General features: G+C 41.2%; 1 long non-coding RNA gene, 1 other non-coding gene and 1 pseudogene across 2 annotated transcripts; 1 reads left to right on the top strand and 2 right to left on the bottom strand.

The window, feature by feature from the left end:
- Window positions 1-3,360: 3,360 nt before the first annotated feature.
- LOC120101320 (small nucleolar RNA SNORA17) lies at window positions 3,361-3,489 on the bottom strand. The gene has a single exon (XR_005501692.1). It is a non-coding gene; the product is annotated as a small nucleolar RNA SNORA17 (small nucleolar RNA).
- Window positions 3,490-22,123: 18,634 nt separating this feature from the next.
- Window positions 22,124-49,452, top strand: LOC134485865 (uncharacterized). The gene is made up of 3 exons (XR_010064154.1): window positions 22,124-22,577; window positions 46,567-46,686; window positions 47,685-49,452. It is a non-coding gene; the product is annotated as an uncharacterized LOC134485865 (long non-coding RNA).
- On the bottom strand, window positions 30,456-30,575 carry Rnu2-24 (RNA, U2 small nuclear 24; annotated as a pseudogene).
- Window positions 49,453-62,487: the final 13,035 nt, after the last annotated feature.

Here is a 62,487-nt window from a genome sequence, read left to right on the forward strand (position 1 = left end):
TGGGCTTGGAAAAGTGATAAACAGAGCAGAAAACAGAATTAAATTCATATATATGATGAATTTGAAAGAAAGATGTTAATTCTTTCTAAGAGGAGATAGACAAGTAATATTGGTGTCTATGGCAGAACAAATGTAGAGTGTGAAGACCACAGCCTGGCTTGTGGTATTCAAAAAACTAATTTAAGATGAATCCCAAATAGTAAAGGATAAAAATTATGAACATTCTGCCAGAAGGCATCAGCCATGTCTTCATGAAGATTAGATAGCAAAACATTCTTATAGTAGAGAAAGGGTGAACCAAAATAAAAAAGTAAGTCAATAGAATATCATCCAAATTTAGTAATTCTGCTCTTTAAAAACACTAGGAAGGTAATAAAAAAGTAAGACATTCTGGAAGGAAATCCCCTATCTTTCAATCACCTATATATCAATACTGACTCATCTATTAGTTACCATTCTATCATCTATTTCTGTTACAAATGACTTATCTCCAGAATTTGTTTACAAGAAAATCCTGTAATTCATTAATTAAAAGTCAAATATGGAACCTGGACCCAACATGGGCTCCACAGCATTTTTAAGCAATTGCCACATGGTACTTCTAATATACAAAAGAGATCGGCTACAAACTAGATAAGGAGCCATCTGAGAACCTGCAGGTTTACTGTTGGTATTGGATGACTGGAGTTGTAAGTGCCTTTCTTCAGCCATTCTAAAAGCTTCAAGTCATCACCACAGAAGTTAGAAGTACTATGTAGAAAACACTGGGCAAATGAGTCAAACTTTCCAAGCTGACTTCCAAGTCAGGCAGGAGTCAAGCAGCAGAAAGGCTTCTAAATGGAAGGCAGTGAATCTTGTTTCTTGCCCTGCAGCTTTACTGCTGCGAACCGGAACAGGTCATACCTTCACCAGGCACTGGTTTTATTTTATGAAACATAAAACTGGAAGACAGAGCTTCTAACACTCCTTCTAGAAGACAACTACAACTGACATACACATTCATATGTTTAGCAAACATTTATTAGTAGCTACCACCTACACTTTTTAAGTATAATTAATATACAGATAAATAAAACAATTGACTAAGTTATTAAATAAATGTAGTTGAAGAGACATACCAAGCAGGTAAGAATAGCTCTAGAATATTAATGGACTTCAGAGGCAAGTATTGTCCAAGGAGGAATTCAACTGTTTAGTATATTCCAGAATGTCTTAGTTAGGGTTTCCATTGCCATGTGGAAATGCTATGGCCAAAAGCAACTTGGGAAGAAAATCATTTATTTGGCCTATATTTCCCTACGGCAGGAACCCAGAGGCAGAAGCTGATGCAGAGGCCATGATGGAGTACTGCTTACTGACTTTCTGTCTTAGTCAGGGTTTCTATTCCTGCACAAAACATCACGACCAAGAAGCAAGTTGGGGAGAAAAGGATTTATACTTCCATATTGATGTGTATCCCCAAAGGAAGTCAGGACAGGAACTCACACAGGGTAGGATCTTGGAGGCAGGAGAGGATGCAAAGCTATGGAGGAATGCTGCTTACTTGCTTGCTCCACCTGGATTGCTTAGCTTGCTTTATTATAGAACCCAGGACTACCAGTCCAGGGATGGCACCACCCACAATAGGCCCTTCTAGTCTTGATCACTAATTGAGAAAATGCCCTATAGCTGGATCTCATAGAGACATTTCCTCAAGGGAGGTTCCTTTGTGATAACTCCAGCTTGTGTCAAGTTGACACACAAAACCAGCCAGTACACTTGCTCAGCCTGTTTCTTATAAAACCTAGGACTACCAGCCCAGGAGTAGGGGCATTACTCACAGTGAACTGGGTCCTACCACATCAATTATCAGTCGAGAAAATCTACCACAGGCTTGCCTACAGCCCAGTCTTACGGTAGCACTTTCTCAATTGAGTCTTCCTCCTCTCAGATGACTCTAGCTTGTGTTTGACACAAAACTAGCCACCACAACTGACCTCTTGTCAAATTCACACACACACACACACACACACACACACACACACACACACACACACACCACTGTTAAACTACAATCTTTCCCTTTTTCTTTATCTCCAAAATCATACATTAATATTGACATTAAAATATAAACATTCCAGATTTTTAAAAGTTCTATAGTCTTTAAATATTCAAGCACTTAAAATTCAATCTCTTTAAAATATTCATTCTCTCACTATGTAAAACTTTGTCAAATTTGAAGTCTCTTTAAAAGTTTAAAGTTTCTCAAGTGCAGGCTCCTATAAAACAAAATTTAAATTAAATAATTTATTTCAACAGGGAAGAATCATAGTACAGTCACAATCATAACAAAGCAAAACCAAACTGACAGTTTAAATAACTCAACATCCAATATTTGGACTTCACTCATAATCTACTGGACTCACTCAAAGGGCAGGAGCTATTTGATAGGCTCTGCCCTCTGCAGCACACACAGCTTGTCTTCCAGGATGATCCTACGTCACTGCTGCTGCTGTCCTTGGTGACTGTCCTATAGTATGGACACCTCCAAAACTCTGGAGTCACTTGCTGCAACAGAGATACATGTTTATCAACAGCCTCTCTTACATTCTCTTTGGGCCACTCCAGCCCTGCCACACAATGCCAAGCCTCAACTGCTACCCATGGCTCCTTTATGTCTTCAAAACCAGTACAACTTGGGTGATTCTTATACTACCAAGTTCAGTGGCCAGATACAACCTTAGCCTTGGCCACCTCTGAATATACATTGCATATGTTGATTCAGAAGAAACATTTCCCAGGAGATCTCACCTCAATGATACTGTTCTCTTCTTCTTTTATTAAAAACTTTTTGTTGGTTCTTTGTGAATTTCCCATCATGTACCTCAATCCCATTCATTTTCCCTTCCTCTAATATTCCTCTTCCACCCTTGTGACCTCCCATCCAACAGAGGAAAAAAATCTCATTGTGAAAACTGTAGTGTGTCACAGTAGATTCCAGTGTATACCCTTTTGTCCATACCTCTTTCACACATTTTCATTGCCATGATGTTTTGGTCTGGAACAAGGCCTCTGGATTCTGCTATTCTATTAACACTGGGACCTCCTTGTGACTCTTTTCAGATATCCTCCTGTTGCTATGCATCAGGGAAATATAGGAAGCTCCCTTTCATGTACGTGCATAGTTCATCAGTGGGGTGGATGTTGGGGTGGGCCAATTCAAACCCTGGATCTGGGCCTGGGAGGTGTCTGAGCTGGTCTAGTCGCTAGCTTGCTCCTGGTTCTGAGAGCTATCAGAATCCAGTGGTCATCTCAGTCTACTTCTCTGTCTGAACCCTCTGGCTCTGAACTGGTATTCTTTTCAGTTTGCTTTTTGCAGGGAATTTTAGGTTATTAATCATTCAGATGTTCACAGGTCAGAACACTGAGTGTAGACATAGCCTCTCTCTCCTCTCTGCTACCTACTGATGCACATGGGTCACAGTAGCCACACCTGCAATGCTTGTTGTTCTTTGAATCACAACTAATTTCTCAGTTCTGGCTAGCCAGCATCAATTGTCTCAGAAAAATAAGGATTTTACTTAGGTGATGTGAATCTCTTGTTAATGATAGCTGACTCTTCACCTTAGCTGACCTGAACCATGAATCCTTAATTCAAATTATGAAGCAGCCATGAGGCAGTCTTTAAATGACTGTCAGACTTCTCTCTGGAACTTCACAAGCCAAGCCTCCACTGTGGACATTTCTCTCTACTCTCTTTGTCTTCTAAATTTCTACAGAACAGCTCACCAAACTTTGAACCCTCAATGGCTTATCTGGCTCAAATTTCCAAAGTCCTTCCACAGTGCTCCCAAACTCTACATGCTCATGTTTGTCACAGAAATACCCCCAAAATCCTGGTACCAATTTCTGTCTTAGCTAGGGTTATTATTGGTGTAACCAAAGGCAACTTGAAAAACGTATTTGCTTTTTGCTTCCATATCACAGTTTGTCATCAAAGGAAATCAGGACATGAAACCAAGCAGGGTAGGAACCTTGAGGCATGACCTGGTGCAAAAGTCATGGAGGAGTGCGGCTTACTGGCTTTCTCTATATGGCCTTCTCATTCTGCTTTCTTATAGAACACAGGTGGCACACCTACAGTGAGCTGAACCTTCCCACATCTGTCATCAAACAAGAATATGTACCACAAGCTTACCTACGACCCGGTCTTATAGGGGTATTTTTCCAGTGGGCCACCTCTTCTGTGGTGATTCTAGCTTCTGTCAGGTTGACATAAAACTAACCAGCACAGAGCAATAAAGAGTTCTATACAGAACAAGCACCGAGGTTTTACTCTATCAAGCGAATGTGGTGTGGGTAGACAGTATGCAGATTTGTCTCCAATGCCAAGAAGATTGATTGTATTTTATTCCTTGTAGTTAGAATTGTCTGTATTTCTTTGTCTCTTTTTAAATGTTCCTGTTTTAGAAAACCTCAACTAGAAATATCTGTACTACTATAAATTATTTTTAATTTTAAGCATCTTTCCAATCTCATGAGTCTCTCTCATTGTGAGACACAATTGGTCTGCTTGTTTGTGAGTTTTGCAGCTAACTAATTGAATATACATATACACATACACATATATATATACACATACATATACACATACATATACATATACATATACACATATAAAACCTGATATGTGCAAAATGTGCGAACACACCATTTTGTCTCACCATTATTCCCCAAATAATACCCCTATATTATTGCATTAAGTGTCACAAGTAAGCTACAGTTGAGTCAGAGTATAAAGGGGGAATGTATAGATTACAGGCCATACAGCAGTATGTTACTAAGGATGATGAGTATCCTCTGATTGTGGTCTGCAGAGAGTCTGGACCTAATCCCCTACATCAGTCAGGGATGACTACATTTGGTTTCTATCTGGAAAACAGTGTCTTTCTATTCTTTTAAACATCATTCTGTACAACATCATTCAAACTGCACTGATACACTGTCAGAAATGCAACACTTCCCCAGGCAGTTTGACTAAAGGATGTTAAGGAACTTGGTTTATGTAACCAGAAGAAAAAATAAATACAGTCTCCCTGCTGAAAAGAGCTGTCAGTTTCATTTCCTTCCTCGTTTGAAACACAGAAGACATTGAGTTCAGGTGAGACAGAAATAAACGTACAATAATGTTTTCCAAGGGTATAAACATATTCCTGGCTCTGTGATGATTTTTTAAGGAATGAAACCTGTTCTTTTCTATCCATTTATGTTGGCAAGTTCACAAGAAGTTAAACTGGCAGAAAATTCAGCAGCATGACATCTTGTGGTACCAGCACAATAAATATGTGTTGGCTGAATATTTGAATGCTCCAATTAAATGTACTCTGTTTTGATAATAGCTGGACCAGTTGAGCTATTTTTCATGGCTTGCAAGTGCCCAATAAAGTCTTACTTCATTTTAATACAATGATACAAATAAATCTTATTTAGACACCTATTTCACAATATTTTATGAGAATATATTACCAAGGTCCATATCACATGGTTTTAAATTGTCTTGCTTGAAGCCAAATTGAGAGATCTGAATGCAATCATTGTACCAGAATTTCATCAAAATTCAGGTATTATGCTATTTCGAGTGGTAAAGTTATAACACAGAGAAATGTAATCTGACCTAATTATTACAGGAAATCATGACAAAGAAACAGAAAGAGAAGCGTGCCAACAAACATGTACCAGTGATCCATGCTGCCTTTGGCACAAGGGGACCCCCAAAGCCACTGGCACAGTTCCACATTTGCCATCTGCAGATGTCAGCTGCCCCTGGAAGATGATGGCTTCTCTGCATACCTACCTCCAAAACTCACACAAATGCTTTCACTGGCAGAGTTTAAACGAAACCCCTATTGTCTGGTAAACTCGGTTATTGTCACTTCCAAACTGCTAGATCCCATGTTTCAAGATTTATTTTAAGAAACCAAAGACCCACACTATGTGTAACAATACCTAGCTTAGTTCTACTCAGAATTCCAAACAAAAATGTTAGGTTTCTGACTATGCTGTCGGAACTATTCCTCCACCTGCTGAATCTATGATTTTTACTCCAGAGACTAGAGAACCCTAAAGAAACCTCTTCTCTCTGTCAATGAACTGATCTGTACTTTCCCAACATTGCATCACCATACAGTTCAAATGTCTATTATTGTGACTTACAGAAACTTCTCCTTGATTTCCTTGCTCTTTCCTGTATACTTCATACAGGCATGTTCATCAATAAATATCTATCAATATCATATATATATACATACATGTATATATTTTAAGGAAATGGAGACTGAGTAACCAATGAATTCTTCATCATTCATAGTTTTCTAAAGTATAATTTTTCACAATACAATGAACAACAGAACTGATCTCCAGTGGAATTAAATTTGTTTGAATTTTTTTAAGAATTATATATTTTATGTATAGGAGCACACTTCAGACACACCAGAAGAGGGCATTGAATCCCATTAGAGATGGTTTTAAGCCACCACGTGGTTGCTGAGAATTGAACTCAGGACCTCTGGAAGAGTAGTGAGTGCTCTTAACCACTGAGCCATCTCTCCAGCCCAAGAGTTTGGAATTTTAAGGAAGTGAAACAGTGTTTAAATGTTTTTTTAAATATTAAAAATGGTTTTTTTTGCTTCTGGCCCTGTCAATCAGCCAAAAATCCAACTTTTCTTTCATGATTAATTTGTAAAGCTAGGATGTATAGATGTATAGACCCTGAAGTTCTTCTTTTCCTCCTTTCCCTCATCTAGTTCCCAAGTCTACTCCATGTTTCTTAAGCCCTTCCCACCACCTGGGAGTTTAAGCGCATCTATGCTGCTCTCTAACTTCTCTTCCTGAGTCTATCTTCATTTCTGACTCCTGCATGCTTCTATCTTTGAAACTGTCACAGGGATAATGTTTTTCTACAATCATAATACCAAGTCTCTCATTAAATCCTCTCAATGTTTCTGTGATGCCAGAAGCCATGCACATTACTGTTTGAAACTCACAGTGTTTTGTCCTACCAAGGCACAGACCAGCCATGTATGGGGAATAGTGTTCTACAAAGACTCTAGAAATTTAACGAAAAGAGTGTGTGGAATAAGTAAATTTTGTTTCAACATCATTGCTGCTAGAAAATATTTTCATGGGTTAGCTGAAAATGTATAGTGAAATTTCTTCACAGAATTGTAATTCTTAATCTGTACAAAGTAAGAAATCAACACATATTTGAAAATCACTTTATTTCTAGCTCTGTCTACTCTTAATTTTATTACTCGGATTTCACCAAATAATAGTATATTGATGATTGCTATATTTTTATTAATGTCATAGAGAATGCTGGTTGAAATTTTTATTTGTTGAACTTATAATTACAGCATTTCCCTATTGCCTTTCCTCCCTCCAAACCCTTGCACAAATACCCCTCCTTGTTGTCTTTCAAATTCATGCTCTCATTCACATTTTAATAATTGTTACATACATATATGTAAATATCTAATTATTCCTAAATCTTTTTTTTAATTTTTTTTATTAACTTGGGTATTTCTTATTTACATTTCGAGTGTTAATCCCTTTCCTGGTTTCCGGGCCAACATCTCCCTAACCCCTCCCCCTCCACTTCTTTATGAGTGTTCCCCTCCCCATTCTCCCCCCATTGCCGCCCTCCCCCCAACAATCACGTTCACTGGGGGTTCAGTCTTAGCAGGACCAAGGGCTTCCCCTTCCACTGGTCATCTTACTATATTCCTAAATCTTTAACTGTCCTGAAAGCCTTCTCCCAGTGGACTAGCTTTCATGGTACCTAAAGCTTCCATGTAAGCTTCTAATGGAGAAAAGCAACCATCAGTCTTACCCAGCTATGATGACTATGAACCACAACAATGCATGGCAGATAAACCTAAAGGTGCCGTAGTGGCATTCATACCTGTGCAGCAACCAATATGTCTCCAATTGGAAGACCTGCATGCACAACAAGAGGGAAACCATGCTTCTACTACTGAAATCTAGCCAACTACTCAGAGATCTTGGTGTAAATTTTGAGATGGATTTAAAAGGCTGGATCTCTCTAATGTCTTGAGTCAAACTGTATCATGACAGTCTCTTTGTATATTTCTTAAATTTATACATTATATTTTAAAGTAAAATCATTAGACAACCATCTTAGTCAGCTCTGGCTTCCATTAGAGATTAACATGACTGAGTAACTTAAACAGCAAGCATTTGTTTTTTGTAACTGTGGAGACATACAAGGTCAAGAAGGACAACTAGGAGGCTGCTATAGTTGTTATTCAAAGGATACAGTTATACTTGAACCTGGCAGCAGAACTCAGCATGAAGTGCTACTTGGCTGACATGTATATATAGGGTTATTGGGGCTTGCACTCAGAAAAAAAAAAGAATTTGAGACCAGCCATGGTATGACAGTGTTGGATTCACTGTAAGGAGGCTCTGAGAAGCCAATTTGCAAATCTCTGAAGGTAAAGGCTATTTTGCACTGAGAATGAAGAGTCTGGCTAGGAAAGATTCAGGCTGTGCGTGAAACCAACATACAACAAAGGCTTTGTGTGCTGCAAATAGCAGGCCATATGGATAGGGCTACCCAAGCCCACTGGAGCAGATGACACCACCAAGTGTCCCACAGGCCAGACACAGAGATGTAAGGGTTAATGTTTCCTTGCTGCATTTCAGCGTTGCTTTTGTCCAGTGTGTCCTTGCTATCCTCATGTTTTTCTTTTGGGGAGTGAGAATGTTTATTTTGTGGTATTGTATATTAGAAGTATGTAATTTGGTTTTGTTTTTACAAGTGATGAAAGCTAACAGACTGATTTATGCCTTGGAACATAGTTTGAAAAAGTTTGGGGGACTATCAAGACTGTGAGGTGTTTTGAAGTTGGACTAAATCCATTTTGTATGATGAGATGGCTGTGAGTCTGTGGAACCAGGCACAGAATGGCACAGTGTAAAGTTGAAGTGTATCCCACAGACTCGTGTTTGAACGCTTAATTCACAGATGGTAGTAATGTTTGGGGATGGAACCTTTGAGACAAGGGCTGTTGAGATGGTCACTAAAGGTGAGTCTTTGAGAACTGTAGCCCAGCTTGGCTTTCAGGCTAAGGTATGGCTGCTTCTGACTCACCAGTATATGAAAATAACAGAACACACATGTCCCTCCTCAAAGGTCTTCATGATGCGGTCACTGCTGCGACAGATTGGTAGTCCCTATAACCATGGACCAGAATGTTTCTTTCTCCTTTAAGTGGCCTCTAGCAGATATTTTGTCAGAGAAATGAGGAAAGTAGGTAATTTAATAGATTTGCAGTCTGTGTCCACCCAAGTCAATTCTTTCTATTGAGTATTTGAGGTGTGTTGGGAGGTGACAAATAATGAGAGTATGTTGATCAGGGTCCCACCATTGCATCAAAGTACGAAGATACAGGGTGATTTTTGCTCTTGTTTCAGATGTTTTAGCTCATGGTTGACTGTCTCTATTGCTTAAGGCCTGTGGCAAGGCAAAAAGTAATGTAAAAAGAACCTTGTGAGACAAAGCTGTTCTTATCAGGGCACTCTGTAAGCAGAGAATGCAGGCTAAGGATGAGATGATGCTCTACCTTTCAAAGGCATGCTGTCAGTGACCTTCTTTCTTTAATGAGGCTCCATATGCCATAGTTTTCACTGTGCCTGTTAAGTTACTCAATTATAAATGTATAAATGGATCAATACATTTGATAAAGTCAGAGCCCAGAGATGAGGGTCACTTTCCAGGACCCTTGTCTCCAAACATCCTTTGTTTTATGTACAAAGCCTTCAACACATAAGCCTCCCAGGAACACTCTATCCACAGATAACTGATAAGTATTTAAGAAGCTATATTGGATTCACATAAAATACCCAGCACATTGCAAATTTATGATACATAAAACACAAAGGCATAAAAGTTGGCAATGCCCCAAGAGAGGAGTCATCAAAACAACTGGCTTTGTCCCAAATTCAGAATATGTGCTGCCATTTAAATCACATAATACTTCATGGTTTATCAGCTGCTTACTGCAAATTATTTTATAGTTGGATTTATGAGAATGAAAATTTAATATTTTGTGAAAGATTATAGATTCTAAGTGGAGGAAGAAATTAATATAAATATAATATTCCAGTTCTAAAACAATAGAAACCCTGGAATATTTACTGAAGAATAGGTGACTTTTCAATGGCTATCTCACTTATAAAAATGGTGCCCTTCCCAGCCCCAGCCACAATTAGCTATCCTAGTGAGAGGTGGGGCCTCATGAGCTCCCTTATGTATGCTAAAATGGTAGTAGGGCCAGTCTTGTGCAGATCTTGGGCAGGTGAATACAGCTGCAGTGAATTCATAAGTACAATGACTGTGCCATGTCTAGTCATATAGTTTTCTCATCCCCAACCTCTGACTCCTGCATTCTTGCTGGCCTGTCCTCTGGATATTCTGTGAATCTTTGAAGGAATAATATAAATGTTCCTTTCAGGTCACAGCATCTGATTGTCACTTACACTCCAAACTTGGCCCATTTGTAAGTCTCTACATTAACCAGCACCAGCTACAAAGAAAAGTTTTGAAGTTTGAGGGCAACACTAACCTACCAGTATGATACTTTAACAGACTTACAATATATAGCATGCTTCCTTAAAACTTTTTCTATATATCCTTGATTTTTAGTTATCCCTTCCCTTTACCCTCTCATCTCCCTCTACCCCTTCCAATCCTAATCTCCCTGAAAAGTCACCCTGACTCCCCATAGTCTCCATTCTGCTAACATATCACATGGACTCTTCTAGTTCTCTTCCCTTAAGTCCCCCCACATGCCCCCTTCCTATATTCCTGGCCTTTATAGACAATTCAAAAAAAGTACTAGCTATAGAACTTCAAGCTGGATCCACACATGAAAGAGAACATACAGCATTTGTCTGTTTGGGCCTGGATCACCTTGTTGAGTATAACTTGGTTTGTTTCATCCCTTTTCTGAAATGTCCTAATTTTACTTCTCTTTACAGCTGAATAGTATTCTGTTGTGTATATGAACCACATTTTCATTATCCATTCATCATTTGATAAACATCTAAGCTGATTCCATTTCTGGGCCATTGCGGGGGGGGGGGGACAACACTTAACTAAATGCTTAGAATTCAAATATCAATGCCCTACCCCACCCCTACCCCCAATGTAATGCTTATTTTTAGATGAGGCCTTTGAGAGATAATCCTGGTCAGGTGAAGCCAATAGATGGTGCCTCAAGTCATGGTTAAAGTCTCTAAGAAGAGAATAAAGATGGGCAAGGTCACACATGCCTCTAATCCCACTATTCAACAAAGGACCACAAGTTTAGGGTGAGATCAAGCCCCTGTCTCTACTAGCTGAAGACATACTGTTAAGTAGGCTTGTTCCAAGTAGGGAAAGAGCCTTCACCAGAACTCACTTTGCCAACGATTTCATCTTCGACATCCATTCTCCACGGAGAGTAATGTTTGTTGTTTAAGGTAGCTGACTTGTATTTGTTACAGCAGCCTGAGCTAAGAGTGATCGAGTAAAGAAATGGACAGGAACTATAGGGTGTGGTGTGAGGATTAGTTGATGCCTGTGACCCCAAGCAAGTGATGGTGACTCTCAGATTCCATTTCCACTGTGGCAAAGTTCCTCCAGAACCACTTGATAAAGTGTATTTAAACATCCAAGGAAGTAGACAGCATAAACAATAAGGACTCTTCAGAGAAGGGGCAGGTAGTTTTTCCACGTACAGTCAACATTCTGATGTTCACTGTACAAAGAGCCATTTCTTCCCCGTGTGGCGAAGCATAGTAACCAACTGCTTTATTCCAACGCACATTCCCCTTGCAAAATACTCACACATCCAGATCAAATGTCCTTGTACAATGTGCTGATTTGGAGCCCTATCTTGCAGGAAAGATTAAAGCACTTGTCCTTTATCTGAGATGCTTTTGACTTCACTGGTGCACATGCTTAATCGGGCTCTGATAAGTAGCCCATCACTTCCTGAGCTACTTGGCAGTTTCATGTCAAAGAAATAAGCGATGGACATTACAGATCAAGGTAAAAGGACACTTATCAACTCCTTCTGTCCTCAGTGAGGGGTTGTAGTAAGTGTAACCTCTGCTTGACACTTTTTGCTCTTTCGTTTGTCTGAATTTTCTGTTCATTTCCTGGGACGCTATTTTCAGCTCTAGAGACTGAATGTGTAAGCATGAGGAAATAGTGCAGGAAGATAATTTCAGTGCTCACAGAGTTCCTTCTAAAGTTGTCTGTGGTTGTTTCCTGATTTTGTTTGTTTGTTATACAGAAACGAATTTCCTCAAAATTACAGCTTCCTAAAAGTGATTTTTAAAGAGTTAAAATGGCATTTATCAAGAGGTGGAAAGTGGGTGGCAAAGTTACTAAGGAGCCAGCCTCTGAGTCCTGCACAGACCAGGTATTAAATTTTGAACTAAAATATCAAGACACATATACATAAAAGAAACTTTTCATAGCTTAAGATTTGAGCTTGATATTTTCCCCAGTAATTTACTCTAGAGCTGGCTTCTAAGACCTAATATGTGAAAGACATTTGGTATCAGAGAAATTCCAACTCACTTGCATGAATATTACAAACATAAACTAGGGCCTCCTGAAAGAGAACTCTGCCAAAGACACTGTTCTGTTTCTTACTGTAAACATACAAAAATCTTAATTCTAACAGAGTGTGTGCAGAGAGGAATGTTTACATAATGATACTAGATAAGTGGCCTAAACCTAGAGCTTCACAGAGGTAAATAAAGGGATCCACAGAGAGCAACTGACCTCATATTCTGTGGAGACTACAATCAGTTGATTAAATGGTTTCAAAGCATCCTAACTTTCTGGAATGTTATCAAATCTATTGTTGATTTCTGGCTCAAGATCCACTGTCCTTCTACTCAAAAAGGTAGTGTTCTGCATGAGCATCCTGCGAAAGGGGGATGCACCAAAAATTAGGAAAGGCAAGAGAACCTACTACTTGCTTCAGAGATTCAAAAATCAGAATGAAGGTACAGGGAGAATGTCTGTTGAGAAAATAAGAAAAGAATTTTCTCTCCTCCTTCCTCACCACAAAGAAAGCTTCATCCTCTTGGGGGAGGGGGAGGAGTCATAGGACAACATGAGATGCTCCTGGGCCTACAAAACTCAGGGTGGAACTCTATCACTCTAATGAGTTTCCACTTACTTGCCTTTCACAGGGAGATCCAAAGAGATAGACACTCCTGCAATAATAGTTGCTGTTGTAGCATCTAAGAATATAAGACTCTGTTCTAGACAAATATGGGATAGCATTAACCTAAGAGGAAACATGAGCAGATGAAGGGAGAGTTTCTGGTAGCTTCAGAGAATATTCCATGGTATAGACCCAGGAATGGCCAAGCAATAATGGAGAAGGCTTTCTGATGAGACTGAGGACGAAGTCAAGGAGCAGCCTTATGTGGCTTTCCAAGATCCAGATAGGAGAGCAGAGTCAAGGTCCAGACAGAGGAGGAAAAACAAGGGTTAGCAAGCTAGCTCCTCCCCCAAATCTACTGAAGAACAGGAACAACACTAAGATCTTTGAGATACCGGTCTAGGGAAGAAAGTTGGAATTGGAGGGAGAAATGAATTATCCAAGTTTAAATTCCCATTGTTCCATAGAATAAATGGGGTTCTGAGGGTGAAGATAGAATGAAATCACTGTTTACATAACAGGAATTATAGAGTCTGAGATTTGACATTCATAGTTACCTACATAAGCTAATGTTTTCTCAGTCATCAGAAATAACTCTCATGATGAAAGAGAAAATTGTGACTTTTACTGAGACTGGAGATGTAGTATTGGACAAACGTGGGCCCTGTTCTGAGCATCCCAGGGTGTTCTCTTATTAGGTAACGTGGGCTGGACATAATTTCTTGGAACATATCCAACATCTCAGTAACTACATCCCCCACATAGACTGCAATCACATCACCCCAGGACTGAACCTTTGCCAGTAGTTTCAGTGGAAGAGTTTGTCATCCCACACTGAATGCAGAGTCCTGGAGCTGCTGTGCTTGCTCTCCGCATTTCCCTCAGATCCCCATGCTCTGCATCTTCCAACAACTTCTCTAAGTCTTTGTGGGAACCTGTGCTCACTTTTGCTCTCTGGCAGCTGTGTTGCTTCTAAAGGATCATCATTCTTCTGGAGGCTGTGGTGATAGGATGGACTTTTAAACTCTTGGCAGAAAAAAATGTTGCTTCCTGCTCAAAGAGAAAGATGAAAGTGAGCCCCACACTGTGCAGAAGCACAGACACCCTGATGCTTTCTACACAGCTTGCCCTAACATCTCAGAACAGCACTGCCATGGGGCTTCCTGACCTGGACTCCATGAACTGCACCTACCTCAGCTGATGTCACACTAGCTCAAGGGAAGGCTATTTGCAAATAAATACTTGGGTAATCAACTTCATATTCTTCAATGTTCAAGCAGATCACTGCATCCCCATGGTTTTCTGCATAGTTCTAAGCCACCCTTAATAATTGAAAAACCGACATTATGCATTAAAGAATGACTGCCCCACTATCCCTTGAGAGGCATTTCCTAGAGATACAATTGGAGAGGGTGGCAGGGTGACATTGATGATTATTTGGGAGAAATGAGCATCAATATCCCTGATTACATTTTGGACTTCACTGTAAGCCCATGTTAAATAAGAGGGGTATTTCTGAGTTTAGTTTTATTTCCAAAAGTTAAAAGGGGTCCATAAAAAATCATAGTGTGGTTTCAATAATCAAGGGGACAGGGTCTGTAGTTGTGGGAAGAATCTTAGAGAAACTGTGCATACCAAATTGTTGTCCTAGAACTCTTCTTGTAGACCTCTTCTCACTTCTCCTATGTCTGCTGACCATGGGAATTTTGTGGTTTTCACTAGACAGTTTTACTTCATGTAGACATTATCCCTTTCCTCTGCCTCCTTGTTTTAAATTGCACAGTGAGTGCCTGATACATAGGAAGAGTCCAGTAAGTGTTTGGTGTTGCAACTGGATTAGAGAAAGATCTCCAAGTTTCATCTGTCTCCTTCCCAGATCCTAGTGAATAGACAGAAGTTTTCATGCAACATAAAGGTGCTTCACACAGAGCACAAACTCTCTTTAGTGAGAAAGAGCAGTGACTGGAGACGTAGTTCAGTTGGTAGAGTACTTGCATAGCATGCACAAAACCTAGGTTCAACCTCCATTTCTTCATAAGCCAGTCCCTGTAATCTCACCACTAAAGAGGCAGAGATGGGAAGATCAGAAGTACCAGGACCTTCTTGGCTACATAGTAAGTTTAAAGTCAATCAGGGTTGCATGAGCCTCTGTCTCAAAGGGATGGAGAAACAGCCCAAATAGGAGTAACATGATTTCCATAAGGACAGCAGATTTCCTAACCAATACCAATCCCTTACCAGGCTCTAACTCTCTCTCCTTAATTTGCATCTAAATTGGTTTGAAGGCCTCCAACTCCAAGCAGATGGCTATACCATGTGCTTGAAGGACTATGTAAAACCGGAGTCAGAGAAAACCAGGAAGGCAGTTGAAAAAGCTATAAGACCGAGAGAAATGTAGACAGGTTGAAAAGAATGGCTCTTACTAAACCCTTTCAGAGGCTTGAAAATGAAAGGACAGAGAAGCAGTCCTCCAGTGTAGTTTTTCCCCTACATCAGTTTTTGTGGTATAGATTATACAAACTGGGGATCATGGTGGGTGACTGGCTGGATCCTCCCCCAATATGAATAAAACCCTGAGTTTATCTCAATTCTATTCAAGTGACATTCATTAACTGAGGACACCAATGCAGCTACCCCCGTTGGAACCTCAGTGACATCATTGTCATTTAAAATGTTAACACGCTGCTTATCATGAAATGGATTTGAGGAAATTATTTTTGTTTTATAAAACATTGTATCAATTCTAGGAGTGTAACTGAGTGGTAACAGAATGTGTGAGGCCCCACCTTCAACCGCTAATACCAAAAAGCAAGCAAGCAAGCAAGCAAGCAAGCAAGCAAGCAAGAAAGAAAGAAAGAAAGAAGTGCACTAGACTATTATGTTTCTTTTTGATCTCTGAGTTTTTGATGGCTTCACAATTTCTGCACCATATCAGATTATTAAGGCTTCTATGACAAATTAGAACAAACAAGGTAGCTTTAAAACAACACAAATTCCAAACCCAGAAGTTTAAATGGCGCCAGCAGAGTCCTATCCCTTGAGAACCTCTACTTGTAAATAAGCCTATGCATACTCTTGTTGCTGTTTCTCAGCTCATGGAATCATCACCCTGATCCATACTACCAGCTCTATACCTTCTCTCCATGTGCCCTTCAAGTTTTCCCCTTTAATGAAAATACCTGTTGCCATAATCCATAATAGTCGCATCTTTCAATTCTTGTTCACATTTGTAAGTAACTTTTACCAAATAGGTAGCGCTTATGGATGCCAGTGGTTACATTTGGGCATACATTCCTGAGGGGAACTGTTCTCCCACTATGGCTTCCTCTAAGTCTTAGCATGTGTTTCTCTTGGGTTCCATCACAGCGCTGGAGTCACAGCTGGTTCTCATAGCTGGTGTGAAAATAAGTGGATGGAAAAATGAACAACAGCAAACAACACACAAAACAAGTGTGGATGCTCCAAACCCCGATCCTACTCACGTGAGCAGTGTCTGACAAGAGGGTAACAACACCCAACATGGAAAACCTTCACATGTGCCTTGAAATTGAAGAGAAGTCACTGATATTCTGCCACTAAAAAGACATATCTTTTTGGCTTTATTATACATAATTTTACCTTTTCCTTTGACTTATTTCATTTCAACATTTACTTCAAACACACACATACAGAGAGACACACACAATCCTATTGACTCTTTGTGTGTGTTGTTAAAACCACAGCTGCATGGCTGTCATGAACTAAAATTCTTCAAGCATGATCTTCTTCCTATGATCGTGGGAAAGAGCGAGCTACTTTAAAAAACACACATATGCACACACTTCTTGAAGCCATATGGAAGTTTTATTAATGCAAATTGAACTCCATTTTCTCTCAGCTTCCCACAAAATTCTCATCAACAGAAAGAAAAAGTTTGTCCCTTAGTAGGACCTGTTAGGATAATCTGCCTGTAACTAAATGTCTTGCGTCAACTTTGGGATATGCAAATCCTTCATTACCACCATGGTGGCATCAGGGAATTCACTAAAAAAATTAAAATAAAAACTATAGTCACTTGTTTTAAAAAATCTCCAAGTTTTTTAACAAAGTATAATTTCAGACAAATCTATATGAGAATTTTCACAATATTATACAAACTGTGTATGTTATATCAAAAAGTGTATAAATTCATGGGTTAGAGTGTTTCTCATCCTCAATATGTTTAAAACTGGGCATCATACGAGCAAATCACTTACAGATTGCTAGACAGAGTAAATAGTCTGACAGCATATGGAGACTATTTATGGACCACAGCAATTTCCACACTGCTGATCATGTGTTAGATAAACAATGTAACTGAAGTGAATTATGACTATTCCGTTATTTTCATGGTATATTACATTTAATGTTTAAATTGGGAGATTCTCTCCTAGGTGCTTTGCTATTCATTGGTTAAAAAAGAAATTGTGTTTTTTGTGGTTTGACTTTAACAGAAAACATGCTCTGCTCTTCCTCAAAGCCAACTGATATTTCTTATACAAGATTAACTATCAAAGCAGTAGGTCAGTGGCAACTTATACATGTGCAATCAAAGGTTTAAGGTATAGTGATGGAAGGAGAGGGCAAATAGAGTGTGCCAGAATGGGCAAGCATGCCAGTTATAGGAAATGAGTTTGTTTTTAATATGCATAATTTCTCCTCAGCTAAACCCCTGTTAATGAATCCTGTGCATAGAAATGATCTTGGTGAATGTTGAAAGACCCTTCAGGGCAGAGGATGAGCACCAACTACTTAAAACATCTAAATATCTCTTGGTTGCCCCTTCTGCAACTCCAGACCCACATAAGAGTGACTAATAATAACCATATCACAGAGTCAGTATTAGGTTGTCTTGAAACTGACTCTACCAAGGAAATTAGCCCATTTCTTTTTTAATTTAGCATCAGGCAAAATCTTAGGACACAGGTAGAAAGCAGCCATATTCTTTTCCAAAATACCATTATAGTCTCTAGCCTAGTTGGTAATATTATTTCCCTCTCAAACCTCTTGAGTTGAGCCTCTACTGTCTAAATTGCTATCAACACTACTGTTTTCCAAGTACCTACTAGGATAGCCCATCAAAGTTCAGCTTACAATGTTTGATTACTTTCACTGTCCAAAGTCCCTAAGTCTTCTACCTTCCTCCAAAACAAAGGTTGGGCAGGCCTGTAACAGAAATACCCAGCTCCTGGTACAAACTTCAGTCTTCCTTACTTTACTATTGCTGTGGAAAGATCACCATAACCAAGACAGCCCTTTTTTATCTAATTTGACTTATAGCTTCAGCAGGTTAGAATCTATGGTGGAAAAGTGAATAAACAACCAAGAATTCATACATCTTGACCCACAACCATGAGTCAGAGATATAGCACTGGAAATAAATTTCATGGCCAGTGACACACCTTCCCCAACAAGGCCACAACCCCCTCACCATTCTAAAACATCTCTATCCACTCAAATATATAAGCTTATGGGAGCCATTCTCATTGAGTCACCATGACACTGACTCAAAATTTCTGGTGACTTACTGTACAATGAGGCTCTAACTTCACAGCCAGCCTTTCTACTGTGTACATTAAAACTCGATCCAACACCTATCTTGTTCCTCTGCTCCTAATCTTTCTCATCCTCCTGAGATTGAATAATCCACATTTCAAGAGTGAATACAGAAGGGCAGTAAAGTGAAGTGTGGGTGACAAGCCTTACCACAGTCTCATTGTACTCAGAGCAATGAAGATGCTGTTTTTATTTGTGATGCTTCAGATAAGGTAGGAAGACACCAAAGGGCCAGCCTACAGACAAACCAGGGAGTGGGCATTATAGCACATAATGAACTATCTTAAAATCATATCCAACACTTTAAAGTAGTAGAGCTACTTATTTGCTTTTTCTAGATACACATTAGACAAAAAAATAAGATGGTCCATTTATTCACTACTTAGGGACAAAAATTTAACACAGAATGTTTGAGCAACTACAAATTTCTACTGACAAAACTGAAAACTCACACATAAATCACAACACAATCTCTCTAGTTAAAGGGCTCAAGGTTAAGACTTTCAGAGAGTCTATGAAACGGTCATTGACTGCAAGTAATAGGAGCTCAGCATCTACTGGCTGTCACATTTAACCAAGACCCTGACCAAAAAGAAAGAGAAATGGGATGATCCGGGAAATTTTTATCCCGAGGAAGACTGTGGTGAAGGAGGCCTGGGAAGCAAAGAGCAGGCAAGATGGAGAGTTCCTAGGGTATGGATAAGAGGTGGAGGGATGCTGCAGACAGACAGTGAAGGTCCCAGGATAAAAGTGCTTTGTCCTTCATGTGCATCTGATTACACTTTATATGAGTTCTATGTCACAGTAGGAGGGGGTGACATAGTTAATGTTATCACATTGTCAGGATCTAGAATTACCCGCAAGATAAACTTCTGGGAATACCTGTCAGAGACTGCCAAACTTGGAAAACTGAAGTTAGAGAGCTCACGCTAAGAGTGGGTGGCATCCTTCCCTTGCATTTGGCATTGATGCACACAGAAAGGAGAAATGAAGCAAAGCAGCGGCTTTTCTCTTTTCTTCAGGACTGTAATTTACTAGGTCAAGGTGCTTCAAGCTCCTCCCATCTTGGCTTCCTTTTCAGGATGACCTGCACACTGTAACCACAGAGGAGACCCTGCACACTGTACATACACAGGATGCCCTGCACACTGTAACTACACAGGATGCCCTGAACACTGTAACTACACAGGATGCCCTGAACACTGTAACTACACAGGATGCTGTTCACACTGTAACCACACAGGATGCCCTGAACACTGTAACTACACAGGATGCCCTGAACACTGTAACTACACAGGATGCCCTGCACACTGTACCACACAGGATGCCCTGAACACGGTAACTACACAGGATGCCCTGAACACTGTAACTACACAGGATGCCCTGAACACTGTAACTACACATGATGCCCTGTACACTGTAACTACACAGTATGCCCTGAACACGGTAACTACACAGGATGCCCTGCACACTCTACCACACAGGATGCCCTGAACGCTGTAACTACACAGGATGCTCTTCACACTGTAACTACACAGGATGCCCGGCACACTGTAACTACACAGGATGCCCTGCACACTGTAAACACACAGGATGCCCTGCACACTGTAACTACATAAGATGCTCTCCACACTGTAACTACACAGGATGCCCTGAACGCTGTAACTACACAGGATGCTCTTCACACTGTAACTACACAGGATGCCCTGCACACTGTAACTACACAGGATGCCCTGAACACTGTAACTACACAGGATGCTCTTCACACTGTAACTACACAGGATGCCCTGCACACTGTAAACACACAGGATGCCCTGCACACTGTAACCACACAGGATGCCCTGCACATTGTAACCACACAGGATGCCCTGCACACTGTAACTACACAGGATACCCTGAACACTGTAACCACACAGGATACACTGCACACTGTAACTACACAGGATGCCCTGAACGCTGTAACTACACAGGATGCTCTTCACACTGTAACCACACAGGATGCCCTGCACACTGTAACTACACAGGATGACCTGCACACTGTAACTACAGAATTTACTGCACACTGTAACCACACAGGATGCTCTTCACAGTGTAACTACACAGAATTTACTGCACACTGTAACCACACAGGATTCCCTGCACACTGTAACTACACAGGATACCCTGAACACTGTAACTACACAGGATCCCCTGCACACTGTAACTGCACAGCATGCTCCTCACACTGTAACTACACATGATGCCCTGTACACTGTAACTACACAGTATGCCCTGAACACGGTAACTACACAGGATGCCCTGCACACTCTACCACACAGGATGCCCTGAACGCTGTAACTACACAGGATGCTCTTCACACTGTAACTACACAGGATGCCCGGCACACTGTAACTACACAGGATGCCCTGCACACTGTAAACACACAGGATGCCCTGCACACTGTAACTACATAAGATGCTCTCCACACTGTAACTACACAGGATGCCCTGAACGCTGTAACTACACAGGATGCTCTTCACACTGTAACTACACAGGATGCCCTGCACACTGTAACTACACAGGATGCCCTGCACACTGTAACCACACAGGATGCCCTGCACATTGTAACCACACAGGATGCCCTGCACACTGTAACTACACAGGATACCCTGAACACTGTAACCACACAGGATACACTGCACACTGTAACTACACAGGATGCCCTGAACGCTGTAACTACACAGGATGCTCTTCACACTGTAACTACACAGGATGCCCTGCACACTGTAACTACACAGGATGCCCTGAACACTGTAACTACACAGGATGCCCTGCACACTGTAACTACACAGGATGCCCTGCACACTGTACCACACAGGATGCCCTGAACACTATAACTACACAGGATGCCCTGAACACTGTAACTACACAGGATGCCCTGAACACTGTAATCACACTGGATGCCCTGCACACTGTAAGTGCACAGGATGCCCTGAACACTGTAACTACACAGGATACCCTGAACACTGTAACCACACAGGATACACTGCACACTGTAACTTCACAGGATGCCCTGAACGCTGTAACTACACAGGATGCTCTTCACACTGTAACTACACAGGATGCCCTGCACACTGTAACTACACAGGATGCTCTCCACACTGTAACTACACAGGATGCCCTGAACACTGTAACTACACAGGATGCCCGGAACACTGTAATCACACTGGATGCCCTGCACACTGTAACTACACAGGATGCCTGTAGAGAGCGGTGCGGCGAAATAAAGATGGCGCCGACATCCAGCCTTGTCTGGATATAAAGGACTTACTGCACATGTGCAGGCTTGTCCCCTTGCTAGGGCTCCCTCTAGTGGTGAACAGCGGTACTGCACATGTGCGGTTTATGCACCAGGTGTCAGTTGACCGTTAATATGCTAATGAGGTGATTCATTCTCCGCCAATCCCTGGAGGACAAGTAGTGGGGTGATCCAAGCCCCACCAATCCCTGAGAGATAATTAGCATACTGTTGTCTATATAAACCGAGCGATTTTGCTGCTCGGGGTCCCTGTTCAAGAGAGCTGTAACACTAAGAAGAGCTGTAACACTAAGAAGAGCTGTAACACAGTAAAGGCTTGTTCGCAGAAGAATCCTGTTGCCAGGGGTCGTTCTTGCTGGCGGGACATTGGGTGTGCGACAAGTGGTGCCGAAACCCAGGAACCAACATCGCCGGTGCCGAAGGGACCCATCAGTGTGCTGAAGAGGATTCAGAACTGGGAGAAGGTAAATTGAAAGGTAAGCTTCGAGAGGCATGCCCCTTTTTGGAAGAGAGCATGTCAGAAACGGAGCAGAGTGAGAAATTAGGCTTCCGAGAGGCATGCCCCTTTTTGGATTTAAGAGAGCATGTCAGAAACGGAACTGGGAGCGCGCAAAAAGAAAAAGGTTACTAAAACAAAAGTGAAAAAGATACAAAAGGCGGAAGAAATGCCGCTGGAGGAAAAAATAGGTATGCCCCGGAGGACAAAGTAAAAGTCATCCGGAGAGGATAATTTGTATCCATTAAAAGAATTAGAAGCCTTAGAACTGGCTGGCAGTGACTCTGAGCAAGAGTTGTCAGAGTCCGAGGAGGAGGAATTAGAGGAAGAGGCAGCCATGTATGAGGAAGAAAGATATGGGCCTAGGTGGAGAGCCACTGTGAAGAAACCTAAAGTTATGGATCCTTTGTGGGCAAGGCTGGTAATTTTGTTTCTTTTTTTTCTTTGTGTGGGATAGAGAAGCCTCAGACGGCAAGCTTAAGCCCGGACCAAAACCTCTTTGGCGAATGGTCCCAGCCTGCTTAGAGGATAAACAATGTGAGGAAGTCGTTAGAGCCGTTAGGACAGGTCAGAGGGTCCTTGCAGAGCAACAAAGTATGTCAGAGGGAGAAAAGGTCTCGAAAGAAAAAAAGAAAAGAAAAGGATATAAAAGGAACAGAGAGAAGGCAGAGATAAAAAAAGAGGATATTCAGAACCAGAAAACAAATAAGATATATTCTTCTTTAAAAGCCTTGACCTTAGAAATGTCAGACAATCTAGAAAGCATCACTGACAGCTTAGAGAAAGTGAAAGTAAAGGTAGAACCATCGGGTCCAGGGCCTCCCGCAGAGCAACAAAGGGAAGCGCAGGACTCGACCTCAGTTCCACCACCAGACTCATATTGACCCCTCGAATGGGAACTCAGGTGGTGGATACAGATTTTAAAGGCCCCAGTAAGCAGAATTCAGAAGGATCACAGAAATTGAAAGCATGTGCAAAGATAAAGATTTGGGGTAGTGGTAGTGGTAGTGGACAAGGTAATAATGGTAAAATGTTTTTGTGTATGTGTTCTTTTAGAGTTATGTTAAAATCTAGAGAAGCAAAGTCGATTCTCATAGATGCTTCTAGTCTTTGGACCCTGACTAGAGACAGTTTACACCCTAGACAAGAGAGAGAATGGGGTTGAGAAAAACAGTCCTCCTGAACTCTCCACAGATGCTTTGGCAAAAGAAGGAAATGAGCTTAAATTTTTTGGAGCTCTCCTGGGAACAGAAGGAGGTGGGAGACGTCTTGCCTCCTTGCTGGCTCCTATTGGAGAAGTGCTTATTTCTGGTTCTGGGTTCTTTAGGTAGGATGTTTCGGTCCTTTTGGTGGAACACCATCTAGTTCTTTTCCTCTGTGTCTATTGTCTGTCCTTGGTGCACCAAGCTGTCCATGTATGTCAATTTATGTCTGGGTTTTGCTTCTCCTTGCTTGAATGTTTTGTGTTTCATGTTTAAAAGAAAAGGTTAAAATTTTAAATGCTGGTTGATTCACCCATTGATGTAGCTTTAACTCCTTTCAAGAAAGGAACAAATAAATAAAAAGTTTCAATTGGCTTTTGGAGCCTGCATCTGTAGCTAGAAGCCTAAGTCGGCTGGGCAAGCTCCCCAGGGGGCTGGCTAAATGTTTACACTAGCTGATCCTAAAGACACAAGGAGCTTCACAGCTTCTAAGGTAACTGAACTGATCGCTGTCTCTCTTAGAAAAATCTTTGACTGTGATTATTGGACTCAACAGGTGACAAGGTGTTTCTCTTAAAACTACAGCTAGAAAAAGTAAAAATGGTGATTGATTTAAATATTAAAGGTATGTGTAGCCACTTCATTTTTGTTTTCTGATTGGTTTTAAATGTATGAATATTCTCTACATGCCTTGGTTATGGACTATTGGCTTTTAAGTTATTGGATATGGTTTAAAAAAATGTAACATTGGTAACAGAAAGTTGACATAAAACTGGTAAATTTGGAGGGAGTCATTCTAGACAACATGTGGCATGAGCCAATCTAGGGAAACAGGTCTAAATTGGGATGATATTTTTATGGAAATCTTATCCTAGAAACCAGGCTTCTATAAGATTTTAAGGCAATGTCTCTTTATTTAAGTATTGGAGACCGCACCATCATGTGTTCATATGTAGGAATTGGCAGTCAAACCTTGTAGCATGAAGGATAGACTCGGTGTTTTGGAGACTGGATTTTGGGATGATGAGGATGATCTCGAGGAAGAGGCTGCTCAGTGTGAGAGGGAGAGATATGAAGATTGTGGCACCCTAGAAGCAGCCTATGCGAAAGTGGTTAAGGTGCTTGAAAACAATCAATTGTTCATAGCACCTGAAAAGGTTCAAATGGGCCAAATGGGAGAATATTTAGGAACTAAAATCACTCCTCATAATATTTCCCCTCAAAAAATTGAATTACGAAAAGATCATTTAAAAACATTAAATGACTTTCAAAAATTACTAGGAAGCATAAATTGGATTCGACCCTATATTAAAATGCCCAATGTAGATTTACAACCACTTTATGAGATCCTAAAAGGGGATTCTCAGCTTACTTCACCCCGTGTTTTAACTAAGGAAGCACGATTATCCTTGAGGAAAGTAGAAGATTAGAAAAGGCAATGCTAAGAAGGTACAAGGAAAAGGAAGATCTGCTTTTGTGTATACTAAGAACCTTTCGTCAGCCTACAGGAGTGCTATGGCAACAAGGTCCACTTCTTTGGATTTATCCCCATACTTCTCCAAATAAGACCCTCGAATATTACCCTTCTGCTGTTGCACAGCTTGCTGTGTTAGGCGTTAAATCTTGTATTCAGCATTTTGGTATTTTACCCAAGAAAATTATTATACCATATACAACAGCTCAAATAGAAACATTGTGTGCCTTGATAGATGATTGGGCCATATTACGCTGTAGTTTTGATGGAGAGTTTGACAATCATTATCTTAAGGATTCTTTGCTACAATTTTTTTTTTACTGAACATCCAGTGATCTTTCCTAAGATCACTGCCTCAGAGCCTTTGTCTGGAGCATTAAATATTTATACAGATGGCTCCCAAACAGGTGTAGGTGCCTATATGGTTGATTCTCAAGAACCAGTATTAATTCAATATAGTCCAGGTACCCCCCAAATTACAGAATGTAAAATTGTATTGGAAGTTTTCAAAGGATTTCATGATTCTTTTAATTTAATTTCTGACTCTGCTTATGTAGCTAATGCTGTGCGCTCACTGAAATTGCAGGGCCAATTCGGTCAACTAGTACTGTATGTCAAATTCTTTTAGAATTACAAAATTTGATTTGGGCCAGAAAAAAAAAATAAATTTTTTATACAACATATTCGAGCCCAAACTAATTTGCCTGGTCCCATGACCAGTAATAACGCCCTGGTGGATGCTAGTACTCGTAGAGAGTTTATTTTTCATACTGCTCTGGTTGATCTCGCTAGAGAATTTCATCAAAAGTTTCATGTACCTGCCTTTACTCTTCAACAAAAATTTAAAATCTCTAGAGCTGCAGCTCGTGATGTAGTGTTACATTACCAAAATTGTGTTCAATTTCACCACCCTCCTCATGTGGGGATTAACCCTCGTGGTCTGATCCCGCTAAAACTTTGGCAGATGGATGTCACACACATATCTCAATTTGGAAATTTAAAATATGCTCATGTTTCTGTTGATACCCGTTCCGGTATTATACACGCTACTCTGATGACTGGTGAAAAGGCTCGTAATGCCATTAGCCATTGCTTAGAGGCATGGGCAGCCTGGGGAAAGCCTGATAGTCTCAAGACAGACAACGGGCCTGCCTACGCTACAAAGTCCTTTCAGGCATTTTGCCAGACAATACAGGTCGGTCATACTACAGGCTTACCATACAATCCCCAAGGTCAAGGAATTGTGGAAATAGTACATCATACCTTAAAAGAGCTTATACAAAAACAAAAAGGGGGAATTGCCAGCAGCCGAACACCAAAAGAACAACTTTCTTTAGCTCTTTTTACTCTAAATTTCTTAATTCTGGATGCACATGGCCGCTCTGCTGCGGATCGCCATGCTACTACTACACCTATAACTAATACAGAAATAAAGTGGAAGGATGTCTTAACTGATGAATGGCGTGGCCCAGATCCCGTGATTTTGAGATCTAGGGGAGCAATTTGTGTTTTTCCACAGAATCAAGAAAATCCAATTTGGGTACCTGAGCGTTTGACTTGAAAATTGCCTTCTGCTCTTCCTGAAGATGAGACTACGAACCCTACTATTACTACTGGGAATGAGCAAAGAAATCTTGAATTATCTGAAAGGAAACTGGTCCATGAAAGCAGAGCAACTATCAAGACAATTGCTGATGCAGATTGCTGTCCTCAACAGCACTAGGCTGGACCCCATCACAGTTGAAGACTTTACCTCATGGATTACCAATGCTTTCTCCCTTTTTAAGGAGTGGGCGGGCATGTTTGTCCCGGGGAGCTATTGTCCTCCTGGGATGCGGAACAGGTCTCTGGCTTATTGGCCGTTTAAAAAGAGAACATGTCACACACAAAGTAGTTGTTTACCAGGCTATGACCACCATTAAAAAGGGTACTTCTCCCAACATATGGCTGGCCTCTTTGAAAGATCAAGAGTTCGCCCTAGATCATTTTTGTCACAGTCATGTGGAGTCATTGTATCCAGGGACTGGCAACTTTCCTCGAACTCGGACCAACCTAAGACACGGGGCCCGGTGGCCATAGAGTAACTCTATGACGGGTAAGGCCGAGTTTGGATGAGAACCACCTAAGACAGGAGCAATGACAAGATTGACGTGACACCCAGATCTAGACCAGTCATTTTATTAAACAAAAAAGGGGGAGATGTAGAGAGCTGCGTGGCAAAACAAAGATGGTGCCGACATCCAGCCTTGTCTGGATATAAACGACTTACTGCGCATGTGCAGGCTTGTCCCCTTGCTAGGGCTCCCTCTAGTGGTGAACAGCGGTACTGCACATGTGCGGTTTATGCACCAGGTGTCAGTTGACCGTTGATATGCTAATGAGGTGATTCATTCTCCGCCAATCCCTGGAGGACAAGTAGTGGGGTGATCCAAGCCCCACCAATCCCTGAGAGATAATTAGCATACTGTTGTCTATATAAACCGAGCGATTTTGCTGCTCGGGGTCCCTGTTCAAGAGAGCTGTAACACTAAGAAGAGCTGTAACACTAAGAAGAGCTGTAACACAGTAAAGGCTTGTTTGCAGAAGAATCCTGTTGCTGCGCGTCGTTCTTGCTGGCGAGACAGATGCCCTGAAAATTGTAACTAAACAGGATACCCTGAACACTGTAACTACACAGGATGCTCTTCACACTGTAACTACACAGGATGCCCTGCACACTCTAACCACACAGGATGCCCTGCACACTGTAACTACACAGGATGCCCTGCACACTGTAACTACACAGGATTCTCTTCAAACTGTAACTACACAGGATGCCCTGCACACTGTAACCACACAGGATGCCCTGCACACTGTAACTACACAGGATACCCTGAACACTGTAACCACACAGGATGCCCTGCACACTCTAACTACACAGGATGCCCTGCACACTGTAACTACACAGGATGCCCTGAACACTGTAACTACACAGGATACCCTGAATACTGTAACCACACAGGATGCCCTGCACACTGTAACTACACAGGATGCCCTGAATACTGTAACTACACAGGATGCTCTTCACACTGTAACTACACAGGATGCCCTTAACACTGTAACTACACAGGATGCTCTTCACACTGTAAATACACAGGATGCTCTTCACACTGTAACTATACAGAATTTACTGCACACTGTAACCACACAGGATGCCCTGCACACTGTAACTACACAGGATACCGTGAACACTGTAACTACACAGGATGCTCTTCACACTGTAACTACACAGGATACCCTGAACGCTGTAACCACACAGGATGCCCTGCACACTGTAACTACACAGGATGCCCTGAACACTGTAACCACACAGGATGCCCTGCACACTGTAACTACACAGGATGCCCTGCACACTGTAACCACACAGGATGCCCTGAACACTGTAACCACACAGGATGCCCTGCACACTGTAACTACACAGGATGCCCTGCACACTGTAACTTCACAGGATGCCCTGAAAAGTGTAACTAAACAGGATGCCCTGCACACTGTAACTACACAGGATGCCCTGCACACTGTAACTACACAGGATGCCCTGAAAAGTGTAACTAAACAGGATGCCCTGAACACTGTAACTACACAGGATGCTCTTCACACTGTAACCACACAGGATGCCCTGCACACTGTAACTACACAGGATGCTCTGCACACTGTAACTACACAGGATGCCCTGCACACTGTAACTACACAGGATGCTCTTCACACTGTAACTACACAGGATGCCCTGCACACTGTAACTACACAGGATACCCTGAACACTGTAACCACACAGAATGCTCTTCACACTGTAACAACACAGGATGCCCTGAACACTGTAACTACACAGGATACCCTGAACACTGTAACCACACAGGATGCCCTGCACACTGTAACTTCACAGGATGCTCTTCATACTGTAACTACACAGAATTTACTGCACACTGTAACCACACAGGATTCCCTGCACACTGTAACAACACAGGATGCCCTGAAAACTGTAACCACACAGGATGCTCTGCACACTGTAACTACACAGGATGCTCTTTACACTGTAACTACACAGAATTTATTGCACACTGTAACCACACAGGATGCCCTGCACACTGTAACTACACAGGATGACCTGCACACTGTAACTACAGAATTTACTGCACACTGTAACCACACAGGATGCTCTTCACAGTGTAACTACACAGAATTTACTGCACACTGTAACCACACAGGATTCCCTGCACACTGTAACTACACAGGATACCCTGAACACTGTAACTACACAGGATCCCCTGCACACTGTAACTGCACAGCATGCTCCTCACACTGTAACTACACAGGATGCCCTGAACACTGTAACTACACAGGATACCCTGAACACTGTAACCACACAGGATGCCCTGCACACTGTAACTACACAGGATGCTCTTCACACTGTAACTATACAGAATTTACTGCACACTGTAACCACACAGGATGCCCTGCACACTGTAACTACATAGGATGCCCTGCACACTGTAATGGCACAGCATGCTCCTCACACTGTAACTACACAGATGCAGTGTTCTTCCTTCATCAAGTTGTTTTTGTCATTTTAGTGTTTTGACAATGTAATAGGAACAGTCCTAATTATGATGGTTTTTAAGACTTTAATTGGTTCTGTGTCTCTGGGTTACTTACAACCCAGCCTATTTTAGTTATCTGGGGGCTGCTATGACAAAACAGACTTGGTGGTTTATAAACAATAGAAGTTCACACAGCTCTGAAGACTGGATGAGATGAGGGCACTCCATGGTCAGGATTGGGTAAGCAACGCTTCCAGCCTGTAAACCGCCAACTTCCCACTGTGTCCTCTGTGACAGAGAGGCAGGCGAGCTCTCTGGGGCCTCTCTGTCTTAGCTTATGTGAGTTTCACAAGATGAGAGATTTCATTGACACATTTCCAAAGGGATTCTTGATCAAATGCCTCTTCCTTACCTTCCCTTTTCCCACAGGTCCTATTACACCACCAATAGTTTCCTTCTGCCTTTATGTCTTTAAATGTTTCCAGAGTTCACGTATGAGAGAAAACATGACAGCTGTGTTTCCAAATTTGGCTTATGTCATCTAAAGAATGATCTCCCCTCCCATCTGTATTCCTCTAAATGGTACAGTTTTTTCCTTGTTCACAGGTGAAGATTTTCCATTATGTTTATGTGCCATGTTTTGTCTTTATTCATTCATCTGTTAGTGGCACTCAGACTAATTTGAACAGATACTACACTTGATCTTAGCCAAAAGGCCGAGAAGCGATCAGACTAATTTGAAAACCTGACTATTGTAGATACAGTAAATATTTAGAGTGCAGATATCTCTGTTATAATGCTGTGATGGTTTATATATTATCATCACATGGAATGGCACTATTAGAGGGTGTGGCCTGTTGGAGTAGGTGTGTCACTGTGGGTGTGGAACTTAAGACCCTTGACCTAGCTGCCTGGAAGTCAGTATTCTGCTATCAGCCTTCAGATGAAGATGTAGGACTCTCAGCTCTGCCTTTACCAGTCCTGCCTGGATGCTGCCATGCTTCCTGCTTTGATGATAATCGACTGACCCTCTGAACCTATAAGCCAGCCCCAATTAAATGTCCTTATAAGAGTTGTCTTGGTCATGGTGCCTGTTCACAGCAGTAAAACTCTAAGACACATGCCAACAGGATTTCTTCAGTTGTATGCCCAGGGTTTTGCAGAGCTGATTCATATGGTACCTATATTTTTTGTTTTTGGGGTTTTTTTGATCCTCCCTATTGATTTTAATAGTGGCTATACTGATTTACATTTTTTTACCCTCTGAAGCAAGGTTTTTAATGACCACTAGTATTGTTTATAAGAGCTCCATCTTGGAGGTCTAAAATTGCCTGAGCTTCTTACCTCCCATTTTCACTACTTTTGGATTTTGAATTTCAGCACATGATTGGAGGAAGTCAAGCATCATTTCCAAGAAGAGATGAAGATGATTCCCTGTACCTATCCCAGAGTCAGGTTCCTAATCAAAAGCTATGACTCAGGACTTTCCTCTATGTATATGATTTTAAGTGAATGTTACACACAACGCTATAAGAAGTGAGATGTCATTTATCAAATGGACAGCTTGTGTGATATAACATTTACTTTTTATACTTACAGGTCTGGTGGTTGGCTGATGGGGCTTTACTTTGGACTGAAGGTAGCTTGAGTTTACTTTTCTATAAATATCATGTTCTGAAAAGCAGGCTAAAGAATCAGTAGATAGTAGGGGCAAACTCTTCTAACAGTGATCTCAGAGGATATCTATGCTCCACCTGGCCACAGTAAGGCATGTGACACAGAAAAGTCCAAAGTAAATAGAAATGGAACATGGACTCCATCTATACCCTTGGGTGGGAGTTAGTGAAGAGTCACCAGCAAATACTCTGTCTTATGGCAAGAAATAAAGTTGTCACCTTCATAATGCAGTGGCTGCCATAGTGACTCAGTGCCACAGCAGTGACCAGGTATTCTAATGCCCTTCCTTATACATACACTTCCTCTGATGCTGTTTTTGGTGATTGTCTGGACCACCACTGTAAGTCATGGATCACTGGTGTCCTCCTTCTATCAGAGACAAGGTTATTCAAGTCCTCACCTAGTGTTATAAGCCACTCGATTTCAGAAACGCAAGGACCTATTCTCTGAACCTACTTCTGCTATCTATTATGCTGTCAGACACCAAAGGCAGTGTGGTACACCTGGCATATGTTCTCAATACCTTGTGTGCGTCCAGACTCAATATAAAGACTGTATCCATTCCAGCTAAGAGAAACAATTGATATTAAGACTTATTATTATTTTAATTATGTAAACTTGTATATGTCTCTATGTGGGTATATGTGAGTGCTGACTCTCAGGGAAGTCTGAAGAAGGCACCAGATTCCCGAATGCTGGAGTTGTAGGTGGTTGTGAGCTCCCTGATGTTATGTTGGTATAGAAACCCAACGTTCCTCTGCAAGACTCTTCACCAGTGAGTCTTCTCTCAGAATTAATAGTTTTAAATGCATTTGACCTTTCAATGGATCCCATAAGAAAAAAATGAGTAAAAATGTCTAGCACTATTCTGCATCTCAGGTCTTTTTTAAATGAATGTTTGTTGCAGTTTGTTGCAGTTTCCTCTCTAACCCGAATCGGCCTGTACAAAGAAAACGAAACTCAGTTAATATGAAAACAATCTAGCGTCTAGATTGGGCAGATCCACCATACACTGTCCTATTCCTAGCTCCCAAATCCCTCATCCCTTGCACCTATTATTTTCCAGGTCTCCAGCTTCTCCTTTTCCCAGGACAACTCTCTCCTCGATTCTTTCCTTTCTCCTCTCCTGACTCCTCCCCCTCCTGACTCCTCCCCCCTCCTGACTCCTCCCCTCTCCTGACTCCTCCCCTCTCGCTCCCGACTCCTCCCTTTGCCCAAATCTCAGGCTCTTGCCTTTATTTTACAAATTCAGAGAGAACTCCAAGGCAAACCACAACAAATGTTGACGGTCCCTAAGACTGTAGAATTTAAAACTCAAGGCTATAGATTTGGTACTATGTAAAAATGTATCCATAAAGAACTACAAAGTGGGATGTGATATCAAAACATAGAAATACTTAAGTGGACAGAAGTATTAATGTTAGTAATAGAAGAGAGTCACCTGTCTCCCATAAAGGTCATTAATATATTGACATTATAAACAAACAAACAAAAGCATATGCAACTTTGCAAGTACAGCTGCAGATTTAGACAAGTTATTTGGAAATACATTGACAGATGTTTTAATCACTCTTGACTTCATAAAATAGAGAGAGAACAAAATTTAGGCCTTAAAAAGTCTTTTGGATTATCAGCCAAATGTTTATTTTATATCACATCTTCTTAGACCTAAAGAAGTATATAGATGCAAAAATAAGCCTCCTATCTGGCTGGGACTGTCACATCAAACAAGCAGTAATCAAATGTGATTTGCTTCTTAATCAGAGAGACGAAGTAAAAGTGACAGCAGAGGTGGTTCCTCATGCAAGTTTGACAGCCGCATTTCCACGATGTGGAGACACCTGTACCTCCTCCCAATCTGCCATCTGCTGGTTCTTGCGGTCTGGTTACTTACCTTCAAAGTCTTATGACATAGCACATGTGCAAAGAAAAGAAATAATGCAATTGCTGGCAAAAATGATAGACGTGGCATTTGCATCTGGTGTTAAAAATGCTCCTTAAAGAAGAGGACTTAAGTGTTTCGGACTGCAACTCAGGTGCCAACTGGTGCTGATCAGCAAGGTGATATAAAGCCTCATGCCTTGAGCTATGCCCTGAGGCTCTGAGTGGGATTTTTGGTCTGATTTTACCTTCACATACAGTCACAAGCTCTGGACTTCCTGGGGTTCCCATGCTGAGGCATGATGGATGTGAAAGAACTTGGCAAGAGAGTGGGTAGGCAGATCACCACAGCTGGATGATCGCATGTGATTATTGACACTTGCAGTGTCTCCCAGTGAGCACTTCCCTGTAAAGGCAAACTGTAAAACCCTTGCGTGAAGAAGGCCTGACATGACAACCACTTGCAGCTGACGACCATTTTTTATTTCTCAACGTGTTTCCATCTTGATCCTCCCTTTGACAGAATGGTAAGACAAAGATTCGTCTCCCTTAAGGCGGATCGTGTAGAAGCCGTGTGTCCTGGATGTTTCAGTTGAGTTGTCAATTATTTGTAAATAATTATAAATGATAAAAAGAAGGAAGAAGGGGGAAGAGGGGAGATGGGGAGAGAGAGAGAGAGAGAGAGAGAGAGAGAGAGAGAGAGAGAGAGAGAGAGAAAGAGAGAGAAAGAGAGAGACTCTGTTTCTCATTGTGGTGCATCTGTCCCCTATATCCCAGGGCCATTCAAAGCCAAGTAGCTTTGGTGAGGAGAGTGGGAAATACCTGACACTTAGTCAGTAAGGCCTGCTCTGAAATGTCTAGGAGTGACGACTGTCCAAGAACACGGATAGCATTCCATGGTCTGCTTCCCAATTCAGCACCAGGCCCCAAACTTCATCTATGCAGGAGGCAGTCTGATACCCACACACTTCTGACTTTAAGATGGAGTGGGTGATAAGAGTGGGGTCCAAAGCAAATTCTGATTGTTGCTGTGATGGCAAGCTGGTACAACCACTCCAGAAATCACACTAGTCAGAATGGCTAAATCAAAAACTCAGGTGACAGTAGATGCTGGCCAGGATGTGGAGAAAGAGGACCATTCCTCCATTGTTGGTTGGACTGCAAACTTGTACAACCACTGTGAAAATCAATCTGGTCCTTCCTTAGAACATTGGACATAGTACTACTTGAGGACCCAGCCATACCACTCCTGGGCATATACACAAAAGATGTTCCAACATCTAACAAAGACACATGCTCCACTATGTTCATAGCAGCCTTATTTATAATAGCCAGAAGCTGGAAAGAACCCAGATGTCTTTCAATGGAGGAATGGATACAAAAAAATGTGATACATTTACACAATGGAGAACTACTCAGTTATTAAAAACAATGACTTCATGAAATTCTTAGGCAAATTGACGGAACTAGAAAATATCATCCTGAGTGAGGTAACCCAGACACAAAAGAATATACATGGTACACACTCAATGATAAGTGATATTAGCCCAAGAGCTCGGAATACCCAAGATACACTTCACAGACAATATGAAGTTCAAGAAAAAGGAAGACCAAAATGTGGATGCTTCAGTCAGTCCTTCTTAGAAGGGAGAACAAAATACTCTTGGAAGGAAATACAGGGACAAAGAGTAGAGCAGGAACTGAAAGGCCATCCAGAGACTGCCGCACCTGGGGATCATCCCACATGCAGCCACTAAACCCAGTCACTTGCTGATGCCAAGAAGTGCTTGCTGACAGGAGCCTTTTATAGCTCTGAGGGGCTCTGTCGGAGCCTTACAGATACAGATGGGGATGCTTGCAGCTAACCATCAGACTGAGCAAAAGAATCCCAATGTAGGAGTTAGAGAAAGGAGTAAAGGAGCTGAAGGGGTTTGCAACCCCATAGGAAGAACAATATCAACCAACAAGACCTCCCAGAGCTCCCAGGGACTAAACCACCAACCAAAGAATTGGGGGGTGGGGGTGACCAGAGGCTCCTGCCATATATGTAGCAGAGGATGGCATTGTCTGGCATCAATAGGAGGAGAAACCCTTTGTTCTGTGAAGACTAGTTTCCCCAGTATAGGAAATGCCAGGGTGTTGAGGTGGGAGTGGGTGGATGGGAGGAAGAGCATCCTCCTAGAAGCAAGGTGAGTGGGAATAGGAGAGGGGGAACTTGGAAAGGGGATAACATTTAAAATGCAAATACATAAACTATCCAATAAAAAAAAATTTTTTTAAAAAAAGAGTAAATTCTGTTGTGAGGCCTGGTGGTGCTCACCTGCAACTGGAGAACATGGAAGGATGAAGTTCAAGAATAACAAGTTTGAGGAAAATCTGTGTTACCTACCAAGATCTCAGAGGAGCAAACAAAACTGAAAACAAGAAGTAAATTCTGCCTCTAATGTTAGAATCTGAAAAGCAAAAGCTTGTCTATCTGTATCCCTAGACACAGAATTAGAAGAAATAAACACAAAGATCTCTTCCAATGTGTGCGTTTTCCATCTCTATTCCCACACATGGTAAACTCTTGAGTGGTTGGTTTCATAGAAGACTTTGTGAAACCTGCAGCCATGTGTTAAGCTTAGTCCAGCACCGGTTGCTAATGTGGACGCCTTTGATGCCTTGTGTTGGAAGTTGTGCCGGCAATTAATTCCGTGAGTGTGAACTTGGCACCATCTCCATTTAGCCCTAGGAGAAAGCTCCAAGGATCCAAATATTGCTATTTAATTTTACATAAAATACTTGCTTCTCTGACTTGAAGCAAAAGCACATTGCTTTCATTCGTGAAGCATGGACCAAATATTCTCTTCTGCCCTTGTTTCCGGTAGACTCCTAAGCACAATTCAGAAAGTGAGCAGCCCTGCTTGCTCGCCCTCTGCAGAAAGACTGTGTCAGTCAGTTTGCAGTGAGAAATGTTTTAGTAACAAGCAATTCCAAAGTCTGCTGGCCCAAAACAAACAAACGAAAAGGCAAGACAGAAAAGGAGGACAGGAAAGGAGGGTGAAGGAGGGAGAGATCAAGAGAGGGAGGGGCGTTTCCCCTTCACAGAAATTGGCAATAGCCTTGGGTCCTGCATAATGGGTCACTAAGTCAGGCTGATGACACAGCTATGTTTCAAGCTTTGCACATGTTTGGAGAGAAAAGGCCTTGTGAAAGCTATTGATCTTGGAATTAAATAGTTCAGTTCACACTTCATTGACCACCACTGGTCCTCAGGCCTCTCACTGCACAGGCACAGAGGGAAACTGAACATTTATGGATCCAGAAGAGGATCACTGAGCTTTGGAAGGCTGTTATAATGACAATCACTTTTGAATTCAGCCTCATTTAAACTTTCAGAACATGAGCAGAACACAGCTGGATTCCTTGCCGGCTCGTAACCTGAATGCCCTCTAGCCCAGTGCTCGGAAGAGTCCTTGTTTTCCTATGAAACCTCATGAGCCTACAGTTCACCATTTTCAGAGATGTTCTGCTCTTCTGAGCTCCCATCATGCTCTGCTCACAGCATTCCAGAGACTCCCTGACCTGTAGCTACAAACCCTTCCTCACTTTCTCACGGGGGCCTCAGACCCACAGGGTCGGATTCTCACAGAAACTGACCCCACTTCTTAGCACCAGTTTTCAACATTGTTGACTTCCCTTGTAGCTATAATCAAATGCCTGACAAGAAGCAATGTAACAGAGGAAGGCTTTCATCATTTTAGCTCACAAGGAGAGGTACTCTCTCTTAGAGGGATGCAGTCTGTCTTGATGAGGAGGGTATGGTACAAACTACTCGTGATCATGGTGTCTGGAAGATGTAACTAGGATGCTGTAACTCCCCAAACCTCAACATAACAGATGCAGAGAGACCAGCTCAGAAGTGGAGCCTCCCATCTGTGACCTGCTTCCCTTAGCTAAGCATTGTAAAGGTTTCGCAAAATAGCACTACCATACACCTCTATGAGGAACACCTCCCACTCAGTCACAACACCCCAACATATAGAAGCTTGAAATTATTGCATCTTTTCTCAACTATATACCAAGGCTCTACCTGACATCATTCATGAGTCACCATAGGCTGCATCCCAACACAGCTCAGAAGGTTCATCCTCATGGCTAATAATGGGTGCTGGCTTCCAGCTCCTCTCTATCAAGCAGCCTTTGGTCACTCATGGCCTAGTAGCTGGGGTCAAAGGGGAGAACGTCAAGGGCACCAGGCTGAAGCTAGGGTATATCAGGGGACTTAGAAGTCACCTACCATACACTATTGCTTTCATTGTAATCATAGTTTTACTCAGAAAATATAAGAGGGAGCAGGGATCCCATTTCTCATTTCAAAGTGCTTAAAGGCACCCTCTATACAAAGTGAATGTATGGGAGCTCTTAACATGTCCATTTATGAAAATGCATTCTATCTACATTCAAAAGCATCTTCCAATGGAATATCTCAATTCTGCCATGATTCAAGCACTGGCTACAAGGCCAACCTCATAAGCTCTTCCAATGAGACATGGTAACCTGCTTGGACTTCTTCCCTTTCAGTCCCCTCACTACTGCCTTAGGCTTCATTTCCTACTGTAAGGAGAATGAAGCTGCCTCAAATGTCAGGTGATCAAAGGTCCAGGATTCTCCTGGTCATGTGTTATTACAATTGTGCCAGCATCCAATATGCATTTACATTTGCCCTAATAATGTGCAAGGCATACATGATAATGTATGACATTTACATATATTAACATATAATGTGATGATTAAAGTAATTAGCACATTATCCTATCATTGACTCAAGCTTCCACCTTCTCTTTGTGTCAGGAACATTCGACACCCCTTCTTGTAGATATGTTGAAGCAGAGTATGCTACACTTAACTATGTCTACCTCAGTATAGAACAGGACTAATTTATATTTCCACCCACAGTGTATATCTCAGTCACCCTTCTTAGCCTACAGTTGCTTTGTTGCTGGTGGCACTGGCCATTCTGATTTTTTTTCTGTCACTCTGTAATAAGGGATAGAGACTTATACTTCGGATTTTACCACTTCTGATACCACGTGTGCAGTGGTTACTGTTACCTTCTATTTTCTCTCCTATTAGCCTCTGTCACTCCACCCCCACTCCTGCTGAACCCCATCTTCTTCACAGCAAGTCCCTCTTCTGTTTCTGTGTCTTCTTTGTTTTATTTTCATTGTAGTTGTTAAGTTAGTATTGCTTTCCTAAGCTTGGGTGAAGGATTGTTCACCAGAGTACAAGCAACTTGACAGTAGCTAAGCCACCTGTCTTCTCCAGCAAGCATCATCTACAAATAGCTACTCTGGAATGGGGAAGAGCAAAATCTGATGAGTTCTTCTTCCCTCCATGGTGAGGTGGATGAGTCCCATCTTGTTCCAATCTTGTCCACAGCTGTTATGAGTTTCTGAGTGCAATGGCCACACCATGTCCTGTAGACAGTTTCACAGCATCCCTCCTTGTCCTCCAGCTTTTTTATCCTTTCCCCAAGCTCCTCCTGGGGCTGTTCCCTGAGCCTTGCGGGAGTCATTATAGATGTCCTAACTAGAGCCAAGCACTCAGTAGTCACTTGTCCCCAGTCCTATGGCTAGTTGTCCAGTACAAAGAGAAGCTTCCATTACCTGGGCTGAGGGCAACACTAGACTTCAGGTATAAATATTACTATTTAGAAGACATTTCAACACCATGTACATCTGAAAAAAAAACAACAAAATAGAGCCAATGTCCATGCTAGCCAGGGCTTTTAGCAAAGCTTTCAGTATCAGGCATGAATTGCCTTGTGTGGATCAGGACTCAAATCCAATCAGAAAACTGGGGCAAAAGAATCACATGACCATTGTACGCATAGGCATATCTTGCCTGGTAGTTTGATAGTTCAGATCATACTGATGATATCGTACTCTCCCACCAGGTTGCACAGTATCTTCTGGTGCTGAAAGATATCTAACAGGGATGAAGCTTCCAGCTCAGTTACATTTTGATTTCTCAATATCTTCTAGTGTCTTCAGCCATAAAGTCTTATTGACTAGCTATGGATGGACACCATAGCAATGTCAGTAACTCGCATTCTTTCTTTGTTTCTTGGGACCTCCATGACCAATAATACCTAGGAAGGCAGCTCACACCTGGGATTGGTGTAACTCCTTACTAGCTGATGGTTCCTGTGAGTAGCATTATCCATCCATTCCATGGTATCCCTATTCGAACATTCCTTTTAAATTATGCTCTTTAACTAGTTTACAACATAGTAGGTTTCCATATGTCTTTTTTGCATAATTAGTTTTGGCTGCTCTTCCCCATACCTTCTCTTCTTTCTTACTCTTCCACTCCTCTGTGGACCCTCAGGAGTCTGAGAAAGGAAGCAGCACTTCACTGGATACTAAGCCTGCCTGATTTTAAACTTCATAGCCTTTGGTAATGTGAGAAGTAAATTCATGTGGTTTGTAAGTCACATCATCTATAAGATCTAATACAGCAGCTGGAATGAACTTACACACTCTGTCTTCAGAGGTAGTTGAACTGGTGAACTTTATGAGAGTCCCCCTGTGCTGGTTGGATGACCATATTGAGAATGGGAGTTAGGAAGAGCACCTGGGCAAGCTAGGATGGTCACTTGGAGGTAGAGTACCTACCTCCTAGCACGAATGAGCATCTGGATTCATTTCCCAACAAATCTCCCCCCAAAACGGACACAAAAAATATTACCAGGCATAGTGCACACCTGTGATCCCATCACTTAAAAGGCAGATTTAAGAGGATTGAGGTTTTTCAGGAAACCTTTGGATACATAGCAATTTTGATGCCAGCCTGGACCACAGTAGACCATGTTCAAAGTGAGACAATAAAAACAGACAAATAAAAAGAATAAGCCTGATAATAGGATCATAGATTCACAGGTCTGAACAAAGGCCATTTGTTTTCCTTAATAATCCCTTCTCAATAGATTGCATTTGACCAAATGCAAGAGTACTAAAAATGGTTAACCTTTTGCCCACATTTAGAATTGTCCTTAGGGAGAAGATTTAAACGGTCAGAGTTGGTACCTCTCCTATAGTAGCAGATCACAGTACTCATAAACCTTCAGAGAATATCTTATTCTCACACACATGCACATTCTGCGTGTCTACTTTTGTGACTGTGTTGATCATCAGTAAAGCATGTGCTCAGAGTTTGTTTCCCCTTTTGGTGACTACACAACATGCAGAAATATCCATTCCCTTCTTGCAACCATAATGACTCATTCATTTGCCTGGTGGAGACCTAAGGCAAGAACTACCATGTCACTGGGCATCGGACTTTTCAGTAAGTACAAATTGAAGTCCCCCCTCTGTGGGAGTGGAAATCTGCTCACTTGGGGAACAAGAGTAAGGTTGAGATGTGTCCAAAGCCCAAAAATCTCATCCTGAGATGGGCAGGAGTAGGACTGTCTTCCTCCTTGCTCTGAGTCTGCATATCGCAGCTCATACAGTCCCATGTCTCTGCCATCATTAAGGTAGACATGTAGTCTCATGGCCAAAATACAGATTTAAATTCTTCTCTCCCTGTAAGGACTTATCCAGCCAGCACCTAGAATCTCTCTTCATGCAAATGAAGCATTTCTAGTACCTGAGCCTCATCCAATAATGTACTCTCACCTCCAAAACCCCTCTCCCCAAGATTTATATAGCCCTTATTACCCCAATTAAAGAAAGCTGTTTCACTGAGAACCCAGGGAAGGCTATTTTTCCCTGGAATTTACTGCCCACAAAGGTTCTGTGGAACTGGCCCACCTGGAGAGCAGAACCTGGCCACACCTTTCCTCTTTTGTTATCACTCTCTAACCACCTAGACTAAAGAGTGCACCAGCTCACATGAGTTTAAGGGTTTTTGAGGTTTGCCTCTTCAACTACTTCCACAGTATGTTGAAGTATTTAGTCACCTGTTTTTTAATTGTGTCTAGACATGTATATATGATGATTGCATTCCATGTGTGCACTTGGGGACAGTGATATGCATGCAGGTATGTAACATGCAAGCAGAGGTCAAAGGTCAATTCCAGGTGTTTTGCTCTATCACTGTTCACCCTCATTTTTTACAAACATTGTCTCTCTCTCTGAACCAAAAGCTTATCCATCTGGCAAGATCAACTTATCAGTCCTCCCCAGTGAAACTCCTTCCTCCGCTTCTCCAGGTCTAAGATTTCAGAGGTGCACAACCATAGCCATCTTTTTACTTGGTTACTAGGGACTGAAATTCATTTCCATTTTGCTTGGGTAGTTAGCACTTTATGGACTCAGTCATCTCCCCATCCCTACAAAACTTTTCACAAGCTCATACTGAAAGAGCACTGAGAAAGTGTCACCAAAATGGGGGTAAAGGATTATTTCGATATAAAACACTCAAATCTTTCTCATGTATTTCCTAAGCTGATCTGATTAGTTCGAGAGAATAACTGCAAAGCCATGCCAGAACAGAACAGGTTTCTACTTAGGTCTAGTTGGAAAGAGAGAGAAAACTACATACAGCTGTTCCAGGCCTGGGAAATGCTGTGCAGACCTGACAGCAGCTGCCTGCATGCCAAACACTTCCAGCAACTTCTAATTAAATCCAGCACGGGAGAAACTGTATGATCCTATATCATGTGAGTTCTGTCTGTGTAAGGGATGCTTGTTTCTCCCCCTTTGAAAATTTCTCTAGCAAATATATTTAGATATTTTCAATCTAAAAGAGCTGAGTTATCCAGACCCAAACCTGTGCTTTGGACCTGAGGTTAGAACCCCCCTAGGAGCTGGAAAGTGTCAAGGAGGATGGTCCCCAGTGTAGGGGGTGCAGAGCAAGAACTTTTGTGTTCCTGCGACTTTGCTATGCTGTCTCTACCTCAAGAAATTAAACATGTGCACATTTGTACTTTTTCGAGTTTGTTTCACGACACTTCACTAATGATCCTAAATTAACCATAATAACATGCTGGCATAACACATCATCAGCATGCTCAGGCATGTTTTCTGTTTATGATTTAACACACCCACATGAAGGCAGAAAGCAGAGATTCTTATCCTCGCCTCATGTATGAAGAGCCTCAACACCTGATGCCTGAGGTATGCTTGGTCACATACCTATCAGCTTTTAGGTAAAACTTGGAATCAGACTTAACAGCCGGAAGACCACTGCTGCTTCCCATTCAAGCCACTCCCTCCTGTCTCTAGTGAGATGCACGAATCAGGCTCTTCCTACACCCACATGGGCCACTTTACCCACGAGCAGGCATTTGCTCTGCAGGAAACCTACTCATATATTTAAGTACCTTTATGTGACTCAACCCTTTCTAGCCCTACAAAAATGTTGGTAACTGATGTCGCTCGAAATGAGACTAGCTCATTGTACTCAAGACAAAGCTCACAGCACATTGTTAATGAGTGCTGGGGAGCTGTAAAATTTCACTCTTCTTGTCTAAATTGTACAAGAAGCTCATCTCTCTGGTACAAGTATGCAGGTGCCAGGAATCAATCCACAGTGTACATTTGCAAAAGCCCTCAGGCCAAATCCCAAAAATAGGAAGAAAAAGTCTGGCTATGAGCACGATTTTTATTAAGGTAAACAGAGTGACAATCACACCCACTGGCCAAGTTGTTCTGAGTACCAATGCTCATTTCCATATGATCCCACATTCCCAGACTATTGGTAAGTGTGCAAGGGGCTGTGAACACTTGTGTTCCATTATGAATGAAATCAACAAACATGAAAATTATGTAACAGGACCAAACTCTATGGAAGCACTTGACGGGCATTTTATTTTAGTGTTTGGGGAATTTCATATTCCAGATAATGAATGCTGGCTTTGCCACAGATAAACACATGAATCAGTGACCAAGGAAAGTGAGAGAATTGAGAGATTTGCGATGTACATTCCAGGGACCTGAACCACTCCTGTTAGAGATCATTAACTGCTAAGCTGTGAAATGGCACACGTCACTTACATGCATGTGACCTCAGGCAGTTGCAGAATCCCAAACACACTAATGATCAGGAAGAGTAGATCTTTCAGTATTTCCGTGAAAAGATACAAGAGGGGGAGAAACGTGGACTGTTCTGAGCATTCAAGTTTTCTCTCTAAACAGGTCATTGCAGAAGCGCCAAACACGGCTCAACAGAGATAGCAGTGTAAGGAAAGGAACTTTATAACCCTGTTAACAAGGAGGTTTACTAAACTCAAACAGCTTTCTCTCTTGAAGAGTCACTTGAGAGTCTGAGGCCTCCACTCACAAAGATTAAGAGGGGAAAGAGAGACTAGTGCGAGATGTTCTGAGACCAAATTATAGTATCAGTATCGTAGACCAGTAAATGCTTTTCTTCCAACATCCTCAAATATATGACTATAATATTCCTGAAGGACCCGATTTACTCAAATTTCAAGGGTGGAACACATAAAAGGAAACACATTGTTAAAGCTGGCCGTGGTGGTGCGTGCCTTCCATCCCAGCATTGAGGCATCTCTGATGAGATGAGCACACCTTGGAATCATGATTATATCGGAACTCTGGGTCTCCCACATGAAGCTGTTAAATAATGTCAAAAAAAATAAGGTAAGAAACGCTCTCCCTTCTACCATTATCCATTCTGTCTCTCCCTCTCTGTCTCCTTCTGCTTCTTACCCCCTCCTCTCTGTGTGTATGGGTGTAAAACAGGAAGAGTGGGTTCACTCATAGTTTTTCCTAGGCAGTCATTTTTCTTTAACAGCTCATCTCAGAGTTGGTACACATACAAACCAAAAAGACTATGATACAGCCTAATTTTTCTTAAACCATGGTCAATTTTTTAGGATTATTTTGTATGTGGGGTCTCTCTCTCTCTCTCGCTCTCTCGCTCTCTCGCTCTCTCACTCTCTCGCTCTCTCGCTCTCTCTCTCTCCATATGTGAATGTGGAGGCTATAAGCTGTCTCATAACCTCTTTACTCTATCTCCACAATAGACTTTGAGACATGGTCTTTCACCAAATGTGTGTGTACTGGCTGGTTTGGTGTGTCAACTTGACACAAACTGGAGTTATCACAGAGAAAGGAACCTCCCTTGAGGAAATGCCTCCTGAACTTGCTTCTTGGTCCTAATGTTTTGTGCAGGAATACAAGCCCTGACCAGGACAGTGGCGCTCTCAGATTTGGCTAGATTGGATGGCTAACAAGCTTCAGAATCCACCTCTTTCAATTTCCCTAACATCGTGATTAAAGTGACTCCTGTGCCTACATTTTTTAATTCGTTATTTTTCCTTTTTGTATTGGTTTTATGTCTGCAATGACCAGAAGACAACACTGGATCCACTGAAACCACAGTTAGAGAATTGTGAGCTACCATGTAGGTGCTGGAACTCAAATTCTGGGTCCTTTGAAAGAACACCAAGTGCTCTTAATCACTGAGCCATCCCTCCATCCCTAGAACATGGCTTTCTACCTGAACTCTGCGGATCCAACTGAGGTTCTCAGTTGTTCAGGAAAGAGCTCTATGGACTAAGCCATCTCTGCAATTCCACAGAGTCCATTTCTGTTGTATCCCCTTAGAGTTTACATATTGAATACTCCATAGACATTAAAAGCATGGCTTTAAAAGACACATTTTATTTCAAAGTTCAAAAAATTCAAGCTGCCCTCATCATTTTCAGAATGTAAGAAACCAAAGTATTTTATTTTCTTTTTGTTTTGATCTTTGCTTGCAGAAGGCATGAATACCCTTAGATATCTATATCAAGGGTGGGAGGGTGCATTGTGAATGGTGTCATCCCTGGGCTAGTAGTCTTAGGTTCTGTAAGAAAGCAACCTGAGCAAGCCAGGGGGGAGCTATGTTATTCCCACTTCTACAATGAGAAACTGAACCCCAAAGTAATTCTACAAAGTTGAAAACATATCTAAAGTGACTCATAGTGCTGGAGAGATAGATCAGTAGTTAAGAGAATTGTTACTTTTCTAGAGAACCCACATTCAGTTCCTAAAACCCTCAGATCACAACCATCTGCAACTCCAGTTCTAGGTGAATAGAAGCTGTCTTCTGGTCTCTGCAGGCATTGCATGCCTGTGGTGAACAGACATACATGTAGGCAAAACACACAACACAGAATAGAATAGAATAGAATAGAATAGAATAGAATAGAATAGAATAGAATAGAATAGAATAGAATAGAATAGAATAGAATAGAATAGATTTTAAAGCATTTTAAAATCTACATTTAATGCTGATTTTCCTAGTCATGTATGTTAGTCTGTTTGTGGTTTAACTGCTCCACTTTTACACTTTGAGAACATATTATTACTTTTATGGCACAGAGTATACCTGCCAGTACTCAACAGATTTGCTCATGTGTTTTCTATATGTATTTCACTTCTCTGTGGGAAAACACTGTATGTGAAGCCAATACAAAGAAAAATTTGAGGCTCTTATTTTGTTGTTGTTCTTTAGTCCATATCATGTTGGCACAGAGAGTATCCAATTCTGCAATATTATAAATGTTTCATATTCTGTGGTCTATATAAGCCTGTTAAGAGATGATTTTCTGCCAATACTTGAGGTCTGTACTTTTCGTTAAAAGTAAAGCCCATTCTGTGTGTAGACAAAGCAGTGTATCATTAGGAACTTTTAATTTGGCACAGACAGCATGGAAATGGCCAATAAAGGAGTAGTTGTATTTATTCCATCACTTTCCAAAGTGCACAATGTCTGTTTTGGCTCACAAAATTAAACATTGGGAAGAGTTCAGTTAGGTCATTCAACTAACCCTCATGTGTCTCACATACTTTAAAGATGATTGCATATTTTAGAGAAACAGACTTAGGGCTTTCATTCATCAGAAAGGAAGTGACATCCAAATTTCTTATTACATTTCTGTTTTCATAATTGTTCAATCTGATTTACAATATATTAAGAGTTATCACCAGTGCAGGGAAGCATTTTCGAAGACTTTTGTGTAGAACACTTAATACCACCAGAAAGAGGTTCCACGATCAAAATATGGGGAGTGCTCGAACAAACTAAATTGAACACATTTCTTTTATTGGTGGATTTCTCACAAAGCCCTTAATAAACTCTCTTTGGTAAGACACTCACCGATGCATGACCTCAAAATGCTGCATTTCCTCAACTTACTTGATTATTCAAACTTCTTGGCAGACCTCCTCAACATCTTGAGTCAGACCGGTGTTCTATAGAACAATGTCTAAGAAAACTGTAGAGAAGATTTAAACTCCCTCTTGTCGTCCCTGGAGATACAACATTCTTGTATGCACACAGGTGAGTGAATTTCGCAGCCAAGTGGAAAACCAACAGGCCCAACTACTTGAAGTAGAGGAAACTTGTGGAGAGTAACTGAAACTTATCAATTAATTCCCAAGATGCTTCAGTGCTATGTATTAAAATATCTAGTAGGGGCTTGAAGAGATGACTCCGAACTACAAGTTCTTACTACTCTGGCGGAGGGCCCAAGTTCAGGTCCCAGGCCCACATATGGCTCCTAATTGTCTGTATCTCCAGTTCGAGAGTTTCTGACACCCTCTTCTGGCCTCTTCCAACACACATGCACACACTGCACTTGCATGTATTTACACAAAATAAACACATGAAACAAAGAGCAAACAAATAAAATCTAACAAAGGTACCTAATAAAATCTAACTGAGGCATAACCCAAAGTTGAGAAAAAAGGAAGAAAATATTTCTATGCATCACATCTTATATCTATTCATTCTATAGATAACCAAGGAGGCCTCTTCACAGAAGATGCGCTGGACGTTTGGAGGCCCCTAGTGGGGCCATCCATGCATTCTTTGTATCTTTGTTCCTAACAATGCATATAAATTATCCCACAAAAGAGAGGAAACTAATTACCTACAAAGACAAAAATCTGCTAAAACTGAATGTTTCTTACTAAAGATTTACACATAGATTTCAGTATACAGAGGATTAAGTGTTTCCTTCCGAAATCTTTTTTAATACACACATGGTACTCACTAAGTCATGGGCTGCAGTTGAAGCCAAAAATGACATTCTTTATCTCAAGTTTCTGTGAAGTTTACAAAACAACTTTTTGCAGGTTTTCTCCAGACACAGTCTATCCAAGAAGCCACAAAGCTATTTTGTTTAGGAAATGCCACAATATTCCTGCCACACCGTGAAGGAACTGCCTTCCTATGCTATCTCTAAGCAGAGTCATACATTCTCCAAACAAAACATGAGCTAATCTAAGAATGTGTCTTTCAATATGTAAACTTTCCATTATTTCCATACTTTCCAGGTCATACACTGGGCCAAAGAGATTACAACATGGAGGAAATAAAATGGAGGAAGCAAACATTTTGTAACATAGAAGATCAGCATCCTTTTCATCAGGAAAGGATGGAGAAGTGGAACAAGAAGTTGGATTCGATTTTCTTTTTTTCCATGAGAAGTCAAGTTTCATTTGTTGAGACTCCCCTTGAGGCTTTGGACCAAGGAAACAGAAAGGAAGCAAAAAGAAAAAAAAAAAGAATGGTGATAGTAGAGGAGGACACAACATGTGTTGGAATGTCTAGGGTGTGAGCATTTTTAAGGATATCCAGACATGCAGGTGTCTGACCAAGAAGGAAACTGGACTGGAAACACCCTATAGAGTCTGAAGGATATCCTGCCCTGTTGTCTTCACATAGAACAAAAAATAAGACAGACAGAATGCCATCTTACTTTTGTTTTTTAATTATGTTATTATGTGCATGTGTGGGTATACAGGGGCACACATACATGTAAGGCACACCTGTGGAGGTAAGAGGAGAGCCTGAGGAAGGTTACTCTCTCCTTCTACCACATGGGTCCCAGGAATAAAACTCAAGTCATCAGCTTTAATAATAGGAGCCTTTACCCACCCAGCCATCTTGCTAGCCCATCTTCTGCTAATCTTTAACAGGCATCCCTGTGCATTTGCCTTCCTGATTCAGTGAGTGAGACTATCTGGATCAACCTGCTGCCATATCTGCTACCACTTCGTGCATGGTATTTTTTTTACCACCTCCACAACTACAGGCTCTCTTTTTCATGGAAGCGATTGAAATTGGTAGTGCATAGACCAAGTCTGGCACACAGATGGGTTTTTGCTGGGTTTGGTTTATGCTTTCCCCCATGTGAACCAATGAAAATCAGTATGCCTCCCATAAAATCCAAGCTTCTGGCTCCTTTTGAAGAACTGAAACATCTCACCACCCTGTCCTCAATAGTCAACATGGTCCAAGCAGCTGGCTTTGAGGAGACTGAGCATTTCAATCCTGGATAAGTTCCATTAGTTACATAAGAACTGCAGATGTACTAGATGCAGACCAGCCTCATCCGTGGCAACCACCTGCCTCCCTTTATGCAGGCAGGAACTACCCGTGTGAGGGCACATTGAGACTGCATGTAGAGATGTCCTGCGGTGAAGCCCTTGTCCCAGCTGACATACATGCGCTTCTAAATGTACTCAGCTGCAGATGCTCTGGCAATCATCTCCCTGATGTTCTCCCAGACCTCAGTCCAGCAAGAATATCATCTTTCCTCTTTCCCCAGCATTTGTTTCTTGCTTGAGTCTCTGCTCTCCACAAGGAAAACAATGTTTACCGTCTTAAAAGGAAAACAGAGCACTGGCACCGTGTTCCTTTTCTCTCTACAGCACAAACATTCCTTGATGAATAATTGCACACTGCTCTCCCCAACTCACTAGCAAGCCACATTTCAAACCACTGTAATCTGGGCCCGGCAGACCTTGGAAACTACTTCCACTAAAGTCACCAATGGACTCTCACTTTCCCAACTCACAGGCAGCTTTTATTCCTATGCTAAACCATCTGCGTCATCTGGCATGGAGGACGGCTGTCTTCTATTTTGAAATTCTTTCCTATATTCTAAGGCAGGACTGTGTTTATTCACATCTTGCAACTCTCTTTTCCAATATCATTGAAACGTTAAAACATTTTCTAAATAACAGTCTAACAAATGCTTTCTAGATGTAAACTCTGTACCTCTGATTCCTTCAATATTGTGTTATAAAACCCAATAAAAATCACCCTGCTTTCAAATGATACAGTATCTCCATTGACCTGATATAGTAAGATATCAGGGGCTTTATGCTTGAGAAAGATTTATTTAGCTCATGAGTCTATTACTACTGACAGGGTGTCTAAGCACATGACACCAGCCAAGTTGGCTAACGATGCACCTTGATGGAGAAGTAGGAAAATACCCAGCTTTGTATGCATCCAATATACTGCTCAGTCCCAGCTCATAGCAAACTGATCTCAAGGAAAGTGACTGATCCCACAGCATTACTAATCCCCTTCTGATTCCCTGATATTCACATTTTTCTCACTGATCCTTCATCTCTGCAAAGTTCCACTCACCACACCATACTGAGGGCCATGCCTCTGCCACATGCATCTTTAGAGAATAGGTCACATCCAAAGCATAGCAGTGTCCTTAAAGTAGCTGGTTATGCGGGCCACTCACATTTTGAGGCAGAGGAGAGATTCCAATCCTGGTCACCTCTAAAGCATGAACCCTGGCATTAAGTACTTCCCTATCTCAAGTGTGTTGATTGCTGGATAGAATTGGTGTTTTCTAATTTTCCCTGTGGAATCTTAACAAATCTTCTCATCAATCACCTTTGTGGTGATGTAAGCCTAATTAATTATATTCCTGGGCTTTTCCTTCCAATAACCAAATTCACACCTTATACTTTATGTTCTATATTTAACTTTATTTTGAGTTTTATAGTGTCATTCAGTCTACATAAGTATAAAATTATTTTTGTGGGTCAAAAATTCCATTGGAATAACTCTTAGATTCCTATAGTCTCATCTCAGTGACTGCCCCATCAGTGTTTAATGACTGGCGGGACATTGCCTGAATAAGAAGACACCCACTGCCTCTGTGAACATCTCAACTTAGATCGACACCATCCTTCTCCCTCATCTATATCTCAAGCTCACTTACTTTCGAGCTTCTCTCTTGCTCACTTACCCCATTCTGCCTGTATCCTAAATTCTCTGTCTAAGAAAATAGTAATATCATCCAGTGAATCATGTTAAGCCTATAATTTAAGTATCAATTGCTTCCCTATCTCTTTGCCAATCTAGTTAATTAATCTTAAGTCCATCACATCGTCTGATAATCATGCTATCATTCCCCATCCCCTAGATAACCATAGTGTCAGCCTTCACCATTCCATGTTAGCCAGTTTCTAGCTCACTGGCTGCATGTCTCTTCCAGTTCATTTCTCACAATACTATTGAATATACACCTTTTAAAATCATTTCCTTAATTTTGAGATTATATTTACATATTGTCCTCTTCCCTTCCCTCTTAACACACACACACACACACACACACACACACACACACACACACACACACACACACACACATTAAACATGTTCCATCTGTATAATGTTACTTTTAAGTATGATTTCAGGGCTGACTCTTTGATATTAGATTACCCATCAGTGTGTTCATTCCTGGGGAGACTGTTTCTCCAGCTTTCTGCTTATGTGGCATGGGATTTCCCCTGTCTAATTGGGCATGTCTATTGTCGTGTCCTTGTTTATGTAGCCATGCTGGTGAGACTTTAGGATTATATCTTCTGGTATTATTAAGAGACACAGTCTCGTAGCTAACTCCTTGATCCCCTGGTTCTAACACCCTGTCTGTCCTCTCTTTCACAATGATTCCTGAGCCTTAGGTCCAGGACAAGAGGACAATCATCCCTGGTACTGGAAATTTAGATGCCTTCTAAGTGCAAGTGTAATTATGGATATTGGAAAACCTACAACTATCACTTTATTATACAAGCAATTCTTTTAGCAATAAAAGACCATTAAAAAACCTACAACCAATAAAAATGAAAAATTGTAGAGCTCAGTCCCAAAGTATCAGAACATGCACTCTTTTCTTTCTTTTTTTCCCCTTGCTCAAGTTTCAAGGTGAATTTTTAGTATGCAGTAAAATGAATCTCCTTGACCATGCATATAAACCTCTTGGTGACTTAGTCTTTCTTTCCTTACTTAGCAGGAAAAGGTACCTAATACCAAACCTGAGAGTCTATGTTTGATTTTAGGAACACACATGGTGGAAAGCATGAAATGATACCCACAAGTTATCCTCTGACTATCAAGGACGTCCCAATCTGGAGCGGGTTGAAACAAGACACAGAGTCGGACTCAGGTGTAACTTCAAAGGACTGATGGTCTCCAGACATTCTAGTTCTCTAACTAAATATTAAATGCATGCTAATAAATTCTAAAAAGTCCTAAAAACTATCTTACTCATCCTGAGTGTTAAAAGCTGCTGGTTTAGGCAATTAACGCCTATAGCCTAAAGGTGGGGAATTAAGTAATGCAAACTTTGTTCTATCTCAGCAAGAACTGAACTGTGGCTCTAATTCCCAGCCTAGTAGTTGAAGTTGCAGGATGTAACGGGGACACATTGAAAGTGATTTGAACCTTTATTTCTAAGTTATAAAAAAATTTCCTATGTAAGTTCTCCAAAAAGGGGGTGAAAGGGCCCATAAGAAAATGGGAATAAGACACCTCTTCTCTCTTTGTCCTCACCACTTATACATCTTTCAAAATACATGATCACAGGGTAAAAGGTTCACCATGAGTTTACACATAAATTGTTATATATATTTAATAATACCGGGAAAGTCATATTAATAGCAGGAATCTTTCCTAAAATGAAATCTCCTTGGCCTTGCCTAGAGAAGCAAATTCATCATTAACTGTGCAGTCCAGTGTGGAACCAGCTCTGGAAGATCACCTACTACTTTTTAGCTTCTCCTTATTGGCTCCTAGTATCTGACCAACACACACACACACACACACACACACACACACACACACAAACACACACACACTTGCACACGCATGCACACACACATGCATGGACATAAAATAATTTCAAATCCACTAAAAAAAACATAAGAATATCTTAATAGGATCTCCAACATGGAGATAATCCTGTGCCACAGCTCTCCATACCCAAATCCCACCCAGAGGGAGCTGGTCTCCAGGGAGTGCTGACTCACAAGTGAGACCAACACTATTGCTCTAATAGCTAGCCCAAAAGAGATCCACCAGGAGCCTACAGAGCACAGGAACCATGGAGCACTGGGGACAGGATACTTTTGGTTTGCATCTGCAACCTGTGCCACAGCTCTCCATACCCAAATTCCACCCTGAGAGAACTAATTTCCCAGAAGTGCTGACAAACCTTAGATCACAACTCTCTGCACTTCATTACTGCCCAGAGAGAGCTGTTCCCCAAGGAGTACTGACACATCAAAAAGCACAGGCTCACAGGTGCCCACAGGAGACAGAGACAGCAAGACCAACTAACACCAGAGATGAACAGATGACAAAAGGCTACTTGGCATCATCAGAACCCAGATCTCCTACCACAGCAATGCCTGGATACCCCAACAGACTGGAAAAGCAAGATTTGGATTGAAAATCACATCTCATGATGATGATAGAGGACTTTAAGAGGACATAAATAACTCCCTTAAAAAATACAGGACAACACAGGTAAACAAGTAGAAGCCCTTAAAGAGAGAACACATAAATTACTTACAGAATAAGAGGAAAAGGCAACCAAACAGGTGAAGGAATTGAAAAAAATCATTAAGGATCTAAAAATGAAAATAGAAACAATAAAGAAATCACAAAAGGAGATAACCATGAAGATAGAAAACCTAGGAAAGACATCAGGAGTCATAGATGCAAGCATCACCAACAAAACATACAAGATAATAGAGAGAATCTCATTAGTAGAAGATGCCATAAAAAAAAGCATTGACACAACATCAAAGAAAATGCAAAATTCAAGATGCTCCTAACCAAAACATGCAAGACACAATGAGAAGATCAAACCTAAGGATAATAGGTATAGGAGAGATGAAAGATTCCCAACTCAAAGGACTAGTAAATACCGTCAACAAAATTATAGAAAAAACTTCCCTAATCTAAAGAAAGAGATGCCCTTAAACATACAAGAAGCCTAGGGAACCCCCCAAATAGATTGGACCAGAGTAGAAATTCTTCTTATAACATAATAATCAAAACAACAAATGCACAAAACAAAGAAAGAATATTAAAAGAGCAAAGGGGAAAAGATAAGTAACATATAAAGGAAGACCTATCAGAATTACACCAGATTTCTCAACAGAGACAACAAAAGCCAGAAGATCCTGGGCAGACGTCATACAGACCCTAAGAGAATGCAAATGCCAGCCCAGGAAAAGTCTCAATTACCATAGATGGAGAAACTAAGATATTCTATGACAAAACCAAATTTACACAATATTTTTCCACAATTCCAGTCCTACAAAGGATAATAGATGGAAAACTCCAACACAAGAAGGGAAACTACAAGCTACACAAAGCAAGAAAGTAATATTCTTGCAACAAACCTAAAAGATAGCCACACAAATATACTTCTACCTCTAACAACAAAAATAACAAGAAGCAACAATCACTTTTCCTTAATATTTCTTAACATCAATGGACTCAATTCCCCAACAAAAAGACATAGACTAAATGACTAGATATGTGAATAGGACCCAGAATTTTACTGCACACAGGAAACACACATCAGTGACTAAGACAGACAGTACCTTAGAGTATAGAATGAAAAAATATTGTCCAAGCGAATGGTCCCAAGAAACAAGGAGGAGTAGCCATTCTAATACCAAATAAAATTGACTTTCAACCAAAGGTCCTCAGAAATATAAGTAAGGACACTTCATACCAATCAAAAAAATACCAAGATGAGTTCTCAATTCTGAACATCTATGCTCCAAATGAAAGGGCAGCCACATTCATAAAAGAAACTTTACTAGAGCTCAAAGCAGACATTGCACCTCACACAATAATAGGAAGACACTTCAACACAGCACTTTCATCAACGGACAGATCATGGAAACAGAAACTAAACAGAGACATAGTGAAACTACTAGAAGTTATGAACCAAATGGATTTAATAAATATCTATAAAACATTCCATCTTAAAACAAAAGAATATACCTTCTTCTTACCATCTCATGGCACCTTCTCTGAAATTGAACATATAATCTGTCACAAAACAGGCCTCAACAGATACAAGAAGATTGAAATAATCCCATGCATCCTATCAGATCACCATAGACTAAAGCTGGTCTTTGATAACAACAAAAACAACAGAAAGCCCATACAAATGGAGGCTGAACAACTCTCTCCTTAATGATCACTTAGTTGGGAAAGAAATAAAGAAATTAAAGACATTTCAGAATTAAATGGAAATGAAGGCACAACATTCTCAAACCTATAAGACAAAATAAAAGCAGTGCTAAGAAGAACGCATAGGGGGTTGGGGATTTAGCTCAGTGGTAGAGCACTTGCCTAGCAACCGCAAGGCCCTGGGTTCGGTTCCCAGCTCCGAAAAAAAAGAAAAAAAAAAAAGAAGAACGCATAGCTCTGAGTGCCTCCAAAAAGAAACTGGAGAGAGCATACAATAGCTTAATAGCACATTTGAAAGCTCTAGAACAAAAAGAAGCAAATACACCCAAGAGGAGTAGATGGCAGGAAATAATCAAATTCAGGGTTGAAAACAACCAAGTAGAAACGAAAAGAACTATACAAAGAATCAACAAAACCAGGAGCTGGTACTGTGGGAAAATAAAAAAAGATATATAAAACCTTATTACTAGCCAGACTAATCAGAGGGCACGGGTAGAGTATCCAAATTAACAAAATCAGAAATGAAAAGGGAAACATAACAATAGAAATTGAAGAAATTGAAAAATTATGAGAACCTTCTAAAAAAGCCTATACTCAACAAAACTGGAAAATATGGAGGAAATGGACAATTTTCTAGACAGATACCAGGTACCAAAGTTAAATCAGGATCAGATAAACCATCTAAACAGACCCATACCCCAAAAAGAATAGAAGCAGTCATTATAATCTCTCAACCAAAGAAAGCCCAGTACCAGATGGTTTTAGTAGAGAATTCTATCAGACCTTCAAAGGCCTAATATCTATATGCTTCAAACTATTACACAAAATAGAAACAGAAGGAACACTACCCAATTCATTCTATGAAGTCACAATTACGCTTATAACTAAACTACACAAAGACACTACAAAGAAAGAGAACTTTAGACCAATTTCACTTATGACTATCTATGCAAAAATAATAAAATTCTTACAAATCTAATCAAAGAACACATCAGAAGGATCATATTCCACAATCAAGTAAACATTATCCCAGGAACGCAAGGATGGTTCAATATAAGAAATTTCATCAATTTAATCCACTATATAAACAAACTCAAAAAAAAAAAACCACACAAAAAAAAAAAACGAAAAAACAAAAACAAAAAAAACCCCTCATGATCATCTCATTAGATGCTGAAAAAGCACTTGACAAAATTCAACATTCCTTCATGTTAAAAGTCTTGGAGATATCAGGAATTCTTAAGCATAGTGAAAGCAATATGCAGCAAACCAGTAGCCAACATCAAACTGAATGGAGTGAAACTTAAAGCAATCCTCTAATCAGGGACTAGATGAGGCTGTCCACTCTCTCTATCTATTCAATATAGTCCTCAAAGTCCTAGCCAGAGTGATTAGAAAACAAAAGGAGGGCAAAGGGATACAAATAGGAAAGGAAGAAGTAAAAGTATCACCATTTGCAGATGATTTGATAGTATACTTAAGTGACAGAAAAATTCCACCAGAGAAATTCTACAGCTGATAACAATGTGGCTAGGTATAAAATTAACTCAAAAAAATGAGTAACCTTCCTCTACTCGAAGGATAAACAGATTGAGAAAGAAATTAGGCAAACAACATCCTTCACAATAGTCACAAGTAATATAAAATACCTTGAGGTGACTCTAACCAAGCAAGTGAAAATCTGTCTGACAAGAACTTCAAGTCTCTGAAGAAAGAAACCAAAGAAGGTCTCAGAAGATGGAAAGATCTCTCATGATCATGGACTGGCAGGATTAATATAGTAAAAAACAGCCATCTTGCTGAAAGCAATCTACAGATTCAATGTCCTAATCTAAATTCCAATTCCATTCTTCATAGGCTCAGAAAGAACAATTTGCATATTCATGTGGAATTACAAACACAAAAACAGGATAGCAAAAACTATTCTCGACAATAAAAGAACTTCTGGGGAAATCACCATCCCTGACCTCGAACTGTATTAAGAGCAATAGTAGCACCATCTGGGCCCCCTGTGCACAGGGTCCTGGGAGAAGGCAGAGCAGGCCCTTCTGGTTGCTGCCCTCATGGAGAGCTGAAACCTGACTCTGAGGAGCGACTTCAGGCTGAAGACCAGAGGTAAGACCAACTTTTCTGCTCCAAGTGACCTACCTGGTGGACTCAGTACACACAAAAGGCAAAATTCCTCTGGGACCGGACACTTCCAGTTTCTAGCTGGGGCCCAAAGCTTGCCGATCCTGGCCCACAGCTCCCTGCTCCCAAACTCCATGGGAGAGACAGGTCATCACCTAGACAGGTGGGCACTCCTGAGACTGCAGGGCGGGAGAGACTGCCAGTACTGCCCACCCTTGCCCACATCCCAGGCCCAAGAGGAAACTGTATAGGACCTCTGGGAACAGAAAGATAGGGGCACTCAAGCTGCAGGAACACTGCAGTCCAGACTCCACCTGGATCTGAAGGGACCTGATCAAACAGCTCCCTGCACCCAAATCCCCTTGGAGGGAGAGCTAGACTTTCAGACTGGCAGACACGCCTGGGAAGCCAGAGGAGACTACTCTCTGCCCACATTTCTGACTCTAGAGGAAAACGCCTAGAGTCATCTGGGCCCCATCACAATAGAAGGCGGGGAAGGCCCTTCTGGTTGCTGCCCTCACAGAGAGCTGAAACCCGGCTCTGAGGAACAACTTCAGGCCGGACCAAAGGTAAGATCAACTTTTCTACTCCAAGTGACCTCCCTGGTGGACTCAGGACACACGCAAACAGGAACACCTTAAGACCAGAAGACAGGAATGACTACAAGCCTGAAAGCAGAACACTCTCTTCCCATAGCTGGCTGAAAGAAAACAGGAAAACAGGTCTACAGCATTCCTGACACAGGCCTATAGGACAGTCTAACCACTGTCAGAAATAGCAGAACAAGGTAACACCAGAGACAATGTGATGGCAAGAGGTAAGTGCAGGAAGCCAAGCAACAGAAACCAAGACTACATAGCATCATCGAAGCCCAATTCACCCACCAAAGCAAACACTGAATATCCAAACACACCAGAAAAGCAAGACCTAGATTTAAAATCACATTTGATCATGATGATGGAGGACTTCAAGAAAGACATAAAGAACTCCCTTAGAGAAGTGCAGAAAAACACAAATAAACAAGCAGAAGCCTATAGAGAGGAAATGCAAAAATCCCTCAAAGAATTACAGGAAAACACAATCAAACAGGTAAAGGAATTAAAAATGGAAATAGAAGCTAGACTGCAGGGACACAAATAAGCCTATTAAAAAATGGGGTTCAGAGCTAAACAGAGAATTCACAGCTGAGGAATGCCGAATGGCTGAGAAACACCTAAAGAAATGTTCAACATCTTTAGTCATAAGGGAAATGCAAATCAAAACAACCCTGAGATTTCACCTCACACCAGTGAGAATGGCTAAGATCAAAAACTCAGGTGACAGCAAATGCTGGCAAGGATGTGGAGAAAGAGGAACACTCCTCCATTGTTGGTGGGATTGCAGACTGGTACCACCATTCTGGATATCAGTCTGGAGGTTCCTCAGAAAATTGGACATTGAACTACCTGAGGACCCAGCTATATCTCTCTTAGGCATATACGCAAAAGATGCCCCAACATGTAACAAAAACACGTGCTCCACTATGTTCATAGCAGCCTTATTTATAACAGCCACAAGCTGGAAAGAACCCAGATGCCCTTCAACAGAGGAATGGATACAGATAATGTGGTACATCTACACAATGGAATATTACTCATCTATCAAAAACAATGACTTTATGAAATTCATAGGCAAATGGTTGGAACTGGAAAATATCATCCTGAGTGAGGTAATCCAATCACAGAAAAACACACATGGTATGCACCCATTGATAAGTGGATATTAGCCCAAATGCTCAAATTACCCTAGATGCACAGAACACATGAAACTCAAGAAGGTTGAACAAAATGTGGATGTTTTACTCCTCCTTTAAAAGGGGAACAAGAATACCCTTGGGAGGTAATAGGGAGGCAAAGTGTAGAATAGAGGCTGAAGGAACACCCATTCAGAGCCTGCCTCACAAGTGGCCCATAGATATACAGCCACTAAACTAGATAAAATGGATGAAGCAAAGAAGTGCAGGCCAACAGGAACCGGATATAGATCTCTCCTGAGAGACACACCCAGAATACGGCAAATACATAGGCGAATGGCAGCAACAAACCACTGAACTGAGAACGGGACCCCTGTTGAAGGATTCAGAGAAAGGACTGAAAGAGCTTGATGGGGCTTGAGACACCATATGAACAACAATGCCAACCAACCAGAGCTTCCAGGGACTAAGCCACTACCCAAAGACTATATACATGGACTGACCCTGGGCTCCAACCTCATAGGTAACAATGAATAGCCTAGTAAAGGCACCAGTGGAAGGGGAAGCCCTTGGCCCTGCCACGACTGAACCCCCAGTGAACAGGATTGTTGGGGGGAGGGCGGTAATGGGGACAGGATGGGGAGGGTAACACCCATATAGAAGGGGAGGGGTAGGGGTTAGGGGGATGTTGACCTAGAAACAGGGAAAGGGAATAACATTTGAAATGTAAATAAGAAATATCCAATTTAATAAAGATGGAGGGAAAAAAGAGCAATAGTGATAAAAAACTGTAAATGTAGCAAAGAATAACCTTGTGTGTGCACCAGTGGTAGGGGAAGTCCTTGGTCCTGCCAAGGTTGGACCCCCAGTACAGGGGAATATGCGGGGGCAGTAATAGGGATGGATTGAGGGGAATACCTATGTGGGGGAGGGGGAGAGGATGGGGGCTTGTGGAAAGGAATCCGGGAAAAGGAATAACATTTGAAATGTAAGTAAAGAAATATATCTAATAAAAAAAAGAAAAGAAAACTATATGGTATTTGGTACAAAGAAAGGCAAGTAGATCAATGGAATAGAGTTGAGGACCCAGAGTTAGATAACAAAAGGAGGTCAACGGGATATAAATTGGAAAGGAAGACATCAAACTATCACTATCTGAAGATTGATATGATAGTATATTTAAGTGACCTCAAAAGTTCCACCAGAAAACTACTAAGACTGATAAACAACTTCAGCAAAGTGGCTGAGTATAAAATTAACTCAAATAAATCTGTAGCCTTCCTCTACTCAAAGGATAAACAGGCGGAGAAGGAAATCAGGGAAATGACACCCTTCACAAATAACATAAAATACTTCGATGTGACTCTAACCAAGCAAGTGAAAGATCTATATGACAAAATCTTCAAATTCATTTGGAATAACAAGAAACCCAGGACAGCAAAAACTATCCTTGACCATAAAACAACTCCTGGTGCAATCACCATCCCTAACCTCAAACAGTATTGCAGAGCGATAGTGATAAAAAAAAAAAAGCATGGTATTGGTGCAGAGACAGGCAGGTAGATCAGTGGAATAGAATTGAAGACCCAAAAATGGATCCACGCACCCATGATCATTTGATCTTTGACAAAGTAGCTAAAACCATCCAGTGGAAAAAAGACAGTATTTCAAACAAATGGTGCAGGTTCAACTGTAGGTTAGCATGTAGAAGAATGCAAATCGACCCATTCTTATTGCCCTGTACAAAGCTCAAGTCCAAGTGGATCAGGGACCTCCACATAAAACCAAATACGCTGAAACTAATAGAAGAAGAAGTATGGGGAAGAGCCTCCAACACAGGAGCACAGGGGAAATTTTCCTGAGCAAAACACCAAAGGCTTATGCTCTAAGATCAAGAATTGACAAATGGAACCTCATATAATTGCAAAGCTTCTGTACGGCACAGGACACTGTCAATAGGACAAAACAGAAACCAACAGGTTGGAAAAAGATCTTTACCAATTCTACATCTAATACAGGGCTAATATCCAATATATATAAAGAACTCAAGAAATTAGACTGCAGAGAGCCAAATAACCCTATTTAAAAATGGGGTACAGAGCTAGAAAAAAGAATTCTCAACTTAGGAATAATGAATGGCTGTGAAGCACCTAAAGAAATGTTCAACATTCTTAGTCATCAGAGAAATAAAAATCAAAACAACCTTGAGATTCTACCTCACACCAATCAGAAAGGCTAAAGTTAGGGTAACAGCAGATGCTGGGGAGGGAGGATGTGGAGAAAGAGGAACACTCCTCCATTGTTGGTGGGATTGCAGACTGGCACAACCATTCTGGAAATAGTCTGGAGTTTCCTCAGAAAATTGGACATAGTACTACCTGAGGACTCAGCTATACCACTCCTGGGCGTATACCCAAAAGATTCACCAGAATATAACAAGGACACATGTTCCACTATGTTGATAGCAGACTTATTTATAATAGCCAGAAGCTGGAAAGAAGCCAGATGTCCTTCCACAGAGAAATGGATACAGAAAATGTGGTACATTTACACAATGTAGTACTACTCAGCTATTAAAAACAATGACTTAATGAAATTCTTAGGCAAATGAAAATATCCTAAGTGAGGTAACCCAGTCACAGAAAAACACACATGGTATGCACTCACTGATAAGTGGATATTAGCCCAAAATCTCAGAATACCCAAGATACAAATCACATACCACATGAAGCTCAAGAAGGATGATTACCAAAGTGTGGATGTTTCAGTACTACCTAGAAGGAAGAATAAAATACTCACAGGAGAAAATACGAAGACAAAGTGTGGAGCAGAGACTGAAGGAAAGACCATCCAGAGACTGCCCCACCTGGGGGATCCATCCCATATACAGCCACCAAACGCAGACACTGTTGTGGATGCCCAGAAGTATTTGCTGACAGGAGCCTGATACATCTGTCACCTGAGAGGCTCTGCCGGATCCTAACAAATACAGAGGCAGATACTCACACCTAACCATCGTACTTAAAATGGGGACTCTAATCGACGAGTTAGGGAAAGGACTAAAGGAGCTGAGGGAATTTGAAACCCCATAGGAAGAACAACAATATCAACCAACCAGATCACCCAGAGCTCCCAGGGACTTAACCACCACCCAAAGAGTGCACATGAAGGGATTCATGACTCCAGCTGCATATGTAGCAGAGGATGGTCTTATCTGGCATTAGTGGGAGGAGAGGCCCTTGGTCCTGTGAAAGCTTGATGCCCCAGTGTAGAGGGATGCCAGGGCCATGAGGTGGAAGTAGATGAGTGGGTGGGGTAGCACCTTCATAGAAGCAGGGGAAGGTGAAATGGGATAGGGAGTTTGCCAAGGGGAAACCTGGAAAGTGAATTCATTTGAAATGTAAATAAAATATCCAATAAAAATAATCATAATAAAATAGCTTAATAGGAAATTTTAATGTACCTTGCAGGAAGTAATTGATAACACATACAAAATCAAATCAGCTACAGAAGAAAGGGAAACTAATACATAGGTAGGGCTTGACCTGAAAGAGCCGATCATGTGAGAGAATGCACATGCCTGCCATGTCCACATGGATTCCTTTGTGAAGTCTAATCACATATTCAGCTATAAGTTCTGTTATAATAAAAATTCAAAATTTGACTTTGTTAATGGCCACCACATTCTTAGACACTGATGAAATTTAATCAGAAATTCACAACAAACACAGAGCTCATCAACCTCTACTTACAAATCTGAGAAATCTAAAGCACATTTTAAATAGCTCACAACTCAAAAAAACATAACGTTAATGCTAAAATATTTCACACTTTCATAACAACTCTACAAAAGTTGTGCAGTCAAGCTAAGCCATTGAGAAACACATATTCCTACATTGTGACATCACATAAGAAAAATACAGCAAAAGGTTAAACATTCCCAAGTTAGAGATACCAGATAATTA

This window comes from Rattus norvegicus, chromosome 2 (assembly GCF_036323735.1).
Source record: "Rattus norvegicus strain BN/NHsdMcwi chromosome 2, GRCr8, whole genome shotgun sequence".
Classification (NCBI taxonomy): domain Eukaryota; kingdom Metazoa; phylum Chordata; class Mammalia; order Rodentia; family Muridae; genus Rattus; species Rattus norvegicus.